General features: G+C 43.3%; 2 protein-coding genes across 4 annotated transcripts; both read right to left on the reverse strand.

The window, feature by feature from the left end:
• Positions 1-395: 395 nt before the first annotated feature.
• SEC11A (SEC11 homolog A, signal peptidase complex subunit) lies at positions 396-9,895 on the reverse strand. The gene is made up of 6 exons (XM_072981666.2): positions 9,738-9,895; positions 7,270-7,379; positions 3,557-3,706; positions 2,678-2,797; positions 1,561-1,618; positions 396-688 (listed from the first exon to the last, which is right to left on the reverse strand). Exons 1-6 carry the CDS (start codon positions 9,786-9,788, stop codon positions 638-640), a joined length of 540 nt encoding a protein of 179 aa, XP_072837767.1. The 5' UTR covers positions 9,789-9,895; the 3' UTR covers positions 396-637.
• A 2,967-nt stretch (positions 9,896-12,862) lies between these two features.
• On the reverse strand, positions 12,863-54,005 carry ZNF592 (zinc finger protein 592). 3 transcript variants are annotated; one of them, XM_020815842.3, is made up of 9 exons: positions 53,896-54,005; positions 39,729-42,130; positions 28,025-28,203; positions 24,786-24,962; positions 22,669-22,828; positions 21,435-21,695; positions 20,009-20,121; positions 16,178-16,313; positions 12,863-14,987 (listed from the first exon to the last, which is right to left on the reverse strand). In XM_020815842.3, exons 2-9 carry the CDS (start codon positions 42,120-42,122, stop codon positions 14,481-14,483), a joined length of 3,927 nt encoding a protein of 1,308 aa, XP_020671501.3. In that variant the 5' UTR covers positions 42,123-42,130; positions 53,896-54,005; the 3' UTR covers positions 12,863-14,480. The 3 variants fall into 3 exon arrangements, with proteins under 3 accessions (XP_020671501.3, XP_020671502.3, XP_072838297.2); XM_020815843.3 differs by lacking the exon at positions 53,896-54,005 and having other exon boundaries at positions 39,729-45,097; XM_072982196.2 differs by lacking the exons at positions 12,863-14,987; positions 16,178-16,313; positions 53,896-54,005 and adding an exon at positions 17,033-17,304 and having other exon boundaries at positions 39,729-45,097.
• Between the last annotated feature and the right edge of the window lie 4,838 nt (positions 54,006-58,843).

Raw genomic sequence — 58,843 nt, forward strand, 5'->3', positions numbered from 1 at the left:
CTATACAGTACATCCCACGGTCTCTGACTCCCTCTAGTTCTAGTAATGACATGGTGGAAATATATTTCTCTAGCAAACACTATGCATAGCAGGGTTCTGATTTCCTCTAGGGGCCAATTCTGGTGACTTCATCTTTAGAAACATATATTGTCCCCCAGAGGGAGTCATCAGCAGTGCCCTAAAAACCAGCCACTGGTTCCCAAAGAGCAGCTTTGCCTAAACCGGGGCATCAAGAAATATATAGGACTATAACTCCCATCATCCCTAGTGAGTCTGATCGCTTGAAGATGGGACTTGTAGTCCAACACATCTGGGAAGGTGCCAGGCCAGGTAAAGGCGCCGCAGAGCTTCACGGGGTCAACAAAGGGAGAAAAGAACTCACACACTCGAGTTGGTGGTGCTTCGACTGGAAACTTTTAATATAAAAAATTCACCGACGTACAAAAAGGCTAAAATGTGACAAACCGTTCAAAATATTGGGATCAACTTTCCTGTTACACACCAGTAGTAGAAAACAAAACCGAAAAGCCAAACCCCCAACTCAGTTGGGAAGCAGTGAAATGTACACGCATCACACTCCACCGGCTGTTCGTCCGCTTGGGCCAGCATCTCTCGGGTTGCCTTCTCGGTGGGAGGGTTACTCTCGGTGGACTAAGACAAACAAGCCCAGCAGAAATAGAACCGTGTACTGTCGGGAGGAGGAAAGGGAAACATTGGGATGACTGAGAAAGAGTACAGCAGAATTACGACTTGCTACCTTGGCGCACGATCTTTGGTACGCTGTCTGGAATTTCTACTGAATCCCAAAAAATCCAGCTTTTAAGGAAGAAAACAAACCTGACACTGTGGAAGGGAAGCTGTATTGCTCCAGATCTGTTAGGTCAACTCTCAAGATACCCCAGCTAGCCTGACCAATAGTAAGGGATAGCTCAGTAGTTTAGGTTAGCTGCAGAGCCAGAAGTTGGGAGTTTGATTCCCCACTGTGGTTCTTGAGAGAAGAGCCAGCCCGTGTAGCCTTGGGACAGCTGCATAGTCCCAGGGCTCCCCCTAGAGGAAGGAAATGGGAAACCACTTCTGAGTACTTTCTACCTAGGAAAACCCTGAAAAGGGTCACCAATGAGTCAGAATTGACTTGGCTACACATAATTATTATTTAAGCTGGCTGGAAAGCTCAGTGGTTTAGGTCTGTGGCTGCGGAGACAGAGGCTGGAAGTTTGATTTCCCATGGTGCCTCCTGCAAGTATGGCCAGCCTGGGTAGCCTTGGGCCAGCCGTACAGTCCCAACATACCCCAGAAGAACAGAATGGCAACCCACTTCTGAGTATTTCCTGCCTGAAAAACCCTGAAAAAGGAGCCACCGTAAATCGGAACTGACTTGAAGGCACATTATGATGATGATGGTGATGGGGGGGGGGGTCATAGTCCAAAGCATCAGAGAAGAACTGCCTTGGTGGTGATGTTGGGATACTTACAGCCCAGCACGGAGCAGTGGCCTTTCTACATGGAGGCTTCCTCAAATGTGGCTTTCTACCCAAGTTAAGAACAGAAGAGTGAACATACCTTGAATTTGGGGTAATCGTTCATCAGGATGGTCACTATTCCAATATATGGCACAAATCTAAAAAGGGAAAGCAAAGCCACCTGTTTTAGAAATCATCTGAACAGAGACTCACAGAGCTGGGCGCTGGCTCTAAATCCAAGGCAACCTACTCTGGCAGGGCATTTCTGAGAATAGCTGGCAGTCAGAGACCAGCTTGCCCATTTAAATGGGTTTAGACTTTAAGAAGTTTTTAATTTATTGGAATATTGCTAACTGTAAATAAAAGTCAATGTTTGGGCTGTGACTCTCTCATGCGCATCATCCTAACCACTAAGAATACTTGGGGTGAAATCTGGTAGTGAGTAGAGTAGGCCTGCTAAATCAATGGAACTTACACAGGTGTAACCTGCTCTTGCATCTGTATTCCTTTGGGAACCACACAGACTTTTTGCTGTTGTTTTCTGAACTGCAATAGGCGTCGACACACCAAATCTTCACTGATTCAATGGGCCTACTCTAGCTGTGACTTACTACTGGACTGAAGTCATGGAGAGAGGAAACAGGACTCCGCTTCTTACTAGACAGTAAAGGAAGTTTCAATCCCAAAGTACAACAGAGAGCTGGAAGAATTCTTTACCCAATTACAGTAATTAACTACTTTTCCGCACAGTTTAATACAACTGAGGAATTACATCAAGTTTAAAACATATACAGTAGGATCTCCATACGCTGAATGCGGATGCTGAAAAACAAAGATTATAGCAAGCACTATTTTAATAAAGAACGCTACACATAGTATGATCTCTGGTTCTCTCTAGTGGCCAGTTCTGGTAAATTCATCTTTAGAAATCTTTTTCTTTTAATATTTTTAATATTTTCAAATTGTGGATAAATGAATCAGCAGATACTGATCCCAGAGATACAGAGGTCCTGGTGTATTTTGTTAAGGACTGTTTAAATTGCATGTTAAGAAACTCCAAATGTTTTATGACCATAATAACCATGAGTGGACCACCCATCCTTGATTTGGAAATCTGGTGATATAAGACAGCAGAAGGGAAAAAAATATGGAAACACACACCTGACGAATCCATTGGAAACCTTCCTCCCAGTTGCCCTTTGGTGACCATCGCTTACCCTCTTGCTCTTCCCACCACGTCCTTCTTTTCCAGCCAGTGCTGCCCCTGCTTGTACAAGCCTCTGTCATCGACCGCGTTGTTGTCCCCTTTTGTCAAAAACTTGATGTCTCCATTTTGTCTTAACAGAGGGGGGGAAACACAAGAGTCAGATCAGCTGCTGAAGGCAGAATGCAACCACCACTTCTAAGGCAGCACCTGCTTTTCCTCTGCAAAGGGAACAGTGGTCCCACAAAGCTACAGATTCATGCAAGGGTGGGTATTGCCTCGTGGCACAGTGGTTAAATCGCAGTATAGTGGTGCCTCGCTTAACGGGCGGCCCGTTTAACAATGAATCCGCATAGTGACAAATTTTTTGCGATCGTTTTTGCGATCGCATTGTGATGTTTCTAATGGGAAAAAATCGCTTTGCGATGATTGGCAAGCTGTTTCGCTTACCGATTTTCGCATAACAATGATTTCCCAACAGCTGAAGCGGCGTGATGCCACCAGACCTCAGGTTCCCCTTGCTAGGTTCTGTCAAACCACAGTTTCTGTTCCATGCAGACTAAGAACACTGTTGTTCAAAGGAGCCCCCCAGACAGGAGTTCAATATTAGGACAAAATCATGGCTGAAAGAGCACACTTTACTCAAACTGCATGTTCTCTGTGTCAATGCGGCAAACTATGATCCGACCAAAGCAGTTTGATTAAACGGCGTGTACAAGAGTGGGAAAGAGTGATCAAACCCAGAGCTTGCTTTTGGTTCTCCTCAACGCCATAGAGACACGACACCACGTTGACCACGGCTGTTTTAAGAGGGCCCCGGTAGAAACTGATACGGCGTCTGTGTTTCGCAGCAGACCTGAGCCATCATCCATCTCCAAAGCAGGGGACCTACTTTTCATGAATTTTCAGCACCCGATGCACTATTGGGATTTCTCTTCCTTCTATCCTAAAGACCACGATTTCCCCCACTCTGATTGGCTCTTCGATGCGATTGGTTAAGAAGAGGAGGTCGCCTCGGTGGAATGCCGGTTCCATGCTGCCACTGGAAGACAAAGATGTCAGTCAGTGAGAACATATGGAGATCAGTGCTTCTCTCTGAGATGGTAGCACTCCATAAAAGAATCCAAAGCAGCGTACATCATTAAAAGGGGGGGGGGATTCCCAATATTAAAAACGGATTACACTTTATTAAATTTTTTAAAAAAAAGAATGAGCAAAACAGAGAAAAAAAATTAATCAGCCCATTTTAAAACCCAGCTTAGAGCGTCAATCACTAAGGGAAAGCCTGTCTGAAGACAGAAGTCTTCACCTGCTTGCGGAAGGACAGCAAAGACGGGGCTAGTCTGGCCTCCAGTGGGAGGGAGTTCCACAGTCTGGGAGCAGACACAGAGTAGGCTTTCTCTCCTGTGTCCCCGTCAGACGCACCAGTGAAGGTGGTGGGATCGAGAGGAAGGCCTCTCCTGATGATCTTAACACCCGAGCAGGCTCATAAAGACCGACGTGGTCCTTGAGATATCGTTGACATTTTAAAAATAATTGATCCACTGCCAGAAGGGGGACTGTGAAAAGCGCTGGAGATTCATGGGTAGCACAAATCACAAGCGTTATAAGAGGAAAGATTAAGATGAGAGATGGCAAAAATTTTTTTTAAAAATCACAAGTACTATTTGTCTGTTGCCAAATCTAGAACTACTAAATTTGACTTTTTTGGAGTATACCTTGTGCAGTCCCCTAGCCAAGAAGGCCAGTGGGCTCTGGGGATTAGAACCACAGAAACCAAGTCTCTTGAGTTTTGTTTTGGGGTCTTCCAGGAACTGCTTCCTCTCGTGAATCTCTTTAGTGACTCTGCTCATGGTAGAAAGGAAGGAAAAGGGGAGGAGACTTTTCGACTGTGGCAACCAGCAAAGGGAAAATGTTCCCACATAGGTTTATTTGCCCACTCTCATCACCTTCTTAATAGAGTTTCCCTTCAGGGGACAGATTGAAGCTAAGGAATGAGTGATCTGTATCTCCCTCTACTTGTCCCTTGTTGGTTTTAATTGCCCTCTTCATCACTCTATCAGACACCCAAGTAATTACTGAAATAGAAGGGAACTGTGATGTCAATACAAATGCAAGAATAGGCGACATCTTTATAGACCACTAAAAACCATGATCATACAATAGGTGAGCTTTCATGGACCAAGACCACTTCGTCAGGCGTGTAACAGTGTGAAGAACTTAAAAGTCCCAAGTTTCATGGCAGGATGGATTTCGCCAGGACAGTTAGATGTAAAGTCTGAAAGTTCTTGGCAAGATAGATAAGAAGAACTTGCCATTTTGCCAACAACTTTTGGACGTTACATCTAAGGGTAACTTTCCTGGTGAAATCCACCTTGCCATGAACTTTTGGACTTTAAAGTTCTTCACACTGGTACAAGCATGAAGTGTTTTATCCACGAAAGCTTGCATATTGTCTGATGATTTTAGTGGTCCATAATGGTATCACTTTTTTAAGGTTCCCCTTGACATTTAGTCCAGTCACGTCCAACTCTAGGGGGTGGTGCTCATCCCCGTCTCCAGGCCATAAAGCCAGCGTTTGTCCGTAGACTATTTCTGTGGTCACGTGGCCCGCGCAACTAGACACGGAACGCCATGACCTTCCTACCGTGGTGGTACCTATTTATCTACTTGCATTTTACATGCTTTCGAACTGCTAGGTTGGCAGGAGCTGGGACAAGCGATGGGTGCTCACATGGATTCGATCTTACAACTGCTGGTCTTCGGAACTTGCAGCAGAGAGGCTTCTGCGCTTTAACCCACAGCACCACCATGTCCCACTATGGTATCACCTACTCTCGCAGAAGTAACTATGGAGCAGTGCATACAGGAAGAGCGGGACTGGGTGTGAACCACATATTGCAGCCGCCCCCACACAAGAGTGAAAGACATGGAGATTTAATATGGCTCTGTATCCTTACACCAAAGAAAGCCAGAACAGAAACCTGCTGCCAGTTCTCTGACACAGACTGTATGGCCAAAGCCAAGCTGCCACATATGGATGAGATCTTTCTGTATTCTTTGCCAGCTGGCTTTCCGGTAACCAAGCTTTCCATTCTGTGCTCAATAACAGCTCCACCATGTTCCAAATGCAGGCATAATGCTAGTGTTCCTCTTCCTTATCTGTCCTTCCCTCCTGTATTGTGGGTATTAGACTGCAACGTGTGATATTGGGGGGGGGGGCTGTTTTATCATTTACTATGAATGCAGAGCCCAGTAAATAGGAGACACATTAAAAAACAAAACTCCAAAAGTGCATTATAGGACTTTCAAGCAGAGGGTGGGCAGTTTCCTTTTCATTTAGCAATTTCCTATTTATTTACGTGACTATCTTCATGAGACACCCAGCAACAAGTTCAAAAGCAGCCAGAAACAACAGCACATGATGAATAGCCAGAATTATTCTCACTAGAAGTTCTGTTGGACTTACAGACAGACAGGCATGAACCAATGAACTAGCCGTTCATGCTCATCTCTAATTCTGACTACAATCACTGTCATCATCATCATCACCAACAGCCTTAACCCTAAGGTTAAAAGTGTACAGCAAGATGGTCTATTCTAAATTGCATTAGCACAAACACACTACCTTGGTGCCTATCGGGGGCAATCCATAACATTTTTAACTCTGCAAGGGTGTTACCAAAAAGTATCACGAAACTCTAAGGGCTGGAAGAGGAATCAGCCCTGTAACAGCCTATCTCTTTTTTCTTGAGGATCCTAAGCAACATAAGTATCTTGGTGAAGAAGGGAGAGGACACGACTCCTTCCGGGACACTCGTCCTCAATATGATTCAACAGCTGCTTTCCCCTCTGATGGAAGATACCAAAGAAACTTCAACAGGATTTCTTGCTTATTGTGTCAGCCGAGAATAAATGTATCGCTGGTAAAATAGCTTAGGGAGGTGGCACCTGGAAAATTATGGGAAATCTCATGTTGTCTAGTGTTTTTAATGGTTTTAAATATTTTGCAGAAATGGTTCAATTGGGTATTATTTTGTGGCGGTTGTTGAGCAAATAAAATGGTCCCAACCTGGAACCCTTTGTAAATGCTGAGCATTTTCACTGAAGGAAAAATCTGTCTTATAAAAGGTAACAGGGGCCTGCTTGCTGAATAAAGAGCAGCCGTCGTGTAAAGTCAGCATCTTACAGCTGCAGCTGAAGAAACGGGATATAATTCATGAAAACGTGTGCTAACTAAAACTTGTTAGTCTTTTAGGTTCCACAAGAGTTATTGGTTTTATTTTTCAGAGGATGGACGCCAAACATTCCGGGATTTATATCTTGCTTTTTCTCACACCACCAAATGTTATCATCCCACAAGATGGTACCCTTTTATGCATGATTATCTCAGACATTTCAAGACCCATGTGTTGGATCTGTGTGCTCTTCCATAAGGCAGACCTATTGGTCAAGGAATGGTGCTAAGCATGGGGGAGACCCAAGAACGGTAAATGTTCCAGAGCAAAAAAAAAAAACATCCCAAGTTCTTGGGAGTTGGATCTCCTCCTTGAGGTTCTCACGCTACAGCCTGGTTTGCTCCAAAGATTACCGGCATTATTTTACCTAAGTACGACCACGATGGGGCTTTCACTGCCCGTTGCTACCATCAGCCCTTTCCAGATCATCAGTGCTGAAGAAACAATCATCCCAAAGTTCAGCACCTGGTAATACAGCTGGGAGGGGAAGAAGGGACAAGGATGAGGAGGGGAAAAACTGGAAATAAAACCGCCCCTCTTCATGAAGACACAGTCATGCATGCACAGAACGTTCCCTCGGCCACAAACATCTCCCCAAATAAAACCTGCTTTCTCACAGCTACAGTGGACAACCTAAAATTAATGGAAGTCTCATCACAGTCCACAAAACTGGCTAGAGAGCTCAGCGGTTCAGGCATCTGGCTGCAGAGCTGGAGGTTGCAAGTTCGAATCTCCAAGCAGTAGAGCCAGCCTGTGTGGCCTTGAGCAAGTAGCATCGTTCCAGGGTGCCTCCTAGAGGAAGGGAAGGGAAAACCACTTCTGGGTATTCTCCACCTAGAAAACCCTGAAAAGGGTCACCATAAATCAGAACTGACTTGATGGCACATGATTAAAAAGAAAGTACAGTGGTGCCTCGCTTTACGATTGCCCCGCATTACGATGAAACTGCATTATGACGATCTTTTTGCGATCGCAGAACGATGGTCTGAATGGGGTTTTTTCGCTTTGCGATGATCGGTTCCCTGCTTCGGGAACCGATTCTTCGCAAAACGATGATTTTCCTCCAGCTGATCGGCGGTTTCAAAATGGCTGCCAGGTAAATAAAATGGCTCCCTGTTGTTTTCTGGGACGGATTCCTCGCTGCACAGGCACCGAAAATGGCCGCCCTATGGAGGATCTTCACTGGACGGTGAGTTTCCAGCCCATTGGAACACATTAAACGGGTTTTAATGCGTTTCAATGGGCTTTTTATTTCGCATTACGACGTTTTCGTTCTACAGCGATTTCGCTGGAACGAATTAACGTCGTAATGCGAGGCACCACTGTAATTAATATACAGTACCAAGATGGTAGGAATATTTATATTTGAATTTTATAATAACTGTGTGTTGTGAAATTGATTCCAACTTAAGACAACACTCCTCCAAGGTTTTCTAGGAATAGGGTATTCAGAAGTAATTTACCATTTCTTTCTTCTGGGGCTACACAGCTTGCTACACAGGCCACACAGCCTGGCTCTCTTCTCCTGGGAAACAAACTCCCAACTTAACTCACTGACTTATCCTCCTAGCATTATTGAAATAACCTTCATAGAACCAAGGAGGTAGTTTAAGCTGCTCACTGTAGATGACAAGACAGGCGCAATACGTGCTCTGGAGAACAACGTAGGGGACCTGAATTTGATAACAGCCTCTTCCTTCACTTTCTCTGCCTTTTGTCTCCTTCTCAGGACAGTGACAGGGCCAAAGGAGGCACAGTGGAAGATGGCTCAGGCAGTGCCCCCATCATCCTTTAATACAGCCGTCTTCAATCTGGGTCTCGCCAGATGTGTTGAGCTGCCACAAGCCAGGACACAGAAACTGGACTAGAGACGTCACTTGAAATGTCAGATAGTTTCTCCTGTTTTATTTTTTCCACTTGCTCCTTCTCTACACTCCACTCTACCAAAAGGGTTCTTCTACTGACTGCTGGAGAAGCCGGAGGAGGAAGAGGAGAAGAACACCAAATTAAGGGAAAGGTGGCTGCATCCGTTCTGGCCACTTTGCTACGTTTCTGGACCCAAAACGGCACACGGTGTGGTGCTGGGGTCACCGCCTTGGGCTGTGTCTGGCGTATCCTTTTCCTCCGTCTCGTGCAGGTTTGAATCCAACCCTCCCCGACATCGCTTGTGGGAACCCTGTAGACCTGTCGTTCCCACCTTCGGGTAGCCCAGGACTTCTTGGGACTGCAGCCTCCAGAAACCCTAGGCAGCACAGCTGGTGGTGAAGGCTTCTGGGACTTGTAGTCCAAGAACACCTGGAACGCCCAAGGTTGGGAACCACTGGTGTGGACCAATGGTTCCCAACATTGGGACCCCAGGTGTTCTTGGACTACAACCCCCAGAAGCCTCTGCTACTAGATATTCTGGCCAGCATTTTGGGGGTTGTAGTCCAAGACTATTTGGGGAGCCACTGATGTGGGCGGCAGGGATTATGGTCTACCTTGGGACCCCAGGTGTTCTTGGACTACAACCCCCAGAAGCCTCTGCTATGAGATGTCCTGGCCAGCATTTTGGGGGTTGTAGTCCAAGACTATTTGGGGAGCTACTGATGTGGGTGGCAGGGATTATGGTCTACCTTGGGACCCCAGGTGTTCTTGGACTACAACCCCCCAAGAATCCTGTCCAGCCCAGCCAGTGGCGGGGGCTTCTGGGGGTTGTAGTCCAAGGGGACACCACCACCCCCCCGGGCACCCCCTGGCCGCAGAGGTCCGGCTCCCGCCCGTCTTCCACCCCCAGGGCTTCGAGGCTGCCAAGAACCCAGGCCAGGCCTCGCTCCCCCCCCCCGCCCCGCGCACCTGCCGCTTATTCATCCGCCGAACATCGTCTAAGAAATCCAGGGAAAACATCCCGCGGCGGGAAGGAGGGCAGCCGAGGCGAGGCGAGGCGCCGTTGCCGGGACGACCGGAAGTTCCGCCTCCGGCTGCCCGGAGCTACTTCCGCCGAGCGGGGGAGGGGGCCGCTTCCTCGAGGCCATAGAGTCCTCCCTTCCCAGACCGGTCCTCCCAGCCAAGGGTGGTTCAAACGGTCAAAGGCGTCTGCGCAACTTTTACTTCCGGTTCAGAAGGTTGCCTGGCGTGTGCGGGAGGGGCGGGGGAAACCCTTGGTTTGGGTTGCCTGGTCTCTCTTTGGCATAAAATAAGTATGTTTTGTGTGTCGTCGAGCCAGGACTAGTCCTGCAGGAACCCTACCAGGGCTTTCATCATCATCATCATCATCATCATCATCATCATCATCATCATCATCATCATCATCATCATCATCATCATCATCATCGCCGCTTTGCTAACAGGCTCTGCCCCGCATGTGTGCCCATGGCTGAGCGGGGATTCGAACCCAGGTCCTCCTGAGTCCTTGTCCATTACACCCCACTGAGTATGGTGGGTTTCCTCTGCACTTTTTAGGGTACTGCAGGCCGCTACGGCTCTTGCTCCTGAGCATGGACAGAATTCCTTCCTTTCCTCCCCGCGAGCAGTTGACACTTTATTTTTTTTTTTGCGGGGGCGGGGAAGAGTGATTAAAAAGGACGATTGGTGAGAGGTACGCATGCGCGCACTAGTCTGTCCCTGGGGCATGCGCACTCTTTCTAGTGAAGCAACGCCAGGAAGGGCGAATCTCGGGTGGGCGAAGGAGTAGACGGCGCCTATCCAAAGCGATCGGATGAATGCATTTTTTTTTTTTTTTGGAGGCTGGCTCTCTGGGACGCTTTGTTGCAAGATAAGGGAGAGCCCCGGAATTTCTTTCGTTCCATTACACTTAATTAAACACGGTTCATTAATTCAGTTGCGATCCCACCCTTCAGTTCATTAACTTGCAATGCGATAGGAGGAGATAGCATCGAAATTCATGCTTACAATTAGGACTGCAGCGTCCTAATTAAAAAAAAAACTCCAGCTGATTGGGCACCTGTTTCCGGGAGAGTATTTTTCATACCGATCCTCATGAAAATTGCAAATGGCAAGTGCCATTACAGAAACATGGCTTATAGCTGGAGGCAAACAAATGTTCGTTAATTAACTACTAGGATTAGATTAAACAATTAACATTTACTTCATTGCTTTGGAGCCTTAATTAAAGTATAAAGCGGTTAGTGTTAATATCGGAGTGTATTGTCAATGGGCAGTGTGGTATAGTAGGTTGAGTGACAGGGGATAATACGGCTCAGGAGATCTCTGTTCAAATCCCCAGGGGGGCATGGAAGCTCAAGAGGGTGGGGGAAGAGGGACTGGTAAAACTGCCCCTTTAAATATCTTACTTACCTTAAAAGTTCTATTAGGGCACTTAGTAACCACATAATACACACACACAAAATAGCAAAGCTGCACCCTGTGTAAGGAGACCACCACTGTCTCTCAGCCTAAACTATGTCACAGGGTAGTTGCAAGTATAAAATGTGATGAAGACCGACGGTAAGTGTTGCCCCAAGAAAACGCAGGATAAATACACTACAAACCACATTAAAAGTCTGCACAGGAATTCTACCGAGAGTGCCTGATACTTTCTGCTACAATGTGGCTGGCAGTTTCCTCTGTTTAGAATATGCTTTTGATGGTTTGAATGCCTATACAGTATTTCACATATGCATGACAAAGCAACGCTTTGAAATCCTGATGCTATATTAGTTGCAAAGTACTGACAGCTATTTTCTTACAATCTTAGCTACCTGTTAGAAAAAGCATTTTTATTATTCTGTCCTATCTCGTCACTGCAGTTCAAGAGAAAGACATGTCTGCTCATTATTGGCTTAAAAGAAATTAGTTAAGTTAGTTACAGGGACCAATAAAAGTAGTTACATTTAATAAATTGCAATTTTTGAAAAAGCAACTCTAGTTCCCCGTGTTCTAAAACTAACCAGTTAGTTTGAGTTGCTTTAAAATGGGTGGGAATCTGTTAACCTCCAGATGTTTTTGGCCTCCAGATGCTTTACTGTTGCTGCAACATGCACAACACAGCACAGGATGTACACCAGGCACTTGGACCTTTTGATATTCCAGCTGCAACATTTAGTGGGGTCGTAGTTCTGTGACTATAAAAGGAACTAAAATAGTTACATCACAAAAGGAATACAGTTACTGGCATAACTCAGCAAAGCAAAAGGGATTCTGTTCTTTCTTGTACTGATGCTAAACTCTTAGAATGTAAAGGGTTAAAGAACTGGAACCACCAAGGAGCTAACTGGGAAAAAAACAGTTGAACTGGCTGCCCAATTCTGAATCATTATACGACGACTCCTCAAAACCTGGACTAACAGATTGGAAACGACCCGTTCCATTGCATGTGTAAGAAGCACAGTATTGAAAACCAGAGCGCGATGCATTGTTAGATGGTTTTATTTGAAATACTTTGAAGTAAACATTATAGCAAGGCACAAATGCCACTGCAGATTAAATAGATATGTGATGGCTTGGAAGGGACACCCCCCCTCTCCACCCCCTGCTATTGTTACTATAGCTAGGCTACCTTGTAAAACATTCCTAGACTAAAATGTACACAGTATCAAAAAATACAAAGAGATTTATCAAAACACATTGGGACGAGAAAGTGAGCAATTCAAATGCAATAAGATAAATAGGTTTTTTTTCCTTTTTAAATTATTTATAGTAAACAATGAGCAGGGTTCCGATCCAAAACATAAAAACCGTATATATATATATATATATATAAAAAGGAAAATATTACATGAAGCGGGAGGAAAGCACGCATGAGAAAAAACAGCACAGATGAAGGAAGGGGGAAAACGAGGCAATGCAAGAGAGGATGGGGAGAAATTTGGGAGGCTGTTCAGCCAGCTGAGGGCCTGGAGACGGGGAGGGAAGGGATGTGCTATCCAAGAAGCAGGAGCACTTGAAGAGGACGGAGTAGTGCTTTTCCTCGTATCCTGGAACTGCTGCAACGAGGACAGGAAACCAGCCAGGCAGTATTGGGGAGGGTATGTCAACAGAGAGAGAAAGAAGAGACGGTTTTTCCGGGAATAATGTAATTTTTTTTCTTTTGCCATGTCTTTTCTCAAAGGAAACTCTTAACAGGGAGAATCTTGCTGACTCAACAAGAAAAAGCAGCCGGCATAGATGGAAGAATAGGCTGAGCCGAACACTCTTCCTAACACCTCCCCCCCCCCCTTCTTTTCATTCTTTTGGACACTTACAATCACCTATGCATACGTTAAATATGTTATGTACCCTAATCTCACTTACTTGCAGAATGGAAAAGGCCACCCCACAGTCCATCACAGATACACAACAGATACTCTTAGGTTGTTAAAAGGAAGGGGCCTCCAAAGGGCAGATGCAGGGGAGGGGGTATCAGGAGACACGACTCTCATTGTCTCCTGTGCTCCCAGAGGCATCTGGCGGGGCCATTGTGAGACACACAAAGCTGGACTAGATGTGTGTTTGTGTTTTATTCAGTCAGGTAGATGGACTTCTGTTTTTGCTAGCCTGCTGAAAGCTTCAGCGCCGCCTGGTCCACTTAGAACAGAAAGCTCCCACTGGAGTTTGGTCACCAAGATGCTGCTACCCTGGCTGACACCGGGGGCTGACTGCGTACACGTGCAACAGGACTGCACCATTTGTGCAACATGGAAACATTCCTCCCCGAATAGTTATTGATGTTGAAAGAATATCTTCTACTATTTTTTTTAAAAAAAACAGTTTGATGATGGTGTTTGTGGAGCGTCTAGAAGTGAGACTGGTCTGTTTTTAAGGATGGTGGTGGGCACTGCATGTGTGTCTCAAGCAGAAAGAACAAACAGAGATGGTCCAGGAAGTACAGTAGGACCCCCATATCCACGGGATCCGTATCCATGGTTTCACTTATACACTGTCTGAAAATACTTTTTTAAATCCAGAAAAATATCTATTAACAGAACTGGCCACTAGGGGGATGAAGAGACCATGCTATGAATGCTTGTTAGGGAAAAATACATAGCATGGTGTCTGGTGCACTCTAGTGGCCAGTTCTGATAATGCATGTGAAAATATTGTTTCTGTTCTTTTTCACCCTTTACCTTGCTCTCTCTCTATATAGAGCAAGGCAAAGGGGAAAATATATATAGTGTTCACTATTATTTATGGTTTTCTGTATCCAAAGGGAAACTTGGAACCTATCCTCAGCGGATATGGGAATCCTACTGAATACTTGCTAGACTCGGACAAAGAATCTTGAGAATCGAGAAAACAAAAGCCAGCAGCAATACTCTTTATGCAAAGGGGGGAATATGAGGTTAAAGGGCTGGCTGGGGTCTTGAGTGATACACAAGGGCTCCTGTTGTTTTGGGGAAGAAAAATAAAAGAAGGGGGGGATGCCAAAAAGTGTTTCTTACCCTGGAGGTTCAGACATGGTTTAACTGGATGTCTTCACCACACAATCTCTTTTTCCCCCTCTCACATCTGTGACATATTCAGTGCTACAGGTTAGTTTGCTTGTTTGGGATTTCCCTTACCAGCTGAAGCGCGTGGAATGCAGCACCCCATTCCACGAAATCAACAGCATGTTTAAGACTGCCCCGGCCCCTCCAACCGACAGCTTAGGAGAGACAAATCTTAAATATTCGGAGACTTTGCATGTTTGGCCTGAGAACTGAGTTTCTCTGCGTTACAGGACAGGAGATTACTCTCAGAGTCTTTGCTCTTTGCACTACTGTCTTCTCCATCCGTAATGTTCGTCTTGGTGTTAGGCTCTGCCAGTCTTTTCTCGTTCGTCTCCATTTCTGCTCCCTCTTTTTCCTCCTCTTCTTCGGGTTCCTCCTCTTCCTCCTCCCCCTCCTCTGGATCTTTTATTTTATGTACAATAAAGAGATGCCGATTGAGAGAGATGTGAGATGTGTAACACAAACCACACAGCAGGCACTGGTAAGTGGAACTGTCCGTCTTGTGCCGAGGTATGTGTGCCAGGAATTCAGTCTCGCTGGCTGTCGCAAAGCCGCACTTTGCGCATTTCCAATGTGCCGCCTTCAGTTTTTTTGCTGGTGGATCTTCAGATTCTGATGTTGTTGTTGTTGTTTCTGTCTGGTCCAAACCTTCTGCAGTTACCCTCTTTGGAGATTTTGCCTGTAAAACAAATGCAAACACCTATGAGGGACATGGAAGGACCTTCCCCAAAGAATGCTCCCACACCTAAAGAACAAGTGCTGTTGCTGCCTGTTCATTCCTCTCCAGAAGCACCAATGTGAGAGGGAAGGCACGGCATGGCACCAACCAAATTTGCATCACAGGGGCCTGATCCAGTAGCCCATTACAAGCGTACTGCTCAGGCAAAGAGAGGTCTCTGTAAGAGAGAGATGCCCACACCTTTGTGGGCTACACCTGTCTGTGTGTTTGAGAACCAGAAGTCTATGTGTGGTTTGTAACAAATGCCGTTTTAGACTCAGACTAATGGTGCAAAACACCATCACTACCACTCCCCACCCCTATTAATCTAATTCCACCCCATGACAGTGCTGAACCACCACTTATTTTATGGGGACTTGTATTCCCTCTGTCCATACCCCCTGCTTGCTGTTAAGGGGCATACCTAGCCTGTAATGGTCCGACATAGCTCTTGCTCAAATACCCATGCTCTTTCACTAGGGGACAGAATACTGAAAGAGATCTCTCTCTAAATGTGATTTTTGCACTCACAATGCACTGTGCTGAGCAGCCATCAAGTCTGTTCAGCATCTCTACAGAATATATGGAACAGTTGTTTTAGAGCAGTGGCTCCCAAGCTTGTGGTCTCCAGATGTTCTTGAACTAAAACTCCCGGAAGTTTCAGCACTAGCTGTGCTGGCCAGGAATTCTGGGAGTTGCAGTCCAAGAACATCTGGGGACCCAAGTTTGGCAAACACTGTTTTAGAGTATCTCTTCTGCTCTGTTAGAAAAATAACCGAAGCTACTGGAAGACGATGCTCACTCCTATTCCATCTTAAACTGTCCTACCTTTGCCTTCAATATTCTCCAGGCTGCGAATTCTCCAATTTCTATTTTATACTGCACAAAGATGTCAAAAGGTACCTTGCACCCCAAGGTCCTAGAAACCATCTACCCTTTCTAATATGCTTTTTAATCTCGAGGATAGTGTTTTGTCCATCTTGATCTAGATTCTAAGAACAGGAGGTCTTCCCGGCCAAAATAGAAGAATCACTTAGCATTCAATCTCTACAATCGACACGAAGAGAATCGGAGACAGAGGTGGAAAAGTCACAGAGGGAGGAAATTTAACTACCCCACTTCCATCATTTAAATAAAGCGCTGCAGATTACCTTTGACAGGTCTTCTGCTGGAGCTTTGGTTTTGGATATCTGGGAAAGATCTGGGTTTTTGATACCATGCATTAGGCTGATGTGGCTCTCCAGCATAGACAGCTGAGGAAATGTCTGAACTTCATCTGTGCAGTACCTTTAAAAAAATGAAGCAAGACAACATCACTGATATTAGTAGATTTCTGAGTGTCACCCCCTTGGCACCATCCCACACTATTGGCATTTTGACTGCGTGCTCTTTGGGTCAGGGGCCCATTTACTTCTTCCCTTATAGAACTTTAAGGATCCTCTCGAGACTAGAAAAAGGTGATGTTCTGGACTAAAACTCCCAGAATCCCCTAGCCAACATAAGCACTTGAAAAAAACATCAGCTGTGGGTGCTGGTGCTTCAGCAGGCAGATCCGGAGCAGCTGGCACTGGCGGTGGATCCAGAATGGGGTCTCAAGGCACCTCCATGTCCGGGATTCCCCCTTTCGCTGCCACTTCTGGTTCTGCTGCCACCACGCCACCCACTTTCTTTTCTTTTCTTTTCAGTTTGGGCGCACGAGCCCAAAAAGTTTCACCACCACTATCCTAAAAGCCACTGTGAAGCAAGGTCTCCTCTCTCTAAACCAGGCATCCTAACAACAATTCCACAGCGGTTCCAACAACGCTTTTAAAACGAGTGGTGGGCCATCTTTTCTTTCTGCCAACGGTTACATTATTTTGTTACTGTCGGACTGACGATGCACCTTTCTACCCAAAAATTTAGATTTAAGATGACTCGTAACAACCCTGAACCAAATGTAATGAAAATACATTTAAATTTCAAAGCACAATTAAATTAAGAACACAGGAATAAGGAGAAGTTTTTACATGGTTAAAAAGCCCCTCCCTCAGCCACTATGCAAGGTCCAAAAGCCAGCCTGAAAAACAACAACAAAGTCTTGCTTGCAGGAGGAAGAACAGCAGAGAAGGGGCTAATTGACCTCCCCTGGGAGCAACTGGCACAGTCAGAGCATCACTGCTTGTGTGAATGCTAATTCTGTTTACAGAGCCAGTTTTAGCTTGGTATATTTTTTACTAGAGGCCCAGTTCTAATGTTGTGTTTTTCATTTATTTGTTTGTTGAAGCATCCATGCAAATGGCTGGAAAGAAGGAAAGAGAAGTACCTGTGAGTTGAGACAGGCTTCCATGACAGAACTGGCTCACGGAATTGGCTACAAGCAGCCTGCCTAAAGGACTCATTCCCACAGAATGGTTTCAAGTTAGACATAAACATCCGTGTTTAGGAATAGACAAAGAGGCCACCAAGAGCGGCTTAGAGCCTAACTTTCTCGCCTAATGGCAACAAAGGTGACCTTGATCCATTTTACAGTCTGATCTGGGCCATGGAGGAAGATAAGAACCATGTTCCTAAAACAAACCTGGGAGGGTTTACCCTGGTGGAAATATGTGTTTTGTCTGTGACTTGATGGGAACGGCGGCTATCACGCTTGTCAACAAACAAATCCAGGAATCCAAGAGCCCACAAAGCACAGGAGTTAAAATACTGTACTCAGGAAGAAATCATCAGTGCAAACAATGATGACCACGTGCAACAGTCCAAGCCCATTCCTGCTTGAAATTGCTCTGCTTCCCTGGCTAATGTTTGTGCTTCAGAGAAGTCTGTTCTGCTCCCTGCTCTAAACCATGAGTAGGATATGCAAGACCTTCCCACTGTTGTACGGCAAGTCCCATTAGCCCCCCGTTCAGCACTAGGGATTGAGATGTTCACTTAAAAACAAAAGGAAGAAAATAAGCCACAAAATAAGCTTGTTTCCGCCCCTCCTTTCTGATTTTTTTTTAATGATTCCCAAAAGAGAGCTCCTTAAACACCTCTGTTTCACTAACAAAAGACGGGCACAGAAACATTTCATGATTTTTTAAAATGTTTTCCTTTTCATTAAATGCTTCTTCCATCTCTTGTCTGTAAAAATTGTCCACAATTTTTTCAGCCCCTAGCATTGTGTGTTGCTGCTGCTGCTGCCAGCATCCTATCAGCACGTCCAGGAGCAAGGAAGGGGGCACTCTGAATCAGTAAAACAGCCTGGATTTGTGTTTGGAACACAGTGAGGAGAAATTGTGATCTTTCTTTGCTTCAGCATAAGTGTGCTGCCTGCTAGCTTGATTGATTCTCCTTTGCCTTGCCTCTGCTTTGTTTTTAAGTAGCAGTGCAGCATAGAGGACGAACGGAAGAAAGGACTGATGTTTTTCTGTGCTTCAGTGCTAAAAGAGTGAGCAGCAAACCAGCAGGTTTCTAGCCAACACTGTGAGCCCCAATTCTTGGGGACAAAGCAAGAGGCGAGGTCAGAAGAACCCTTCTGTCTCAAGAAAGTCTGAAGGAAGGAAGGCCAGGCCACAAGCACTCTCCTAGGACTTATTGCAGCTCTGCTGGAAGGAAGGGCTAAATGGTTGGGAGTGGTGTAGGAGTTCCCATGCTCCATTCCTTACTCCTCCTCTTCCCTGCTTCCCCGTTGTCCTCCCATTTTTACTGGCTCATTGTTTCATGCTGTTCTCCCTGCTGTAAGGGGGCACTCAGTCCTTTTGCCGTGATTCTTCTTCCACTCCACCTCATCTGACCAGAAGACACTGACATCTTGGGACTTTAGCACAGGCCTAGATCAGAGTTTCTATAGCGGGCCCAAAGGAAAGAAAATGGAATGAAAGGATCGGAAAGAGCCAGTCCCTTTCATGTGAAAGACGGATGAAGGAAAGCCCCCCAAAACAAGAGGCATCCCCTGAAAAATCCTGTAATAAATCAAGACCTGAAGTTTTCACCTTGTGCTTCCCTAGTCAGCATATACTGATAGGAGATGCAATAATATTCTGTAAACACATAAGGAAACTCCCCAAAGGATATGAGGACTGGGAATGCATCCAGGCTTCCCCTGGGCAAGGAGAGCACCCTGTTGGCTGATCTTTCCACTCCAGAAGCACCACTAGATCGCTTCCGACACAAGAAGGAATCAATCACAAGCTGCACGCTGGTTGGGGCAGGGCCGAAGACAAAAGTGAAAAGGGTCAACTCCTTCTGACAGCCCTCCCTCCCCTTCCTCCTTCCCCCAACCCATAATCTACCAAGGAAGGGCCAGATCACTCTTGTCAGAGGTCTGAACTGACCCACGTACAGAAGACGTCTGAAAGAAGGCTAAGCGATGGAAGTTCTGCAACTCTGCTCTAAACAAGATCAACTCAAATGGAACTAACCATTCTCAAGTCCATCAGATGCAGCCTCCTGCTTGCATTATTAATGTCTAGCATGCAACTGCTTTATCATGGAATCTAGCTGAGAAACCTAAGGCTCCACCTCAACTACTATACGATTCCTCCACTCTTTTATGTTTGGAAAGAGAAAGCAGCAGAAAGACCCAATTGCAATGCACATTTCTATCCTAGGAGTCCTCTATTTTATTTATTTATTTAAAGTATTTTTAACCCACCTTACTCCATAAAAAGGACCCAAGGTGGCTTACAACAATTAAAAAACAGGTTAGTAACAATGAGCATGCAATACTCAAAGGATCAATTAATATGGTATCAAAAGATGTAAGCGATACCAAAACATGTTCAACACAGTAAGGTATAATTCATTTTAAAAAACCCACTTGGTAGCCATTCATTCAGGGAAAGCTCGTCAGAAGAGAAAGGTCTTTTGTCTGCTGGTGGAAAGACAGCCATGATGGGGCCAGCCTGGCTTCCAGTGGGAGGGAGTTCCAGAGTCCGGGAGCAGGCACAGAGAAGTCCCTCTCCCGTGTCTCCACCAAATACACCTGGGACCTTTTCCCTCTTTTAAAAATGTTGCACACTCACCAGCAAGTGTAAACTTTCTTCGTTGTGTCGTGATTATTGCGAATGTGTTTCCGGAGATTATTGGTGGCGCTGAACGATCGCTCACACTGCCGACAGGGATATCGCTTCACATTCTGAGAAAGACATGATGGGAGAGTTAATTCTGAAGCAAGAGTGAATGGTCTTTGCATTCTGTCTTGATTTGTGCAGAGATGTGGTCGTCGGGTGAGCATGGACAGGTTTGGAGCCACAGCACCTGGGACCATATCTTTCGAGAGGGCTGCTTCATACAATATGGAAAAAGTATGCTTTACCATTGTATTAGAACTGCAGAGCTGGAAGAGACCCTAAGGATCATTGAGCCCAACAGATGTCAAGGGAGCACAACTGGGGAATCAAATTCCTGACTTCTAGCTCTGCAGCCAGAGACGTGAACCACTGAGCTTATCCAGCAGTTCTCTTCCAAAGCATCTGCCACATCTCTCTAACTGATGAGCTGTACCTTTGGAGGTGCATGGAAAAATGATCTTAAGAGTCTCAGCCAATTGTGGCTTTCCGGTGTGCATGTATCCCAGGTCTGCAGACATCTTTTTTGCAATTTGTTTCTGTGCTCACGATGAAGTTACGAAACAGACATGCTGTACAGTGGGGTCTTGACTTGAGAACTTAATCCGTATTGGAAGGCGGTTCTCAAGTCAAAAAGTCTGTAGGTCAAGTCTCCATTGACCTACAGTGCATTGAAAACCGATTAATCCCGTAACAGGCCGTTTTTGTTCCATTTTGGTTTTTTTTGGTCTGTAAGTCAATTCTCAGGCTGCAAGTCAAACCTGAATTTTGCGGCCAGAGAAGTCTGTAACTCAAAAAATCTGTAAGTCAAGCTGTCTGTAAGTCAAGGGTCCACTGTATCTCTTTTTGATTATGCAAAGCCCTCTGCTATCCATGCTCCTGCTTGCTTTGGTTTCTCATTTTCCCAGTTCCCTGTCTCCATAGAACTACTGGTGTATCTCCTTATAAGGTTGTTGTGGAGAGAAATCCAGATAATGTTTGTGCATTTGTAACCTTTCTGATTAGAAAACAAAAAACACTGAAAAATAAATTAGACCACGTACAGATAGAAAAGCAGAAGTATATTTTAAAGCAGTTGTGAATCTGCGGTCTTCCAGATACTGTAGGACTACAAACCTCCATCATGCCTGAATATTGGCCATGCTGTCTATGGCTGATGGAAGCCGTAGTTATAGGGTGTTCTAAATCCTTCTCTTGACTGTTACTGGATATCTCTCATAGGACTGGAGCAAACCCAAGAGAGAAGAGGAAGTAATGTGTATTGTTTCTCCCCAAGTTCTCGCACCAGTAAGAGGCTACTAAAAAGCTACTAGGTGTTTCAGATGAAGCTTACAGGAATAGGGGCAAAATGCAGCTTCTCGTGTGTCATGGAGGCCCTTACCTTTCCATGGCTTTTCTTCATATGAGACACATAGGTTTCTCGGTCAGGGATCCACTGTGAACACTCCCGACAGGTCCAACTACAATGTTTTGGTTTGGGCTTTGATTCTGCGTTTGTCTCTTTTGCAGGCAAAGAAGGCTGGGAAGTACCATTGATGACCGAGGGCTCCTTTGATGCTGGCAGGTTACTGCTTGCTGCCGACTCTGCCTTCTGTCGGATGCTAGTGAGATTCTCAGGATTTTCTGGGACTCCGTGGACACTCTAAGGAACAAAAGACAAGTAACCTACTGTTAGATCTGTAGAGTACCACATCCCAGTTCCAAGTATAGTGGTGCCTCGCATAACGAGCACCCCGTTTAACGATGAATCCGCACAGCGATGCGGATTTAGTGATCGCATTGCGATGATTTAGATGGGCGAAAATCGCATTGCGATGATCAGTAAGCGTTTCGCTTACCGATCTTCGCATTGCGATGTTTTCAGAACAGCTGGTCGGCGGTTCCAAAATGGCTGCCGGGTGAAGAAAATGGCCGCCCGCAGCATTTTCGCGCGATTTCCTCTCTTACCGAGGTGGCGAAAATGGCGGCCGCATAGAGGATCTTTGCATAACGGTGAGTTTCCCCCCATAGGAACGCATTAAACAGGGTTTAATGCGTTCCTATGGGGTTTTCCGTTCCGTATAGCGACGATTCAGGATAGCGACGATTTATCTGGAACGGATTATCATCGCTATGCAGGGCACCACTGTACCAGACCAAAGGAAATTGCTCATACTTTCTTCTAGAACAACTGGAAGCTACTCCAGGAAATACGTTCCCATCTGCTTGTTTGTTTCAATACAGCCAAAGCTGAACCAGAGATGTCCAAAAATAACTGATTATTGCATATTGGACACATCATGTTCCATTCCACCATATGACCATTATCACGAGAAAAAACATGCTCTAACAGAACTCTAATAGAATAATATGTTTCTTCTGCTTACTGCAGACAACCTCGGAATTCAGAAGATTGTGGATGAATGCTGCAGTTGCCTGTTCTCTCTAGCCTGGTGAGTGGCAGGTCATAATTCATTCTATGCTGGTTTAATTAAATCATGGTTTGCAGTTTCATTCGAACCAACAAACTATGTCTTGAGAAAGGCATATAAACAGGACTACTCTAGTTCAGAGAGCTTGTGCAACACATAGTTGGTTGATTCTGTGCAGGCTTGGAATCATCCTCAGTCACGAACCTTCACATGCTGCATTAACTGAAGCTTCTGCATATACACTAGCTGACAATGCGGACACTTGAATACTCCCACCATCAGCCTTTTGGCATTTTGCTGGAAGTGCTCCTGAAGAAGCCTCTTCTTATTAAAGACCGTCTCACAAGAACATTTGTAGATCACCCTGAAACAAATTAAAGATGACATTCACAAGGAGATTTATAAACCAACAACAAAACCCCCTCCAACAAAACCCTCAGCAAAACGCCTTGGAAATCGGCATTATTTAGGATGAAACAATGTTGTGTAATGTCAAGACAGAGCTTGGCAATAACATAAATTAGACTCACCAATGGCAAAATCATGACATTTGTTTTAAGCAGGAAGAAAAGTTACTTGATGTGTTTAGAAAGTAACATTTAAAAAGTAACTACTTTTCTACCAACATTATTTTCAAAACATTTTTTCCAACACTGGATGCACTCTTCCTGTTGAACATGAAAGTAATGATTTTAACATTAATGCACTGCATTAACATGTTACTTCCATGCTTTGTGTTGACATACACATGCAATATGTCCATCTGGGATACTGACAAGCACAGAAGCCTGTGTGATATCTGTTTCCAACAGCAGACACAATGCACTTCTACATAGTTGTAAAATAACTATGGTTTTAGGGAAGAATACACATAAAGGCCATTTCCCTGTGCAAAGTCCCACATGGTGCTATTGCTTTTAAAATGCAGTTACTCTTCTGGGCTCTAACACTCAGCATACACCTTCCATTATTGATGTCCTGTTCATTTATTTTGCTCTGCTTTATTCATTTAGAACCTTTTCAGGTTTCCTCTCAAAAATCCAAGCTAGCCCAAGATGAAAACAATCCAGTAATAGATGTTAGAATAAATAAAAGCCAGTGCCAAAAGAAACAGACATCCTACCCCACCCAATAATAAAAATGTAAAGAAAAAAGTCTTCAGAACTATTAACATTCCCATATAGACAAGTAACTGTGCTTTGTATCCACTGAAGTTTCTTTATAATCAATCCCATGTACAGCAGCACACCAGCATAATCTCTAAGAGCGTTACTGAGGGTACCAAGCACAGCTGACCAAGTGGTCACAGATACAATTCCCAAACTACACAGATGGATTCATTAGTGGTTGCTCCTGGAAACTACTGACTACTGTGCTTCCCCGAAAATAAGACAGGGTCTTATGTTAATTTTTGCTCCAAAAATCACATTAGGGCTCATTTTAGGGGATGTTTTATTTTACAGTCATGTCATCTTCTGGTTGCTGCACAATGCTGCACAGCAGGGTTTCACTTAACTAGGGCTTGTTTTTTGGGGTAGGGCTTATATTACGAGCATCCTGAAAAATCATACTAGGGCTTGTTTTCATGTTAGATCTTATTTTCATGGAACAGGGTAAGTAGTACCTTGCTACCATGTTTCCCTGAAAATAAGAAAGGGTGTTATATTTATTTTTGCTCCAAAAACACAGTAGGGCTTATTTTCAGGGGATGTTTTATTTTTTTTCATGTAGAACCATCTACATTTATTCAAATGCAGTCATGTCATCTTCTTCTGGTTACTGCACAAGGGTGGAGGGCAGAGTTTCACTTAACTGGGGCTTATTTTTGGGGTAGGGCTTATATTATGAGTGTCCTGAAAAATCCTACTAGGGTTTATTTTCAGGTTAGGTCTTATTTTCGGGGAAACAGGGTAAGTAGTACCAGATACCTAGCATATAGACATATCATACCACATCTCACAGAGCACAGGGGAGGGACAGCTATATGCTGAACCTGGTTACAACAAACAACTCCTTATTTACGTTAAAGCATAAATACAATTTAAAGAATTTTAAGAACAAACACAGTGCAGAACTAAATCTTAATATAATTAGCAAATAAGATTAGGATGCAAGCTTCTGTAACACAGTGGTGCTGATTAACATATTTTTAAAAAGACAAAAACACACACACACACATTTTTCTCATACAGTTCAGGTAGAGACTCTTGTAGACACAGAGGTTTGGACAGTCAAGTAGACAGAAGACAAACCTGATTAAAAAAGGGAAAACTATAGAACAACCGCAAGGGATGAGCACATTTACCCAGAGAGACACTTACTGAGATGTCTTGTGAGGTTCTGCAGGATGCTGACTAGTGATATGAGCAGTGGTGCTGTCTGCAGACTTGAAGGCCATAGGACAGAATGAACACTTGTGGAAGACTTCACAGTGTTTCTCATGAATGTGCACTTTCAGCATCGCTTGTGACATGAAGACAACCCCACAGTGAGTGCACCTGAAAGAGAGAGTGAAACTGAGAACTGCAGCAACACAGAGAGCAACATTGAACTTAAGATTTCCACAAAACATCGTAGAATGGAGACCGATTAGAGTTTGCCTCAATGAATTCTTTACTGGTAACCAAGAGGATAGCAGGATAGTAGAACTGACACGCTGTACAATCTCTGTCACATCTAGCTATTCAGTGTGGGGGGAAATGAACAGAACAGATTTCTTCCATCTTTTCCTTTAACATTTACAGAATATAGTGTTTGTGCTGAGATACTGGCACTTCATACAATATGGAATGGAAAATCAGATCTAATCCAACACAGCAGCGCTCTGGGGCCAACAGCACTTAAGCAACCCGAGTGAAAAGGCTCACACAGTTTGTAGTCTCAGGCCACCCTACATAGGAAAAAGAACCTTAATTTGTTGACACTACACAAGCAATAATTAAAATTAGTGTCTTATTAAGATGTTATCTTGGGAAGACAAATGTATAACAGGAAAAGAGGGAAGAGAGGACTTAGGTGTCTAGCTGAGAAGCCGTCTCTACAGACATCGCCAGTAAGAGGCAGAGCTGAGAAAAACATAATCTACCCGTGACTATGCAGAATTGCTGCCCGACTTCTGACAGCCTTATGAATAAGTGCCCTCCACAAAGGTCATGTCATTAACAGCCATGATCAGGTTTTCCAAACCAATGGCCAGGGTGTCCTTTACTGAATTAATCTGTCTGTGCTTGGTTTTCTCCTCTTGCCTTCCAGTCACTGTCTTTTCCAGTGAGTCTTATTTTCCAAAGTATAACAGCTTCACTTTAGTCCTTTATACTTATAGTGAGAGTTCAGGCTTGATTTGATTTGGAACCCATTTATTTATCTTCCTGGTTGTCCATGGTATCCGTTAACCTTTCATCTAACAGTACGTTTCCAATGAGTTGATTTTTTTACTCTTCTTTTTCTTCCTTGTCTCGCTTTCACATAATAGCAGACTTTTAAAAAGTCTCAAGTGCCTAACTGGTCCTTTCTTCTTTTGGGACACATCAGTACTAGTAAATATAGTGCCTGTATGTTAAAACTGAAAAAAAAAAAACTAAAAAAAAAGCAATGACTCAGTACCTACCGTGTTTCCCTAAAAAGAAGACAGGGTCTTATATTAATTTTTGCTCCAAAAATGCATTAGGGCTTATTTTCAGGGGATGGTTTTTTTTTCATGTACAACAATCTGCATTTATTCAAATATAGTCATGTCATCTTCTTCTGGTTGCTGCACAAGAGTGGAGGGCGGGCTTTCACTTAACTGGGGCTTATTTTGGGGGTAGGGCTTATATTATGAGCATCCTGAAAAATCATACTAGGTCTTATTTTCGGGGAAACAGGGTAGTTAAAGTGCCACCTTTAACAGCAATAACTAGGACAACTTAATGCTAGAAAAGGAACCAGCATTTTGGACACAAGTGCAAACCACACTTTTCTAGAAAACCAAAAGAAACTAACAAAATATTATGTCAAGCTAGCCACCATCCTCGGCTCTCCAAGCAAGACCAATGAAACTCATACAAAACTTAACTCTCTTCCAAACATGTTATGATTTGAAAACATTCACTGCTTCAGATGACTTTGGATGAAGTTATTTTAATCTAAGGTACATTAAAATCAAAACATAACCATGTTAGTATGAAAAGCAACTAAGCAAGTAACTGAATCAAAACTATTTACTGTTAGTGCTAATTCATCATTCCTTCTTACGAAGTTATTCTGAACCACCCATGAATCTGTCAAATATCCTTTTTTTATGCTGTAACTTCTTACCTAGGCAATGAGAAATGAAAAAGGAGCCTCCACACAAGTGTAACTCTCACTGTTAAATCTCTTGTTATACAAGAAGCAGGCATCACACCTCTCTCTCTTTAGTTAAGTCACAGAAATAACAGGTTGTGGGCCAATTCTGTTTTCCTCCATCACTAAAGCTCCTCAAAGGGAAATTATTACGTCAGAATTTGCCCATCATCACTATCAATGGCTGTAGAGATTGGAGCTTCTGACAGATGCCATGAGAAAAGTAACATTTCTAAGTCCTGTATTAAATAAAAAGGCATCACCTATGAAGGGCTGTAGTAGTCCACCTAAAACTCCAGGGGTTTTTTGTTTTGTTTTGTTTTTACAGTATTTTTCCATCTGAATTTACTTCCTTACAATTTCAGGCACAGTAAAAAACACTCACTAAGCTCCAATATGAACTTCTGGAAGGCGAGGCAGGAAAAAACAAACAAGGCTTATCAACATTTGCCTTTTGAAACGATCTGCACGTGGGAGTATGAAAGAAGTTGACTGCAAAAACTGCATCTCTTGTACAGTGGTGCCTTGACTTACGACCACAATCCATTCCAGAAGATGGGCGTAACTCGAAATGGTCGTAAATCAAAGTGCTTATTTCCCATAGGAAATTAATCTGTTCCAGCATAAAACAAAACAAAAAAAAACCCACAGCCAGCCCAACTGGAATGCAATGGGGCTGCAAAACACACACACACACATACCAAAACACCAAAATACATCACAGCACAGAAACATAACCCCCCCAAAAAACCCAAAACCACCCTGCAAAACAAAGTAAACATACTTACTGAGGAGCAGAAAGCAGCACCAAGCAGTCCAAAGCCTCCTCTCTCTCTCTCTCTCTCTCTCTCTCTCTCTCTCTCTCACACACACACACACACACACACACACACACACACACACACACACACACACACACACACTCTCTAACCGTTGGGGTGAAAGAGCTACAAAGAAGCTCTTCACCGACCAATGGTTAGCCCTCTAATTTGAATTCCTTGCCTTTTTTCCCCTGCCTCTTTTGATCGCAACTCGAAGCTCCGGCCGCAAGTGGAAGCAAAATTTTGTGGCCTGAGCTGGTCGCAACTCGAAATGGTCATATGTTGGGACGGTTGTTAAGTGGAGGCACCGCTATAATGATATGAAGTTCATCCTCCCTGAAAGTATTTTTCCCCCCCTCATGTATGCATTAAGCGATATAACTCATTTTCTCCGTTCTCTGTTACTTAACACCAACCTGTAGCCAACTTTGCGGGAGTAATGCAGACAATTCTCTTTGACGTGGGTTTGGAAATAGGCCGACTGGCAAATGGCACCGCACTCCGGGCAGCAATAGGGGGATCGGTGAGCGTGAATTCTTTGATGAGCACAGTAACTGCACTTGTTCGGCAGCAGCATCTGGCACACTTGACAGGTCTGAAGGAAGAAGAGAGATCATTATTAGCCAGTCCGTCCTACAAAGTCTTCCGCATTTCTTTTTATCGCCCCAATATTTTCTGCCCTTTATGCCACACAGTCACTGCCTATCTTCATTACTTGTTTTCTGCTGGGATAAATGTGGCAATGCTGTAAATCAGTGGGGGATGAGAAGCAAAACACCAGGAGGTGATTGACAGCCAGGTGGGCTTGCAAATCTAGTTCATCTTCATCTCTGCTACTGATTGCTTCCTCCTGAAGTTTCTCTCCTTCGTGGAGAGAAGAGTTTCTGTTCTCCTTTCTCAGCGGACTGGTTGCAAGGGTGACTCGTTGTTAAGGGTGTTAATTGACATTCATTTTTTTTCACTCTATAAAAAAGGATGTCTAAACACACTGCGCTACTCCATCAAAAAAGCTGTCAGCCTCTGTGAGATATTTTGTTCTCCACAAGAAATAAAAACACTAGTGTTTTTTTGATTATCAGCAGCATTAGCAGAATAGTGGGTGTTTCTGATATACTTAGGGTTGAGCAGAGAGCTTGACCTGGTGGCGTTACAGGCCCTTCCAACTCCATTATTCTATGATTCTAGTTGTGTTAACTTTCTCAGTGCAGGATGTTTATTTAAAAAACCAAAAGGCGTATTTTAGTATATCATCCTCCTACTCCCACCCACCCCACAAGTAGTACAGCTCACAAAAAGATATGCCATGTTCTATTCCTGGACATTATAACAATTGGTCTTACATTCCTCCATCATAACAGATGGTTTGACTTCTGAATCCTGATCATGATGCCAAAGTACCATCAAATCGATCAAAACCATTTAGCTTCCCCCAATGTAAGGTCTACTAGATGTTCATGACTTCAGTCGCCTTGGATCTCCTATTATTGGTCATTTTAGGTAAGGCTGGTGAAAACTGTAATCTGAATTAGACCAACTTTGGAAGTAGTTTAACTGAAGTACCGGAAATACTTATGTTGGAAGTGACTGACCAACTGATTGCTTGATTAATTACGAATTTATAACCCACTGAAGATGAAATATAATCGTTTCCTTCCAAAATTCTCTAACGTGGAAAAAAATTGTTAGCGCAACTGCCACACTGTCCATCTACCCTTAAGGAATATAATAATGCTAAGTAACATCATCACACGCTAGTTGGGATTGACATGTATCAATTGGAACTATGAACAATAAACATTTCCAAGTTTCTCTTCACCTAAACATATGTATATGTATATACAGCTGGCAAATACACAAAGAGACACAAGTATTCACCACATTAGATTTCTATAACTTATTTAATTTCCCCCCTATTTTTTAAAAACTGGGCTTCTCTTCAAGTATACAAAGGATTCTTTCCGAACAATAGGTTAGCATTCAAAGGGATCTCTATGGCACAGGAACCCCACCTGTCCCTGAACAGGAAATTTTCACTCCTGCAGGTGGTAATGAAGACTGTAAAATTTTTATTACCTGCTGGATGAGATTTTTTTCATTTTGGAACATTTTTTGCCCAAAATTCACAGAAATAGTGTTTGTGCAAAATTTTTGCATAAGAACTTTGCATTCTGCACAAAACACTACGTTTTGCACCAAATGAAAGACTCTTCTTGCACAATGGATCTCTTGAGACAAAAATGCAGAAATTGCTGGTCCTCTGTTTTTTGTAATATAAAACCTAGTAATTCCTTAGTTTTGCTTATTCCAATTATATGTGTAGAATTTCTTATAAACTACAAGCTTGGGGGGAAAATACACCACTTTCTCTTTTCACTCCTGCTTTGTTTGGCATCATGCCTAATGAAGAGTTCTGATAAACTGCATATTAAGCTTGCATATTATTTTGTGATTCTTTAGTCTGTTTATTAAATATATTAGCTGGCTGGATAGAACCATAGAATCACAGAATAATGAAGTTGGAAGGGGCCGAAAAAGCCATAGAGTCCAATCCCCTGCTCAGTGCAGAAATAGAAATCAAAGGATATCTGCTAGGTGGTTGTTTAACTTTTTCTTGAATGCCTCCAGTGTTCGAGCACTCACTAATTCCCAAGGTAACTAGTTCCACTGTTGTACTGCTCTGTTAGGAATATTTTCCTGATATTCAACCGAAATCTGGCTTTCTGTAACTTTAGCTAATTACTGTGTGTTTTGCACTCTGGGTTGATCAAGAATAGATCCTGCCCCTCCTCTGTATGACAGTCTTTCAAGTGTTTAAAAAGTGCTAACATATCTCCCCTCAGTCTTCTTTTCTCAAGGCTAAACATCACCAGTTTTTTCAGTCTTTCTAGGGCTTGGTTTCCAGCCCGCTGATCATTCTTGTTGCCCTCCTCTGAACTTGCTCCAATATGTCAGCATCCTTCTTGAAGTGCAGTGTCCAGAACTGGATACAGTACTCTAGATGAGGCCTAACCAGCGCCGAATAGAAGAGAACTAGTACCTTGCAGGATTTGGAGACTATACTTCTGTTAATGCAGCCTAAAACAGCATTTCCCTTTTCTATAGCCACATCACACTGTTGGCTCGTATTCACCTTGTGATCTACAATGACTCCGGTATCCTACTTGCTTGTAGTATTGCTGAGCCAAGTATTTCCCCATCTTCTAACTGTGTATTTGGCTTATTTTTCCTAGATGCTGTACTTTGCACTTATCCCTGCTAAATTTCATTCTTTTGTTTTCAGCCAAGTGCTCAAGCCTATCCAGATCTTTTTGAATTTTGTTCCTCTCTTCCAAGATACAGTATTAGCTATTCCACCCAATTTTGTGTCATCCACAAATTCGACAAGCACTCCCTGATCCAGGTCATTAATAAAAGTGTTGAAGAGCACTGGACCCAGGACTGTGACCTGGGGTACCCCACTTGTTACCTCCTCCCAGTTGGAGAAGGAGTCATTAATCATCAACCTCCGAGTATGATTCTGTAGCCAACTGTATATCCACCTGACAGTTGTTCTATCCAACCCACACCTAGTTAGCTTGCTAATCAGAATATCATGGAGCACTTCATCAAAAGCTTTGCTGAAATCAAGATATACTACATCTACAACATTCCCTCTGCTTATCAGGGAGGTTACACAATAAAAAAAATGAGATCAGATTAGTCTGACAGTATTTGTTCTTGACAAATCTGTGTTGGCTTCTAGTTATTATTGCAATGTTTCCTAGGTGCTTGAGCAATGACTGTTTTGCGGTCTGTTCCAGAATTTTCTCTGGGATCGATGTCTGGCTGACTGGCCTGTAGTTCCCAGGTTCCTCCTTTTTGCCCTTTCTGAAGAGAGGGACAAAATTAGCCCTCTTCCAGTCATCTGGTACCTCCTCCATTTCCCACGATTTGAAGAAAATAATGGACAGTGGTTCTGAGAGTTCTTCAGCCAGTTCTTTCAATACTCTTGGATGCAGTTCATCTGGCCCTGGAGATCTGAACTTGTTCAAGGTAATAAGGTATTTCTTGACTATTTGTTTATCAATTTCCAGCCTCAATTCTGTCCCCTTCCCTTGCACTTCACTTTTGTCTGGAGGGTCATAGTCTGGCCTTTGGGAAAAGACAATGCTAAAATAAGAAATGAGTTCAGTGAGTTAGCTGTTTGGCTATGGAGCCAGAGGCTGGGAATTCCATTCTCCTCTAGGCAACTCAGAAGAGGCACCTGTGTGGCCATGGGCAAGCTGCATAGTCACAGAGCTACCCCCAAAGAAGGGAATGGTAAATAAACCACTTCTAAGTACTCTCTACCTAAGTCAGAACTGACCTGATGGCACACAATTATTATAATAACAATATTGCCCTCCTACAGATTTTGTCCTAAATAGAAGGAGAAAACCTCTGCTAACACAGTTGTGGTAGATTTAACCATTATGTGCAAAAGACAGGATACAAGCATGAACTGCACTGGGCAATGGAAAACTGAGGAAGTGTTCTATGTTGTATTAACTCAACAAAATCAATGCTGCGGCAATGAGATGATGCAGTTAGATTCAGGCCTTTGCATCTTCAAGTTATTTGTACTTTTAAAAAAATGTTCTGTTTGAAAGTTTTCAGCACAATGGCACACTGTGGTCCCCTTTATAGGGGAAAACAGGTTTCTGCTTAGTCAGTCAGCCTGGGCAATTACCAAAGATTCAGTCACACTTTGTCACTTTTTAAAAAATTAAGCCAAATCTTTCCCAATGAGAGAGATGAAGGATGCATTTATTTCCTTAATCTACCTATGAGGCAATCACAATAAAAGCATACAACCACATTATCTGTTGGCCAACTTCCATGGGATAAACCAAGAGTTCCAGAACTTGGTCATTTTACAGAAACATTGAAAGAGCTTTCTTTGTTTTGACTATTACCAGGCTCCTGTGGGATGAAGTGTTCTCTGCCATTTCCCCCAAATCTTTTCAAGAATTATGTATATGCTAGGTGACAAGAAGCCAGTAGATGCTGAGACGCAGAGAGTGGAGCCTTAGTGCTGAGTCTGCAGAAATTAGTTTGTAACTGTGCCTCCCAGAATACCTCAACCAGCACAGCCACAGGCCGTGCTGGGAGAGGGATTCTGGGAGATAAAGTCCAAAAAGGTCACTTTCCCACCAAAACGTCATCTCCTGATTTACATATGTCATGCAGCAAAGAAAAACTATTGCTCCCTTACGATGTATGCAGCCTCCTTTAAAGGTCATTACTTCAGCTTTGCTCCCCAATTTATTTTAATTTACTGAATTAGCTCCCACTCTAAAACATAAAACAGCTGAAATCCTGTTGCTCGGTGTAATAAACTGCAAGTAGAGTAGGCCCACTGTATGGATGGGGAATTGGTGAATTAACACTTCCATAAGTTTGTGTGGTTCCATAGGCCTACTCTAGTTCCAACTGGCTATACTACACAACAGGATTTCAGCTGTTATGCCCTTCCTTTTCAATTGATTTCCTATAAAGGCATCCAATGTGAAGTGAACATAAAATTCTACAGGGAGGGTTTTTTTTACACATAAATAAGGAATGCACATTTCTCTTTTACAATACGTGTGCTTAGTGTGCTTTTCTCCTGGGAAATAATATTTCACAGCAGCTTTCCACCCCGTGTTCAAGTGCTATAACAAAAATACGCATTTATGGCACAAAATGGTGTTCTATGCCATCTACCTGGAACTGAGAGCCAGTACTGACTACCCTTTATATCCTAGCATCTAGGCTTTTGAACACTGGGGCTTTGAGAGGAAAGCAGTATAACACTTTTCTGCCTTTATTTGCTCAGTGGGGCTGCACAGTAGTTCAAGGGAAAGGATAGAGCCCAGGTCCTTGGCTATACTCTTACTGAAGTATCTATCTTTTAGAATCCTCAAGCAAACAGCCACCTGCCCCCTCAAAAGCTGGCTCAAATTCCAGCGATATTACTTCAGCATTTCCCAACAGTATGAAAGAATTGCATCTTAATCAAATAAAGTAAAACTAAAGTTTTCCTACCCTTCCTTTTAGACAGCTACGCTCCTGGAAGCCTAGAGCTTAGTGACGTGCACTCAGTCAAAACAGGTCATTTCTGCAAAGCCCTGCCTCATTCCTGGAATCCTACTCATGGAACGTACCACTATCCTCCTGCACTTGTGGGAATCTGCTGGTCCGTGGACAAGATAGGAATTCAAGCCAGATTATCTCAGCCTCTGTGCTATATGAACAAGACTGAAAGTGAAGCTAGAAAGAGTTGCCAAACATTTAACAGTTGGACAGATCTGTTTGCTGTCTTGGCAGCCCTGTAAGATTCAAGATCGACTCCTGCATATTCAACCATGCAAAAGCCAATTGTGCAATGTAACCGTAGATGTCCTTCTCCAACTTTATAACACAGGGCGGCAAATGCAAAACTTTGCTAAACTCATTCCTACACAGTGGAATGCTGCATTTATTCTAGTTACATTTGGCAGTCATTCTGAATCATCATAATAAATGTTGTTGCTGTGCTCTCCCCCTGTCCAGGAAACGTCTATAGTTGATTAACCCCTGTAACGTTGCAGTTATAACACCAACCTGTGTTCAAGAGACTTTTTAGTAATCTATTGGCTCTTACAAATAGTTGTAAAAATAAATCTAGCATGATGTAAATGTTTGTATATTAAGATTTTTTTTCCAGAACTCACTTCAGACACTAGGTAATATCTTTCACAGCTCACAAACAGTAGGGTGGCGGCGGGGGGGGGGAAGCTGAAATAGGAACCTGGTCAACACTATTACTGTATTTCTTTACTTTTAGATGGGGAGAATTACCGAAGGAGTACAAAAGACTGAGCACAAGAAATCATGCTCTCTCTGCGGTAGCTCCGGTCTCTTTGGAATAAACTTCAATTAGAAGTTCAACAGGCTCCTTCCCTCCATGTCTTTAAGAAGCAGTTAAAAACTATACTTTTTAAAGCAGCTTTTTATTAATAACAATCTGAGATTTAAAGCCATTTAATTGTCTGGTTATCTAAACTGGGTTATTGGTGGCATGGGATTAATTATTGATTTTATCAATTGTACCTTTATAGTATACTGGATTTTATTTGATTGAATTCTCAGTTGTCAACTGCCCAGAGAATGGCATGCACTATGGGGTGGGTATACTAACAAACCACCAAACTAATTATATACATGTATTAATAATATCTATTGCACCAGTCAATGACGATGACAAGATAAAACAGTTACAATCAGTTACTAACTAAAATAAAAAATCAGTAACAAACTAACTAAATAAATAAATAAAACTTGTCTGAAAATCCTGTTGAAGTAAAACTGCAACAAAGAAAAATGTTACTAGTTCAGAACAGTTGCTGAGCTGGTTAGAATGCTGGATTGGGACATGGGAAATTGAAGTTCTAGACTTTGATGAGATGGGATGGGAAACCTTGACCTCTGAGCGTTCAGCCTGGAGGCAGGTGGTGCATCACGGCCTCTCCCAATTTGAAGAGACCCTTGTCCAGCAGGCTGAGGCAAAGAGGCATTCACGAAAGCAGCAAAACCTGGGAGCTGGACAGGGGACAGATTGTATTTGTCTTCAGTGTGGAAGGGATTCTCCCTCTCGAATTGGCCTTCTCAGCCACACTAGACGTTGTTCCAAGTCCTCCATACAGAGCACGTTACCATAGTCCCTCAAGACTGAAGGATGCCTAATCTATCTAAGGACTTTGATGAGAAATGAAACTCACTGGGTAGCCATGGGCCAGTCAGTCTCTCTCAGCCTGAGCTACCTCACAGAGTTGTAGTAGGGAGAAGAACCATACCTGGCACTTTGAGCTCACTGGAAGAAAGCAAGGTACAAATGTTACAAACAAATAATCACAATTAAGTCCATAAAGTGGCAACCTCAGGCTCTGCAGCTTACCCTCAAGCGTATCTCTTTATCTTATCCGATACACACCTAATGCTTCTGCTCTTCAAAACACAAGAAAATGCCTGTTTCATCATGCTTAGCACAAATCTCACTCCAGGTTTTACCAACCATGCCAACCATGGTTCTTCTCAGCTGAGGTTTCAAACCCAATACCCAAGACAGGCTTCGAACCTGGTTAATAGCAGCCGACTCTGACAAACATTAATCACAGCCGAGGTTAAACGGAAGTCTTGAATTATGATTAAGGCCAGTGAGAGAAAAATGGGAACTTTCTCTACAGGAAATCCTGCAAACCTCTTTCTACATCGTGGCTAACTAATTGAGGGTGTTTCAGAAGAGGCGGTCATGTTACATATCAGGCAAAATAAAATAAAATAAAGAAGATGAAAACACTATGGCACCTTAAAGGCCAACTGTTATATCTTAATGTGAGCTTTTATGGACAAGTCCACTTCCTCAAACCTAGGAGTGTGATATCTGCACCATCCCCACCAAAACAACCATTATTCCGACTTAACGGCAATTTTTCCAGGCTTGTACACAACAAATATATTAAACTAATAATCTAGGAAGGGTTCCCTGTTTCTTAATTTTTCTGATAACTGCACCTGTTGATAAAGAGCCAGCAAAGAGTTCTAGGTATTCAAGAAGTTGATGCAGTGAATAGGAAAGGAAGTGGTTTTAAACAAGGACCAAAAGCCGCACGTTTGCAGTATTGGCAGGTGCTCAGGAGATGATAAGCTGCAGGGTGGTGTGTCTTGAAGAGGTCAGAGGAAGTACAGAAACAGCACCACAATCTTTTTGTCAATGCTGCACGAGATATATAGTTGCTTTCTCTACCAATGTGGACCTACAACTCAGATCTGAGCACTGACTGCTTCATAGCAACCAATTTAGAATGAGACTTACTTTACATGGTGTTTCCAATTCATGCTGTCATGAAGCCCTTTTTCCTTGCATCAACCCATTCAGCAATTCACCCCGGAGGGAATTAAGCGGTTGCAGCCACAAAAATCTAAGGACTATCACTAACTCATCAGCAACAAAGACACCCCTTTGCCCCCCCCATGCATCACACAGGCAGTGACTTGAAATGGCAGCCAGAACTGGATCCAATCTCCTGCTGGGCTTATTCCAAGCACAGAGCTCAATTTCAACTTGGAAGTGTTCTTTCCGTAGACGTCTACGTGACTACTATGCAGAACACACCCATGGAAAAAAACATTGTGTTGAAAGAGGCCTCGTCTGTGTGTGCAAACACACACACATGCACACACACACAGAGGCTCCTACAGAGTTATATTATGTTCAGCTACATTTCATCTACAGATTTCACCAGGGGTATGGAAGTGAGTGAAAGTTACACAGAGAAATGCTTATCCACCCAGCATGTGTAACAAATGGTACAAATCATCCACTCCATCGTACGTCTGCATGCAAATGCCAGTCATGCGACCTCAACAGCTTGGAGAACATGCTGTATGTATGTTTAATCATCCAGCCTCCTCAAATGACCTGCACAACAGGTAGGCTGACCCCTTAGTGCAGCAGAAAGTGAGGGAGGCTCATCTAGTGTTACCTGTGTAATTGTGGGAGTTGTAGTCTAACAAAGGAAGCCAGTGTGGGCTATATAGGAGAGAGGGGCAGATTAAGACCCAGGACAGTCCAAAGATTCAGTTGAAATAAAGAACTGATGAAGACTCAGTGCATTTGGCCAGGGAAATTCTCTGGGGTGTGGCAACAGTAAAATTACTCCTTAAATATTTCACATCATTAGGGGTGCCACATGTTGGATGTGACTTGATGGTAGATAACAGACACCTAACTGTGTAACACATGTAAAGAGTACTCAAGGGGCATAGCCTCAAATATCAAAGTATCTTGGTAACTGTCTTTCACTATACTGTACACTTTAATCTCTTAACATAAAAACTACACAAACGAAAGTTGCAACTGAGTCAATGCACTGCACGAAGCCCAACAGAACTGGAGGAACAGTTACCTTAAATGACTGATAGTTTTCAAGAAAGAAAACCCAGAATTGCATAACTAAGTAAATGCATTAATATATCTCGGGATCTTCGAAGACAAACTTTAAACTCCTTCATATATTTTTTTTTTAAAGCTAGATTATAACCTTGTAACTTTGTACAACTTTTTAAAAGCACGCCAAATACTGCTTTTTCACACACTAAGACGATGAACACACACATGCTGTTCTAAACAGAACAGTACAGTGGACCCTCGACTTAAGGAATTAATCCATATTGGAATGGTGGCTGCAGGTCGAAAAGTCTGTAGGTCGAGGCTCCATCAACCTACAATGCATTCAAAACTGATTAATCCATAACCAGCCGTTTTTGTTCCATTTTGGTTTTTTCCCCGGTCTGTAGGTTGATTCTCCGGCTGCAAGTCGAATCTAAATTTTGCAGTCGGAGAAGTCTGTAACTCGAAAAGTCTGTAAGTGGAGCCATCTGTAAGTCGAGGGTCCACTGCAAATCCATGGCAGCTGGAGGCCACAAAACGGAGGGCAGTTGTCTGATTATCAAGAATTAAAAACTCCAGTAATCCTCATAAGACACGAGATCCTGACTGTGGGGCCCCACTGAACTGAAACAGCCGATCAAGATTATCAGTGGCTTATGCATGGCCTATTCTTGCACTTGTATTTTCTGATGGCCACACAGCTCCACCCTTTTTATTTCAATGGAACTATGAGGATATGTATCAAGAAATAGCTGCTTCCCATCATGTACCAACAAGAAGGCACATGGACTCTCAACAGCGGAGCAGGACTGTAACCACTAGGTAATATTATTTTGATTTTAATCTGACCCCAATTGGCTGGACCTAGGGGGTTTACCAAATTATATCCCAATTCCCAGATGGAGAGGACATGGGTTTTCTGCATCACCCCTGCTTCCATGGCCAAGCAGCAGCAGAAGAGCCAAATGGAGAGGAGGTGTGTGTGAGCGTGCATGGACTGTGCCCTTTTATTTTTGAAGAACTGGAGTGTGAAATCCAACAACCTTACTGCTTCCTGCCTCATCTAAGACAAATGTGCCTGGCAAAATTCATTTCCCCAAGAACTTGACATCTAAGAGTCACCTCCTAGCAAACCCCATCTTGCCACAAACTTTTGGACTTCTGCTACTTGCTTTGCAGAAGTGGGATTTACCCACAAAACCTTGAATATTGTATGATTTAAAAAAAAAAGTGACCTATAATGGTATCTATTGCCTATTCTTATATATGTATTTTGTAATAGCCACAGAATCCCCGCCCCCGCACCTTTTATTTAATGGGTTATATATGTTAATAATTAAAATCTGATATATACCAAAATCAAAATCTGTTTATAAATTAAAGAGGATTAAAAGATAAGATTATTATTTAGATTGCAAACCAAGAATTAAACTAGATAATGTTAACTAGATTACAAATCTAAAAATATTGTAGAAGACATAGTCAGTTGAACTACTTGGCAGAAAGACTACTCTTGAAATTTCTGTTTCATTTCTTTTCCTTTACCTATTGCAAAATTGTAAGTAAATAAAAGGTTTTCTGCAATGACCACCAAAAAAAAAGTTGATTTAAGTGGGTCCGCTCTAAGCAGGGTGGATAAAAATCAGAGATTTTTTAAAAATCAGATTGATTTCAATGAAAAATATCAAATGTTTGGTTTAAGTCATCAAAAAGATCTGATTTTTAAAATTTAAATTATGATTTACATAAATCTGATTTAAAGTAAATGCACCCTGACTTTAAGTACAAGCGTCAGCATGGTGTAATGGGTAAAGGATAAATGATGCTCACATTAGGATTCAGGAACAGGGTTCAAATGCCTGCTTGGTCATGGAAACTTATTGAGGCATGGCAAAGGGAACCTACTCCTTGAAACATCTCACATACAGTACCTAGAAAACCCTATCAGAGACACCACAAGTCACAAGTGACTTCATGACAGATAAAACAGGTGACCACCTCCATTGCTTTTTCATGTTACAACTCAAGTGGACAACGTGCGGCTCTTAAGAATAAGGAAAGAATCAGGCTCCCATGTCTCAATATCCCCTTAATGTTCAAGGTTCTTTCTGACATTCATCTGTTTTTAATTTTATCACAAGTCCAAGAAAAAAACAACAACACAGCTTGGGTCTCGAAAAGTGACTTACCAGCCCATCATTATCTTCTGAGGTTCTCTGATAATGTGCTGCTAGGGCAACATAGTCCAGTGCCTGCTTATTACATTCAAAACACTTTAATCCATGGCGAATTAGCCTCAATGGGTCCTTGTACAGGGGCAGAGCTGGCTGAGCGTTTGCTGAACTGCCAGTCCCGCTTCCGGGGGTAGTGCAAGTCTTATGCGAAAGCGAGGACACACGTACGTTCTGAGAGGTTGAAGACATTGACGGCGACGAGCTTGTTGGGGAAGGCGAAAACATTTGGTCTAAGGAAATGGGTTTCATGAACAGCTGAGAACACTGCATGATGAGGCCTTTGCTCTTGTGATCCCTTGCATGCTTGAGCAAGCTACACTTGTTGAAGAAAAGCAACGTGGCCGAACACTGAGTACACATGACTTCAATGTGGACGCTCCGCCTGCTGTAATGTTGAGTGAGGCTTTTTTCTAAGGCAAACGAGTCGCCACATTCCAGGCAACAATACCCAGAGGCAGGGACATGAATACTGCTGTCAAGAGGAGGGCTGAGGTTTGGAGTATAAATTGGCACAGGGTTGGCACCATGCAACACTTTGTTAAATGCTTCCACCACAAGAGGAGCGGCTTTCTTGACCTGGTGTACAAGAGGCACCGACATCTGCGGAAGCTGGGACTGGCCACGCCGCTGCACGGATGATTTTGCGGCCACGGAAGCAGCAACACTGTGGGGCACCAAGTTAAGATTGGCCAGGTGCACAGCTTTCGGAAGGAGGCTGGCCGGGTTAGAGGCCTGAGCCGCCAGACCTGGCTGCTGTTGCTGCTTCTTATTTAACTGCTGTCCCGCAACGGCTACTTTTACCGCCCCACTGCCGCTGTTGGGCTGCAAAGATGCACCAGGGTTGCTATTAACAGGCACGTCTACCATCATGCCGTCGGCTTGGGGGCTGGCGAGGTTCACCTCTGGAGTAGCAGCTTTAGCGAAACCCTTGCATGGCTCCGTTTCCATGGAAGTGCCTGGTTCTGGTGAAGGGGAGGATTTAAGAAGCTCTTCCGTCGCCGAATTCTCCGCAGGAGATTCCTCAGGCGATTTGCCAAAATCGTCGGCTTCTGGCAGGATCCGCGTGACCATTCTCTTGATCTCACCAGAAGAGGTTTTGATGGTCTTGATCCTGACTTTGGGGATGGCCGGGGGAGAGCCGGTTGCCACCGAAGGAGAACCTTTGCTACTGGTGTCACTACACACACTGCGAGGAGACTCAGGCTGCTTGCTGACCTTCCTCACCATCTCAAGGGGACTTTTGGGGCTCTTTGGTGACTTGGGCATTTTGGGGCTCCCCTTGACGCTGTCCTTAAAGGAGCCAGAAGGCTCTTTAGCCGCGTTTGCCTGATCCTCCTTCGAGATACCTGCAACCTTTTTGGCCTGAAGAGCTACGAGCGCAGCAACACAGGACGACAGTTTGGAGTGAGCCGGTTTGATACGCTGCCGAGGTGGGACTGACGATGAAGAGAAGCTCATCTCAGGCACAGCCCCTTTGCTTTCTCCCACGTTATTGCTATGGAGGTTGCCCGATGGCAAACCTTCCCCAGGGAAGCTGTTTGTATCCACAAGATCTTTGCTAGATGTTTCACGCTTCTCGGGGCTCTTGTCCCGTTCTCTCCTGCTTGCGTCTGCCCTATTTTCCTGCAGCCCGTGCACATCTATCTTTGGGTCCCTTTTGCAGTACTGATCAAACATACTTAACTCTGGTTCCGGTAGCTTCTTACTAAGGAGATCTAGCAGCGATGGTCCAGTGGACATAAATCGACTGAACTCTGATTCTGGTAAGGTCCTACTCAGCAGATCTAACACCGATGACCCGGATGGAATATACATTGGGTGGGGTGGGAAATAAGGAGTTTGGGTATGTTTGGGTTTATCTACAATACTGTTATTGTTCTCTTTAAGTGCATCCTCTGGCTCAGGGCTGGAGATAGGACTGAACTGACTGAATGTTGGTAGCGGTTCTGACTTTGACTGTTCCAGCTTTTCTGGATAACTCCTCAAGCCATCACCATTGATGAAAGCAGAATCAAATTTCCCATAATTATGACTCTCGAGGGGTAGATCGGAACCACGGAAGCCATTGTGCAACAGGCCTGGTCCTAGGTGGTTGCCTTCCTTCTCAGCTTCAAATGACTCTTGACGACAAGTGTTCTTCACAATGACGCTCACAACTGGAACATCGGAAGCTGGTGCTGTGTGGGACAAGGATGCGTTTTCATCAATGCAAATTCCGGACTGCTTGAGATGGTTTTCATTCTCTTCGCCAGTGTTCTGAATGGCTTCCTTGGCATCCAGGCTGGTCGGGTCAGGAATGTCAAAAGCAGCCAGCAAGTCATCAAAATCCGGAGTTTTCATGTCCCCCATGATGAAAACTGCAAAGCAAAAAGGTATCATCAACAATATTATCTCTGTGAATGTCATTGCCCTCCCCTCTTTTTTTTTTTTTGATAAACATACAGACATGGATTCTAGCCACTCACACAGGCAAAAATTATGTTCGCCCAAAGTTCACTTTGTTCTCCACTGAACCATATTCAGAAAACATTTTAAAATAAGATTCATACTTCCAAAAGCTTAAAGGAAGTAGGTCTCTCTTAAATATTTTTTTTGCTAAAAAAATTTTTTTAGCAGAAGAAAACTTCAGGGGTAATGTAGCCCAAGATGGGTCTCAGGGAGGGAAAACTGGTAGGTTAAACTTACCTGCTCCTATTCTAGAACCTTAAGGACACATTTTCTGCCAGCCACACATGGCAGCAACAGAGGTAGGAGGAATGGACAGATTTTTATTTTTGGTGGGGACTCATCCGCTTGATGAGAGTCCAACCCAAAGCCTGTGCTTTTTCCCAGGACAAATGCTGAAGCAGCACAGAACGGGAGGGAGGGAGGGAGAGAAAGAGAGAGAATAAGAAAGAAAGAAATCCAGGGATGTGACAAACATGAAGTTGTTCACCAGTGTTCTTTTTAATAGCAAACTTGGCAGTTTACTGTCTATCAGCAAAACTTGGCCACCCACAAAAATGTACTGATTTATGCATCCCTAGAAGACTCTCAAGATAAGCAGAAATATACTTGCACATTTTAAAATGGAAGAAAAGATGAACACTTAAAAAAAAGAACAGTTCAGGTGGGGCTGTTGAGGTCATTGGAAAGCACTTTTTAAATTGTGCTATAAACACAGGACTATAAATCATTAAAAGTTGTGTCAGCACAGATGTGTGTAAGATGTCATTAGGTTCCTCTTTTTTTTTTTGTAAATGAGCACAGCCGCTGCTCTGGAAGTCTTAATAGTTTTATTGTATCCTGGCTGGAGGGAATGCATGCCAAAAGGTTAAAAATTACTCTCTGGCTAATACTGGATAAAGTGGTGTTTGGAGTAATAGAATCATGGAGCTGGAAGGGGCCTATAAGGTCATCAGGTTCAACTCCTGGGCCAAAACAAGAATCCAGGTGTATCTGACAGAAGGGAAAGAGTGTTTCACACTTTCTTCCTCTCCATCTCCCTCACATAACACATAGCAATAAAGCGCTCAGGTTCCGTACAGTGGGGGGAAAGGGGAGGAAATTAGCGCGGGGGGGGGGGTTGCCTTTCCACTCCAACTCCGAAAACTTCCCCCACATCACCCTGAGATCAGGACAGTGCTACCGAAGACTCCTGTCCCAGGCTGTGTGGAGCCTGGATAGGACCATTCTCGTGGAGATACAACACAACACTTTGTTGTGGGTTGCCTCTTGTTACGAAACATGACCAACATCTTTGTATTCCAAAACATTCTTTGCTTTGGACCCCCATGTTCTGTTCTGCAGCACTACTTATATGCCTCACTGGAAGCTGTTCTTCTTCACTGTTGCTGTTGCCACAACATTCCTCACAACAGCTTGAACACCAAGGAGGGAAGGAACTCAAGTGTCAGGTACACTGATTCTTCACAGTTGGTCCAAAAGGCACCAGGGAAACGCTGCCAAATTATGCATTAGACTCCCTCCCTTCCTCGCTGACAGGAAGGTACAAGGCCATGTCTCTTTACCTCACACGTCCCTGAGCCACCTGCGCTGACCTGTCGGGAGGGAAAGATTCTTTTGCTCTGCATTGCACAAAGGTCAGAAAGATCCAAGTCCAGTCCCTGCTTTTTAGGCCTTCTGGAGCTGTCAAGTCTGGCAGGGCAGGCAGTCGTGGGGCAATCCTGCAAAAGGGAACAGCCGTTGGCCCTGCAGGAGCTGCAACTGTCAACCTGGAGCTCAAATATAGGTGAAGTGGATGATGTGATGGGCAATAAATTTTCTGGCTTAAAAAACAACAAGGAAACTCTACGTGCCACATATGTGGGGGGGGGGACATGTAGATTATCCCTATCACCACAGGAAAACAGGGGAGGGCCTTGCACTTTCAATAAAAATCCCTTTGCCTGCAAGAGAGGATTAATATGGGGGTGGGGAGAAAATCAAAGGCATTGATGGGAGCTTTTTTCCTAACTGGTGAAGGAGTCAAATGAACACATTTATTTCTATAGAAGAATAACTTAGCCGAACAGCAGCCATCTTGCCTCTGTAATTTGCTTTGCTACATTAATGTGTATGCTATTACAGTGGTGCCTCGCATTATGACGTTAATTCGTTCCAACGAAATTGTTGTAGAACGAAAACGTCGTAATGCAAAAATAAAAAGCCCATTGAAACGCACTGAAACCCCTTCAATGCGTTCCAATGGGCTGGAAACTCACCGTCCAGCAAAGATCTTCCATAGGGCGGCCATTTTCGGTGGCTGTCTTGCGAGGAATCCATCCCAGAAAACAGCGGGGAGCCATTTTATTTACCTGGCAGCCATTTTGAAACCGCCAATCAGCTGGAGGAAAATTGTCGTTTTGCGAAGAATCGGTTCCCAAAGCAGGGAACCGATCATCACAAAGCGAAAAAAACCCATTCAGACCATCGTTTTGCGATCGCAAAATGATCGTGGTAATGCAGTTTCATCGTAATGCAGGGAAATCATAAAGCGAGGCACCACTGTATATCAGGTTTCTGTTTAGAAGACAGAAATAGACAAAGCAGAAAAGCCACCTGCATTCCTATGCTTGCAAGTAACTAGTTTTAATTGGGAATTTGTCCTTGCTTACTGATAAGAGAACTTTGGTACCTCGCATTAAGACGGGACAGAAGAGTTTTGGCCAAGCGCCTAGGCACCAGAGACTCTTCCTTTGTCCCTTCCTTTTCATCTGAACTTATGAAATATATATTTTGTATAGCCACTTTACGCCTCTCCTCCACTTGTTCTGGCGGACGGAGCTGCGTCTATTTACTTTTGCTTCCTTCCAGCTGAAAATAAACAAACATATATCGGATCTCCTTGTGGGTTGCCTCTTGTTAATGTCCAGACAGGTTAATGTCCGGAAACTAATTCTGGTACCCTTCACTGGCAAGCAAGTGGAGGAAGAAAATCTTTTACTAAGATGTTAGCTTAGAAGGAGGTGAATAACCTGCCCTCACTGCTTCCCCACTCCTGCGTGTTTCACATCTCATTTTCAAAAAAACTAACATTTTCAATGTCACTGCACAGTATCAGAAGGGTTTGTATGGGCAGCACCTTGCACTCCCTCCTCTTGACAGCCACATCAGTGCAAAGACTCTAGTGTGAATGCTATCTTCCATAGTTGTATGAGCACTGTCTTCAAATAAACATAGTTCACTTGGTCCATAGTCCTGCTCATCTCAGGAATCCGATGTGACTTCTGACGGGATTATCCTATTCTCTCTGAGCAAAAACTATTTGAGATAGGTGAGACCACACCATCGATTGCATGGCAAAGCAGAATTTTGAACCCACAAGAAACTCTGCTTTGAGACAACAACAGGGACTCTCCCTGCATGCTGCTCTCCCTCCCAGTGGCACATAAAGTCAGCTGCTGAGCACTCAACTCCTTCTCCCTCTTCTCTATATAGAGTGACAAAAACAAGGAGGCTGAACCCAGAGATAACTGGGATAATGAAAATATAGTGCTTCTGTTTTTAAAATTTTCCCATTAAAACAAAACCAACACTTTTGGCTGGGGAATCTTTTTTTATCTATGTCCAACGGATGAAATCCTGTTGTGCATCTCTGCATGCCCAGCAGCAGCAGCAGCAAACTTTGGGGTCCACACAACTTTGTCACAGTGTGTATCTCAAAACTGCCATTAATCAGCCACGATTTGCTGCTGCTGCTTATATCATCGCCCATGTGCATGAGGAGATACTGTATATACAGTAACAGGATTTCAGCAATTGTATCATTTGCTCTTTCACTTTCATATTTACTTTTATACAGTATATTCTTTGACTTACTCCCCAGTTTTCCAACCCCCAACCCCACCCCTCCTCTCTCTTCTCTCTCTCTCCCCTCGTCTTTGCTCAGGCCTGGTGTCTGTTTTCTGTCTCCTGAAGGATAGTCTACAACAGCACCCTAAAACAATACAGGCCGTAAATTACTCCATCAGATGTACCATACCAAGAGCCAATGAATATTTAGAATGTTTTACTTGTTACACTGATACTGCATTCCACATTTCATTCTGTTTCCACGTTTGACGAAACTTACATTGAAACAAAACGCTTGCTCTATGGCTTGGAAACGGAGATGAGCACTGCACCCTAGAGTCAGACATGACTGTACTAAATGTCAAGGGGAACTTTTACCTTTACAGTACTTACATTAAAATACAGTATAATAGTCTTTAAGGTGCCACATGTTTTTGCTTTGTTAGGTTTTGTTTCATTGGATTTTGCCCGATATGCTTGCTCAGACTAACACAGCTACCTCCTCCAAAACGACAACTTATCACAGTAAGGAACTCCCCGATGGAGTCTGGGACAATATTTTCTTAGACGGCCCACTCCCATAATCCCACAGCCAGCATGGACACTGTCCATCAAATGAGGGATTCTGAAACTGTAGTTAAAAAAAAAAAACTAACTTATCCAAGTTCTGCTTCTAGACTATGTTGCTCTTTTTTCCAATGGTAATTTGAGGACCATCAAACTGTTAAAGGGGCCTATGCGGGAGAATTGTTGGAGAGGGAAGTGACTTCAAGGTGAAGAGTTCAGCTTTTTTCACTTATGCACTTGCTGACTGCTCCTCTCCCTTTTTTATTTTTAAAGTAATTAAAGCAAGGTCTTAATTTAAAAAAACAAAATTAAAACTAAGACTCTAAGGTGTCTCCCCACAGAAAAACTGCTCATAAAAGAAATAAAAACATGTGTGTGTGTCTACCATCTCTTGTTCAGGTCCTCTTTTAAATGCTAATATCTTTTAGAAAGAGAACTTGGGTCCCAGTCTGCTTTCTGAATCCCTGTGAATGGGTGAATTAGAAACAGAAGAAGGAAAACAACAGTGATTATCATAATAATTAAGGCCTGCTTTTAAAAGGGGAGCAGGATCACAAGAAAGCAGCCTGTGTTATTTGCAGACTTCTCTCCTGTAATCAGAAGGCAGCTACTTTCCCTTTTTGTAGCCTAAGGGTCTGTTTCCTACTGCCAAAACAGTCACTTCCATCCTCATTTGCTTTCCCTGAAGTTAAAACCGTAGGAAGTTTTTAGTCCACTCTCTTCCATACACCCATTGCTGATCCTTCCCATTAGGTTTCCCTGTAGGGTCACAACCTGAGCAAATCCAGAAGCTCCCGAGTTTAATTCTAGTTAAATTAACAAGGCTCTCTTCTAAGGTTTGTCTTTTCTGCACTGGATCATTGAAAGTGGGCCTGAAGAAGAGGTTTGCTTTCGCTATGTGGATCTCCCCCTTCCACACCTTTTGAAGACATGTACTGAAGCTTATTTTGCCTCATTTTCCTTTTCCTGTACAGAGCTCCTGTCTTGACTTTCTTTACCCACTTTGACCCTTTAAAAGCTTCGCACACTCCCAACCACGCATCAACCTCATCAGGCAATAATTGCCAAGGGGTTATTTAAACCCTCATAATACATTACTGAAAATACTATAAGGAAACAAAGCAACCGGTTTGCTTCTGTTTGCAACAAGGTAGCAATGGTTTCAAACAAATTAAATATTTTATTTACATATTTATTTGAAATTACAGTGTGGGGGAACAGGCACAGCACAATGACATAAAAGAAGATCCTAGGAGCAATTGCTGACATCTTAAAAGGATTTGGTAGCAACTGGTATGAAAGATTCACACCTGGAAGCCTCAGAAACCATCAATACAGATAACGATAGAGGGCTAGATGGACCAACGGCGTGTCTTCATGCCCTTTTTATTCTTACTATTCCAGATAGAGACCATATATGAAAACAAAACATTCAAATACAGCACAACACACATTTAAATTGCTCATGCCATGTGCAGAAATTAAGCAAGTTCAATACCTATCCAAAACCCAAGGTCTTTGTAAGCAAACACTTACATATTCCAAGAATGGGCCTCTCTAGCTTCACAAGTATATTCCCTTCAGATACAAAATATGGTTTGGATTTAATCCTATTTAGAAAACAACAAATGAAATCAGCAGTACTAAACTGTCACGACTAAGGTTCCCATTGATTTCAATTGATCCACTCAATGTATAACTAAATCTGGCTCCAATCTTAAATAAATAAGAACATTCCACGAGGCCTGCCAATTCACAACAAATGTCCAAAAACGACTCGTTGCACATGGTGAGTCCATGTTTTCCCTTAATTTTCTCTAGTGCTTGCTTCCTGAGACTGTATACCTGAGGTCTAGATTTTGTCTCTCCTCAACTTGTTTCATCCTATACAATACCTTGTGTTTTTAAGGTGCACAGAAGCAACGACAACAGTATTAAATAAAGAGATGCAGGAACAGAACTCGGAAAGATACAGTCTTTTTATTTCAACTTCCCAAAACCCCCAACAACTCTTATCCAAAAAACCCTCCTCCCAAACTCTGAATAGTGACAGTAGTAGAGCAAAGCAAAGCAAAGCAAAGCATGCTGCTTATATACTGCCCCACGAAATTTAAATCACTCTGTGGACAGTTTACAATTTAATTATGCAGACTATACATTGCCGTCCCAGCAAACTGAGTGCTCAATTTACCGACCTCGGAAGGATGAAAGGCTGAGACAACCCCCATTAGGTTCAAACTCAGATCTTGACTGTAGTATTGCAGTTTAACCATTGAGCCACAAGGTTCCTAGTAATAATAACCATAGCAGACAGAAGATGGATAGATGGATCAGTGGTTTCCAACCTTGGGTCCCCAGATGCTCTTCGACTACAGTTCCCAGAAATTCTGACTAGCACAGCTTGTGGAGAAAGGCTTTTGGAAGTTTTGGTCAAGATCATCTGGGGACCCATGGTTGGGAACCACTGCCTTGAATGAAGGCTGTCTTAAACTGAATCTGTCTAGCCCAGTATTTCCCACAATGATTGGCAGCAGGGTTTTTTTACCCAAAACTCCTTCCCACTCCTCACTGTAGACGCCAAACGCTGAAACTGTGGGGTTTTTTTTTTTAATATGTAAAGCGTATGTTCTACCACTGACCACATATTTGGGCTTATATCTATCATCTGCCATAACAAACAGCCTTCTTTCCCAAAACGCTTGCATACAGTCATCTGCAGTTTTCCATTCACCTGCAGGCCACACTTTACCTGACTTGGACTACACAGCAATGTACTTTTTTAAAGGTCAGGAATAAGCAGATCCAAAAAGGTTAAACAGAAACTCCGTTCAAAAAACCCCAACAAATATAGGAGTTAATTTCCAGCTTACACATTCATTTCAATTACTCAAATTCTCTCACATGTTTTAACTGTCTGTTCACCTTTGAAACTCTTTGCATTCAAAGAATCTTAATGCTATTAAAGAGATGCACCAGGTGTTTAATACCTTAATGATAGGCAGAAGGAAAGAGCCAGGAATGAAGAGGATCAAGAAAGCATTGTAACAACTGTTCCACTGAAAGTGGCCAATCCCACTTGGTCTCACAGCCAAATTTTCTCACCATAGTCAAGTCAGCCAGAAGGTCAAAGCAAATATGTACGAGTATATTACAAAACAGCCCCAGAGGGGAGCTGAAGATACTAAAAAATGTCACCAAACCATCAAAAGATATTTAGGTAAAGGTAAAGGTTCCCCTTGACAATTTTTGTCCAGTCGTGTCTGACTCTAGGGGGTGGTGCTCATCCTCATTTCCAAGCCATAGAGCCAGCGTTTGTCTGAAGACAATCTACTGTGGTCACATGGCCAGTGCGACTTAGACACAGAACGCTGTTACTTTCCCACCGAGGTGGTCCCTATTGATCTACTCGCATTTGCATGCTTTCGAAACACTAGGTTGGTGGAAGCTGGGACAAGCGACAGGACCTCCCTCCGTCACATGGATTCGAACTTACAGCTGAAGATCTACAGACCTTACAGCACAGAGGCGTCTGCGGTTTAACCCGCAGCACCACCACATCCCTTTAAATGAAGATATTTAAATGCCACCAAATTAAGATTCCTATTTTGCCGGTGGAGTTAAGGGTTTATTAGCAACCTTTTGAGAGGAACAGGTGAAGGATAAAGCCATAGACAAAAGCTATATGATGAACCACCAAAACCCTAAATAAATTCAACTAAACTAGATTTTTGCTTTCTCTCTATTAACTGAATTTCATCTTTCTTCTTCCTTTCTGCTACTACTGTATTTGTCTAACTGGAGTGTAACTCTCTCAGTATATAGGCTTATATTTGTATTGGTACACTGAGAAATGCCATACGCAGCAACAGCCCTTTCTAAAACACAGGCCTGGGGTAGAGAATGTGTGGCCATGCAGCTGTTGCTGGATGGCAACTCTCATTGTACCTCCCCCCCAACTGGCTATCTGACAGAAGTTGCAGTCCAACAACATCTGGAGGGATGCATATTACCTACCCCTGCCTCAGGATCTTTCCAACACTGGGCAGCCACATGTTCTTTCTAAGCACCGAAAACATGCACAGTAGCACCTCACTCAACCTCCCTACCACTCTACGTGCCTCACTAGGCATAACTGCCAAGCACAACCACCTCCACCCCCACTTTATCCCCCCTTCACAACATGTAGCATTTGAGAATTACTAAGCTCCTGGCTACAGCCAATAACATTTTGAAATTGTTTATACAAACTGAACATCTTCCAATGTCCCCAAACATACCATTTGAGCAATGCTTTGCTGAATGTATCTACCACAATTTGTAACAGCATTTCTGGTTTAATTGGTAATGATACAAGAGCCATTCCTTTTTTCACTTGACAGATCCGTCAACTATTATAGCATAATCATTGAACAGAATCTCCCCCCCCCCAAATGCTAGCTTGGCAGATCCATTTGTGATAACTCCATTCTATCAAGAGATGCAGAGGCTTTTAATTCTAAGCCCCAATACACCACGTCACAAGAAATCCCTAAAGTTCCAGGAGGGCTTACTTAGATGCAGTGTTTTAGAACAAGGTTATTATTCTCTGGGACAATTACTTTGCACCTGCATACGATGTACTCACCCTGCTGAAGCTAAGGTAGTCTGAGGCCACTCACTACTTAGGTGGAAAGTCACCTGAGACTGCCTAGAATTCCTATGCCACTGAAGGAGGGATATAAGCAGAATCAACTATGACTGCAATCATATACCTCTTATCAAGAAAGAGTTGTGGTTTTCCTCTTTGGGCAGGGTGCTGGACTCAATTACCCTGGGGTCTCTTTCTAGCTCTACAGTTCTATGAGTCTATGAATAAGTCTCAATAAATATGGCAGGACTTCCTCTACCACAGAGATAAGAATTACACAGCCCATGAACTGCATGTGTTCCCATCTGTACTTGTGGCCCAAAGCTTCTCTTCCACAAAGCAATCCTTTTTTGGCTAAAGAAAGAAAAAAGAAAAGGAAAGAAAGTTAAAGGGGAAAAAATAGTTACTGCTCTCCAAAGCCACTATGAGCACAATTCTCCTTAACAACGAACAGTCCCTGATCCTTGTTTTGCCCCCAATAATGGGTTTTACAAAAGCTTAAATGAACTTCTAAAGACAACTATTTTCATTTTGGGGGGGGTTGATGAGAGGGGCTATGGAGTTTGAAAATTAGCCTCTGGAGTCCTCAGCTTTTCCACTGCAGCTCTAGATTAGATATGCAACAACTGTGACCTAACGCAGTGCCATGATCAAAATCCTGAGTTCTAAATTCAAATTTCAGAGAGTTGTCATAGGAGGTCTGTAATATAAGGTCAGAATCAACCTATGCAAAACAGCTTTTCAGCACATTTCCCTGTGCAATGCCTCAAGATCTTAATGGGAAAAAGTGGTACACAGATGACCTTAAAGATGTACTTAATTCTTAACAGATGTTTAATACTGGACTACAAATAGTTCAAGAGCCCCGACTAATCTTTCTGGGAACATGAACTCAAGAACTTAGCTACAGTACAGTACAGTTGTTGCGGTGTTCGGCATGCCAAAAGAATTTTTTTACTGCTCAGCTGAAAATGCAAAGCAGCTTTCTTCATGAGGACTGGTGCCCGTAATGTAACAAGCTTCTTTCTTTCACATACCTGGTACCTACAGGCCGGCAGAGCTCATTATGTGATGACCACTATTCAACCTGATGAGTCCTCATAAAAGTTAGAGGTTGGGGACCGGAAAACCCAAGAGCCCTGACTTGGGCTACCTGGCCTGGGTAAAGTAATATGGAGGATAGGCTGTTACCCAAGCAGCAGATCCCCCCTCTCCACATTGCTGAAACGGTCCAATGGAAAGGCAAGAGCCAATACAACTGGTTCCAGCAACATCGCAGGAGTTGGCAGAACGACATGAACTGTGACACGGTAGCAGAGGGAATATCTGATAGAAGTATTGATCAAGAAGCAGAAAGGTGAGAAGAATAAGCTGAGGGAGCTGAGGGCTCAGCAGGACCTAACAGCTAGATCTAGGCCAGTTTAGTACCATGTCATGGATCACATTTTTATGTGAATGTAGAATTCCCACACATTCCAGAAGTACATCTGCAAATACATGGATTATGCAGATGTGTGCACCAGAAAAGGAGGACTAAGAACTTAACAAGGGCTATGCCAAATCAGAACAGAGGCCTATCCAGCATTTTCTTCTCATAGCAGCCCATCACACCCCTGTGTGAAGCCCACAACCGATATACACATCCTCCAACACCCATTTAACTAGTCCTCCTCAATAGCCTTATCTTCCATAGGCTGGTGTCCTGCCCTGTCCATGTGCACAGCCAGCAGGAAACACACTCACAACCTTCAAAGTGTCCCCCCATCTCCCAAAATACAAAGGAGGGTCAAGAAATTACGCAAGGAACACGGAATGCTAAGAGACAACGTGCCGCCCCTCGAAGGTGCCCGTCCAGAAGGATGCACGTTCTGCATCCCTCACTCAGATGGGCAACCTGCCCAAAGGTGCCTGGCCTGATCTCAGGGGCATGTCAACAGAGTGGATCCCTTGGCTGTCCTGCAGCAGAGGCATGCACCCTTTCCCCTGGATCATCTTCAAGGATCCCTTCCAGCCTCATTCCTGTCCACTCAGCCACGGGGGGGGGGGGGGAGGAGGGAGACACACCGTCTCGCCCACCTCCTGCACTGGGCAACCCTTTTCTATGGCGGTGCCTTGTGGAAAGTCTTGCGGGGGGAGGGAAAAGATGAACAGAGAGCAAAACACAGGCGGTGTGTTTGCACGCCAAATGTGTGTCTATGGGGCGGGGGGGGGAAGGCAGATTCTTCTTCCGCCCACCCACCCACCCACTTCTTTTTAAGATCTAGTGGGCGTAAGGAGCCTGCCTATGTCTAGCACAGGTAGACCAACCCTCGGTGCCTCTCTTTCCACAGGGGCGTCGAGGGAGGGGGGGGGGACTGTGGCGGGCTTCGGTCCCACCGAGTGAAGCCAGCACAGAGACGCGTGTCCTCTTCCCCCATAAGGGCAGGGCGAGTCTGTGGAGGTGGTCGTGGGAACGGGGTCTGTCTTGTCTCTGGTAAGCTTTGCTTGCCTGTCGCTCGCGAGGCCCCTGCCAGGCAGAGGGGTCGGGGGGGCCGCCGGGCCTCAAGCATGGAGGGGAAACACACACACACACACCCTGCCGCCGCCTCAGCGGACCTCGGGGCCCTCTCGCTTCCCCCGCTGGGCCTCCTCCTTCTCCTCCTCAGGCTCACTTACCGACGCAGTCCGCTCCACGGTGGGCTCCGTCGCCGCCCGGGCCCGCATAGGCCTCACCCAGCGCCGGGCAGCGACCGCCTCAACATGGCGGCGGAGAGGGCGGGAGGGGCTGAGAGAAGGGGGCGGAGCCTTTGGGGCGGCCAGGCCAGGCCCCGGGCCCAGGCTCCCCTCACGGCCGCTGCCGTTGAGGCGGGCGGTGGTGTCTTGGTTGGGGGTTCTGAGGGCGTCAGCGGGAGGCTCCCCGTCGAAGGAGAGCGGCGGGAGGCTGCCCCCCCTTTTCTTCCCCACATCGTTGTCCCCCCTCCCCAGCCGCGACCCCAACCCCCCCATTGCAACCCTTCTCCCTCACCTCCCTAGCTCTCCAGTTCCCCCTCTCTCTTTTTTAATTTTTTTTATTTATTTAAAATATTTTTTAAACCACACCTTTCTCCTCAAAAGTAGCCAAGGAGGCTTATTAGACCATTAAAAGGAACCATATTTAAATACTAAAAACAGTAAAAGAATGAAACAAGCATTTCCCCTCACTCAAAAAACAAAACAAAACAAAAAAAACCGCCAGTTCAGTCTGTGGTTGCTGTTATTTACATATTTATTTATTTAAAACATTTTAACCGTGCCTTTTCTCTTTAAAAGTGCCCAAGGAGGTTTGCATCATTAAAAGGAACAATATTTAAAAGTTTAAAGAAAGTACAAATATTTAAGAAGAATTGAACAAGCATTTTCCCTCACTCAAAATACCCGCCAGTTCAGTCTGTTGTTGCCGTTATTTACATACGTATTTATTTTTTTAAAATCACCTCACCTTTGTCTTTAAAAGTACCCAAGGCGTACATCATTAAAAGGAACAATATTTAAAAGCTAAAAACAGCAAGTATACAGTTTTTAAAAATTAATTTAAACAAGCATTTCCACTCACTTTTAAAAACCCCACCAGTCTAGTCTGTTGCTGTTGTTACTTGCATATTTATTTATTTATTTAAAATATTTTTAACTGTGTCTTTTCCCTTAAAAATAACCCAAGGTGGCTTACATCCTTAGAAAACAGTATTTAAAGCTAAAAACAGAAAGTATACAAATCCTAAGGATAAAAAAACCCACACCAAATGGTAAACAAAGCCAACAAATAAATAACAACAAATAACAATCATAGGCAGTAAAGAACAGTGATGTTTTAAAAACTCAGTTCATGTGTTAGTTTGATGAATATAACCATATTGATGACCCAGCTTTTCAATAAGGTTGTGGAAAACATGACCCTCCAGATGTTTTTTGAGCTACAGTTCCCATCAATGCTGATGGCTGCAATGGTTAGGTCTGATGAGATTTGTCATCCACCTCTATCTTATTTGATGCCACAGGCCATGATGTCTCTTGCATTTTGTTCTGCAAAATGCTTAACATTTAAAAATATTTTAAATATATAAATGTAAAATGAAATACAGTACTGCAAAGGTATGTACTTGTTCAGAACTTTGGGATTGGGTGCAAACAGCTTGTGACACTCAATTTTATATTGCATTCATTCAATTCTATGTTATAGTTATATCTTGCCTTTCTTTCACTTAGATCAAGGCTGAGCGTGCAGCGTCTCCTCACAACAGCCCTCTGGGGTAGGTCAGGCTGAGAGATTGTGCTTCTCAGGGAAACAGTCTTCAGGTTAGATCACCTTCCTGTGCCAGTAATGGATTGCATGAAGGAGAACAAATTGAAGTGTAATCAGATAAGACAGAACCACTGTTGGTCAATAAGGTACAGATAAGAGAATTGGGACGTATGCTGAAAGCACTTATATTCCCCTTGCAGACTGAAATTCACAATAGGTTATGTCTGCTGGAATCAGCCTTGAATTCGTGCCCAGCTTTCAGCATTGGCCAGGACTGTGGTTGCACAATTCAGAATCATACACTGATTTCTCTCACTCCTTGAGATGTTCTTTCTCACCATAGCAATACAGGCTAAGGTCACTGTTCTCTTTGGATGACGACAAACATGGTTTCCATGAGGCTGCTTTGAAAACTGAAGCCTTCAGATGGTCCAAAATGCTCTTACCAGACTCTTAACCGGGAGCACATGCCTACTTTGGCCAGATAGGTTTAATGGCCATCAGTCTGTTGTTTCTGGACACAGTTCAAAATGCTAGTTATAACCTGTAAAAACCATATACAGACCTAGGCTTTTTTTTATTTTTAGCTGCTTACTGCTTAACTGTGTTCACTTACTCAGATTTATTCTGTTCCCTTTTTAAAAATTAAATTATATCCCACCTTTCTACCAGCCAATTCAAGGCAGTGAACATGTCTTTTCTCTTTGCTACCTCCAGCTCTGGTCTGGCCTCTCCAACTAGCCCAGATTAAATCTGACAATATTGTATCATCTGATGAAACCCATGACTTTTTCTGTGGTACTTTTTCTTCCTGCACTAGTCCCTAAAACAACATGCAGACAACAAGCATTCACGTCTAGCTTTGATTTGCTCCTCCTCTTCCACTTGCTTTTTACAGACAGATGAAGAGATAGTTTTCTTATGTACTTTTCTCTGGGTTTCCCCCACCCTGACTTTTGCTTGGCCTAATAAAAATACCACCTCAGTAATCCAAATAATAACTCCCCAAATTCTGCTTTAAAATGTGATCAGGTAGGTACAAGAGAACAAGCTGTCTTCAACAAGGCCAGACTTTGGACACTCCCCGCTTGCACCATTAGCTCTCATTGCTGTATGTTCTCATGGTCCTTTTATTATTATTGCATTTTTATGCTGGATTTTTATTGTGAATTGTCTCAAGAGGGTTTTTTGAGAAGTGATCTGTAAACGTTAAAAGGAACAGCCGTATATGCTTTTAAAATCACTAGGGCAGCTAATTGCCCAATTAGGTTTTCCTTTTAGTAAAGTTTCCACTTTGTGTTTCTGGAGGTTGTTTTTTAAAATTAGGTTTAAGGAGATTACACAATGGAATGTATAACCTAATATTTTTTTTAAAAAAGGGGATGAATAGCAATCTTGTTTCTCTGCCTCTGTTAGTGGGAACTGGATACCACTGTGTTGTTGCTGGGTTTTTTTTTTTTTCATCCCAAATCTGGATTTGCAAGACTATCTTGTAAAGACTACATAGTTGGCAGGATCCAAATTTCCTGGTTGTTCAAGCTGTCACTCTCAAAGACACATTTATAATGTGTACTTCCAATAAACCTCAGAGATTCCAACCCAGGTGGGTAGCTTGCATCCAAGCTATTTAAAACACCATTTATCCCATTATGTATTTCTGTTGTTTTTAATATTGGTTTTATCTACTAGCTTTTAGTATTTGTTTAATTCTTTTATTTAATATTGTAATAATTTATTATTTTTAGCTTTTAATCCTGTTTAATTTTTTTATCCTGGAAACCTTTTTTTTTTTTTTTTTGAAAGGCAGGGTATGTGCAAATAAATAAAAAGTTATTTGGGTCTAGCAGACATGATTCTTCCTTTGGGGTGCTCATTTACTAAAATTGCCAGGGTAGTCATGCTACTCTGTTGCAGCCTAGTGATGTCATAAAGAATGATAAGTTTTATTTGGCATTAGTTTTTGCAGATTGCTTGTTACCTCAGTGGGCACCTAATTGCTTCCCCATGGGTGCGGGATGTGAGGGATTGAAATCCCATAGTGGATACCAACATTGATCACTGGTTTATCAATATAAATAATTTAAATAAATAAATAAATAATCAGGCATTGTTCTTTGTCAGTGTCAATTATATCCTAGCATAGATAAACAGATTACCACTTGCGTTGTAATGAAAGCCTTTTACTCTATCTAAATTAGAAGAGATTGACCTGTAGGTGAATTCTAGCAAATGGAGGAACTCTAATCTGTAGGACCAAAGATATATATATATACAGACAGTGAAAACTAGATAATCAGTTGTTAACAGGTTGTAGCTGGGCGGTGATACAGAAAATCTTCATATTTCTGTTATAAGATATGTGGCTGAATAAGAAATGTTTCGGATACATTGGAATGAATGAGGAGCAGAATCTCAACATGCTAATGGCCAGATTTAACAAAACAGCCTTTAAAAAAATCACAAGGAGAACTCAATAAATGCAAATCCGATGACTAGAAGAGAGCCAAAGTCTGGGCAAAGCAGCCCGAAGTGTTTAGGAGGAAAGGGAGGCTCAGACAGGAACACAAAACTGAAACAATTGGCAATTAAAGACTCCCCGTATCCGGTTTCTTTTTCCTTATGCAGGGCTGCCAGGAGTCTGGACCTAGCAAGAGTTTGTCCCTGAAAACCACTCAGGTGAAGCTGCAAAAGCAAAGCAAAATAGGAAGTGATCACTGACAGGTATATGTGGCATGTTTCATTCTCACAAATCCAGAGGCTTGTATAATCTTCTCAGGCTTTGCTGGCAGTAAGTGGGACAAGCTTTTAACATCCTTATTTTTGCTCATTAACTTTCCACACATCTCAGATGTCATCTTGTGAGCTCCACCTTTTCCATCTTGCATGTGAAGACTGTCAGCTGCCTGCTGTGTATCCATTTCTTCAGTCCAAGCCCTGTCCTCCACCAATTTAAAAGCCAAGGCACAATGATTCTTTTTTTGTTAAAGTGATACTACAGCAACATAATTGGCCTGCAATATGCTATCAACATCTCAGAACGTATCTTAGCAGCTGCAATGTGCATGCAATGGCAGTCTGAGGACTACGGAGTGCTTTAGTGTATTTCTGCTCATTTCTGAAAGCTTTGCTTTTTTGTCCCTTAAGTTTAAGAACAAATTCTACCAGGCCCGTTGGTCAAACCAGTTTTTTTTTCCAACTTTGCATCCTTCACAGTTCCCATCATTTTATTTAATTTCTGTCCCACTTTCTCCACTGAGCTCAATGCCAAGAGCCTAACTCTCTTCCTCCCCAGTTTATCTGCACAACAACTCTGTGAAATAAGTCATGCTGTGGGATCATGACTCC

This window comes from Pogona vitticeps, chromosome 12 (assembly GCF_051106095.1).
Source record: "Pogona vitticeps strain Pit_001003342236 chromosome 12, PviZW2.1, whole genome shotgun sequence".
Classification (NCBI taxonomy): domain Eukaryota; kingdom Metazoa; phylum Chordata; class Lepidosauria; order Squamata; family Agamidae; genus Pogona; species Pogona vitticeps.

Coding starts and splice junctions, on each gene's coding strand:
- SEC11A (XM_072981666.2), bottom strand. CDS start 9,788: ATGTTTTCCCTGGATTTCTTAGACGATGTTCGGCGGATGAATAAGCGG. Junction 7,380..9,737: donor GGCGGATGAATAAGCGGCAG/GTGCGCGGGGCG, acceptor TTCCCCTCCCAG/CTGTATTACCAGGTGCTGAA. Junction 1,619..2,677: donor GTGGTGGGAAGAGCAAGAGG/GTAAGCGATGGT, acceptor TTCCCTTTTTAG/ATTTGTGCCATATATTGGAA.
- ZNF592 (XM_020815843.3), bottom strand. CDS start 42,221: ATGTCTGTATGTTTATCAAAAAAAAAAAAAGAGGGGAGGGCAATGACA. Junction 22,829..24,785: donor GAACCTCACAAGACATCTCA/GTAAGTGTCTCT, acceptor AATTTGTTTCAG/GGTGATCTACAAATGTTCTT. Junction 16,314..20,008: donor AAGAAAGTTTACACTTGCTG/GTGAGTGTGCAA, acceptor ATTTTTTTAAAG/GTACTGCACAGATGAAGTTC.